The following is a 72,089-nucleotide window of genomic DNA, read 5'->3' as shown; positions in this document are numbered from 1 at the left end:
ATGCAGTCCAGATATATAGAACATACCCTACAAAGGCAAAGAGGTGAGAAATAGAATGCTGAATTTCAGGAATAGCAGATAGGCCAGTTCAGCTGAAACATAGACTGCATAAACAAGAATATGAAACATTTTTGGAAAGGTAAGCTAGTGCCACTTCATGGAGGGATAGCAATCCTTAGGTGAGAAGTTTCTATTTAAATCTAGAGTAAATAGGGAGCTACCACAGCTATGTGAGTAGGGGAGTGACATAATAAAATCTATACTTTTAAAAGAATATTTAGGCATTTGTGTGGAAGATAGATTGGACAAAAGAAAGAGGATTAGAAGCAGGAGTATCACTGCCCTGTAGGTTATTGCAGGCAACTAGAGTAATGGCCCTATGAGGAGCAACAGGGGATAGTTATAAGAAATATTGTGAGTCTAGAACTGACAAGACTTGAAAGCTGATTGAATATAGAGAGTGAGGAAGAGTCCAGAAATGGGGCTAACTCTGAGGTTGAAGACTGTTGGTTGACTAGAATGATGGTGATGATCTCAATGGAAACAGGAAACAGGAGTAGGAGGATAAGATAAGGATTAGAATTGTGGTTTCATTAGTATAAGGAAATCCAGAGTGAGAAATATCCCTTTAACAATTTAATTCTTCTCCTTCTCAGAACCTTACATTATTAGAGAGTTGCCCAGGGAACCAAGAGGTTAAGTGACTTGACCCAGTCACAAAGGCAGTATGCATCAGAGGTGGGACTTCAACCTAGGTCTCCCTATCCTTGAGGCTAGCTCTCTGTCTTCTATGACATGCTTCCCCTGGGGCAGATAATGGATTCCATTTTGGATAGGTTGAGTTTGAGATGCCTATGGTAATCCAAGTGGAGATATTTAGTAGGCAACTCATCTTAAGGGACTGTCAGTCAGTTAAAAATCATTTGTTATGTGCTTACTGTGTTCTAGGCACCATGCAAAACACTGGAGATTCCAAGGTGGGGAGGGGAGAGGGTCCCTGTTTTCAAGGAGCTCACATTCTGATGGGGGGGAAGGAAGCAACTAACTATTTGTACACACAATATATACAGTGTAAATGGAAGGCAATCACAAAAGGAAGACAGGGAGGTGGGAGGGGAAAAGGAGGATTCATTGGGAAAAGCCTTTTGTGGAAGATAAGTTTTCTGCTGAGTCTTTAAGGAAATCAGGAAATCCAGGAACAGAGATTAGGAGGAGAGCATTCCAAGTATGGGGAAGAGGCAATGTAAAGACACAGAGATGGAGTACTGTATTTGGAAAACAGGCACTGGGCTGCTATAGCTAGATCATTGACTATGTTGTTGTTCAGTTGTTTTAGTCATGTCCACCTCTTCATGACCCCATGGACCATACTGTCCATGGAGTTTTCTTGGCAACGATATTGGAGTGGTTTGCCATTTCCTTCCCTAGTGGATTAAAGCAAACAGAGGTTAAGTGACTTGCCCAGGGGCACACAGCTAGTAAGTGTCTGAGGCCAGATTTGAACTCAGGTCTTCCTGACTCCAGACTCAGTCATCCATCCACTGAGCCACCTAGCTCCCTCCTTATTAAGTATTTAGAGAGAAATAAAGTATGAGAAGTGTAAGAAGACTAGACAGGTAAGAAGGGAGAGGTTTTGTTAAATGACAAGCAGAATATTTCACATATGTGTGTGTGTGATGGGAGATAAGGAGTAGAGAAGGGGCAACTTTCATCGAATAGCCACAATTTAGGGGGTTAAACATGAGACCAGGTTCTCATCTGACAGGGCGGAGAGGAATGTGTCTTGTGAGGGGCTTGAGAAGAGATGAGAAGGTTGAGAATAACTGCTGTGGTGAGTGGAAACTCCTGAGAGAAGTTAGGGCTGGTTATTCAAAAGATCTGGAAGTCGTTTGTATAGAGATGATGACTAGGTGTAAGTATTTAATGAAATACTAATGTGCAGATTGTTGTTATTATTTTAGAAGCATAAGTCTACTTCACTTCCTTGTGAAGTGAAAATGAAATATCACCTCATTAGATTATAATTTTCATGGGGGCAGTTACCATGAATAATGTGAACTTTGTATTTCTCCCATGGTCTAGCACAATGCTTGATACTATTTGGTGCTTATTGAATGTTTGGTGAATTGAATTAAAAAGAATTAAATCATTATACACACAAATACAAATAAAATACTGAGTTTAATTAGCAGCTTGAGATGGATTCTAATGGATTGGACAATATTGGGTTAATATAAGAAATTTTCCTAAAAGAGTTAGAATTGAGTTGAACTTTAATGGATGAGAGGGATATAGTTTGTCAAACAAGCATTTCTAGGCAGAAGTTTGTAGGTAAATGGGAGTAGAATGCGTCAGAGAAGGAAAAGGACCAACTTACTTAGAATATAGGGCATGGACTGGTATATCATGGGAGATGCATTGTTGTCATTCATCCCACCATTCCAACTCAAGTTCAGGTTTGAAATGGTGGGAGGGACAGGGCTTGGATGAATAATGGGCTCAAACTCTGTAGGTAAATTCCAGAGATGACAGAGGAGAAGTGATGGAGGGTTCTAGGGAAGCCAGGCGGTTCCAGCTGACAATTTAATGAACTATGGAATGAAAAAGAAAAAAGCAAAGGAAAGAAAGAAATTCATGATAAATCCACCTTTCATGGAAGGCCAAGAAAGATAAACTCTCCTTCTTTCAGACACCAAACATTACTTTTTTCTTTCTTCAGTTTTTCAAGTTCATTGAAAGTGACAACAAGCTTGCATTTTTCTCTTACTAGCAATTCTCTCAGCCTCCTTTCCTGGAAAATTTTTGCCCCTACTTATAGAAACTTCTTCCATTCCATAGGACACATAAGAGTAGATCTTAGATTCTAGAACTCGAAGAAACGTTGGAGACCATCTATTCATTTATAGATGAAACAACTTAGTCCCAGAAAGTTTGTGACTTGTTAAATGTCACACAAATGGCTAGTACTAAACTAGGATTTAAAGCCAGGTCTTCTGACTCTAAATTTAGTGTTCTTTTCACCAAACCATCTATCCCCCAATTCCTTCAAAATCCTTTATTTAATAACAACCAACAAGAACAGTCTCCCTCCTAGAAACACTCCCTTGGAGTTATTACAAAGAAAAATAGTAGAGTCTATTCCAGGATCATTTCATTCCGATGAAATGAAAACATCCTTATTTCTGACCTGCTTATTTTCATATGTTGGCCCAAGAACTAATCAACTTCAGTCATTTGTTTACTTGTTCATTCAATTCATTCACTCAGTTTTTCAATCAATACTTATTTGAGTGTCTATTATATACATAGCTTTGAGGTAGGAATGGAGGAAGAATAGAAAGCAAAAATAATACACATTCCCTGCCTTCATGAACCTTATAATCTAGTTGGGGGAGATGGCATACTGTCTGAATAAAATATTTAAAGGATAAGAGATGTTACATAATAAAGTGTCAAGATAAATTGTTCAAACAGTGCTGTAGAAAAAACAGAGGAGAGACATCAATAATTGCTGAAAGGTCAAAGAAAATTTCAAGGAGGATGTAGTGATTGAGTAAGACTTTAAAAGGTGGGTAAAATTTGGACATTTTGAGGAGGGGGAGGACGTTCTTGTCAGGAAGCACAGTGCAGGTTAAGGCACAGAGTGGATTAACTATAAATGACATGAAGAAAGATACTATCTGCATCCAGAGAAAGAACTGATAAATAGAAGTATATATTGAATAATTTTATGTATATCTATTTTTCTATCTACCTATCTATCAATCTATCTATATCTATTTGTGTCTAATGGTAGCCATCTCTAGGGTGGAGAGAGGGGAGAGAAAAGTAAAAAAAATAATTTACATGATAATTTTGTTGTATATTTGAAAAGAATAGCAAGTTGTGCATAGACTTACAGTTTCATGTACAATCATCTTTTTATTGTATTATGTCATAGAAATGCTTGTTTTATTTCATAAATTAAAAATAAAATTTAAAAATGTGATTATAAGCTTTGACTCTCTCTTCCAGAGTGAGACTGGCTATATCACCATACCCTGAGCACTGGGGATGTGACTTTTCTACTGCCAACTAGATATGCTCCCCTCATTGTTAGGGACTAGTTCCTAGCACCTCAGCTCTATTTAACTGCTTAACACCAACTAACTTTAATGAAAAAGGTAGTTGCTTTAAAAATATAGCAAGATAAGAATTGGAAATGGAAGAGATGCCTATTAATTGGGGAACGACTAAATAAGCTGCAGCATATGATTGTGATGGAATATTATTGTGTTATAAGAAATGACAAGCATGATGGTTTCAGAAAAAACCTGAGAAGACTTACATGAACTGATGCAAAGTGAAGTGAGCAGAACCATGAGAATGTTGTACACAATAACAACAATATTGTTTGATGAAGAATTGTGAATGACTTAACTATTCTCAGCAATACAATGATCCAAGACAATCCCAAAGGACTAATGATAAAGCATGCTATCTGCCTTCAGAGAAAGAACTGATATTGTCTGAATACAATCTGAAGCATGCTATTTTATCTTTCTTCCTTCCTTCCTTCCTCCCCTCTCTCCTTCCTTCCTCTCTTTTTTGAATCATCTTATACAAAATGACTAATATGGAAATGTTTTACATGATTGCACATGTATAATCTTTATCGTATTGCTTACCATCTCAGAGAGGAGGAAGGAGATGGAGGGAGGAAGGGATAGAATTTGCAACTCAAAACTTAAAAAAAAAACCCAAATGTCAAAAAAAAATTATTTAAAGTGTAGTTGGGGAGAAATAAAATATTTTATATGTATATGTATGTAGATATCAAAGATAAATATATAAATATTTTCCCCAATACTTCTGGGATATGTTTTCCTATATATCACTTTAGTTTCTGGGGGAATAGGCACAAAACTTAGCTCAATTCCTAGATGATATTCGTCCCACCAAATTCACATCTGTATGCGGCACAACTGTCTGATAAATCTTCATTTCAGCCTCTACTGGCCTAGATCCAAAAGGTCACTCCTTGCTTCTTAAGACATCAATACTGGGCTGGATACAACAGCTGGCCTGGAACCCAGACTCTGGAATGTTGGGACACTAGGGCACACAGATGATACTTTTGAAACTCATAAGATCATGAGATTCCACCCTTCTCACCCAGAACAGAAAAGAACAAACACAAAAGCTAATGATGAAGGCCTGCTTGTTGGGGCCACATAGCTTCAAAGGAGAGAAGGTCCTAAACTTCACCCTCACAGAATAGTCTCTCCTCGGATGCCATGAGCAAAGTGTCAATGAATGAAGCCAAATAAGCAAATGAAGTAAAGAGACCTTGTTTAGCTAAAGGTGATAGACATTTTTAAATGTCTCAGTAGCCAACTAGAGAGCCTTTCCTTCTTCACATGCTTAGCCAATCAGAACCAGTAACAGAATGTCCATTCGTGTTTTATAGTCTCTCCAAGGCCTTCCCTTACACATCTCAGTTCTCCCAGAAGCCATTGCCCAAGTGTACCTCAGATAGAGAAGGTTCTTGTATCTACACATGTGTCAGAATACAGTCGCACAAGTACAAAATACAGTAGTTAGAATAGGAGATCTGTGTGGTAGAGGAGAGAGAGACAGGTTGAAAAGGCAGATTGGAATGAGACGAGAGAAGACCTTGATTATCAGGCTGAGAACTAGCATTTTTCCCAAATGGATTTCTTTTCCATTTACACAGATCTTTCTTCTTTAAGGTAATTCCATTCAGCTCCACAAACCTTTATTATGTTCTTATTATACCAAAGGCACAGGTAATAAAGAGTTCATATTTCATAAGAATGCCTGGTCTTGTTACATTTCAAGTTAAGTGATGAACCCTTCTGTCTGGTTAGAGGTCTGCCCCTGTGCATTGGGACCCAATCCTTAATTCACTTTGGGACAAATGCAAAAGAACTCAATTCCATATCTCTCAGAGTCCCAGTTTTCCTCTTTTGCTTTAGATTTTCTTCTTCTTCTTCTTTTTTTTTTTTTTACTGACTGTAGAGCACAGAATTAATGACTTTGTTTTTATAAATCGTTGAGCATCTCTCAGAGAAGGCTGCTCTACAGGAAGGCAGAGCACCTTTCTGAGGATCTCAGTGTGACTCTTCTATAGGTTCTTGGCAGGGGAGTTGATTCCTTAGATGGGGAATTGGTTAGCAAAGTTCATCTTGCTCATCTTTGGTGGTCACTGTGACCAAGCATACTCATTATTCCAATGCTCAATCATACATCTGAGTTGAAAACAACAACAAAACAAAGACAAAAGAGGGGAAAAAACCCTTTAGAATAATAACAAAACTTCCTAATAAACACTATCTTTAGTGCTCCTCCTGTCACTCAGCTTTGATCATTTAGCTGTTTATTTCCTTGCAACATTCTGAAACTTTGGGCAGGTAGGATTGCAGTTGCTAGAAGATTGGCATTGGAGTCACGAAGACCTCTGTTCAAATTTTGCTTCAGACATTTATTTGTTATATGAACCGGGTAAATCACTTAACCTCTAGACCTCATTTCCCCCATCTATGAAATGATCCTTTCAGCTATAGGCTGGTATGTGTTAGCTCCCAGAGGTATTAGAGAGGCAGTGGGAGTACCTGATCCAAGAGTGAGCTAGAATCAAATACTGTCACTGCTACTTCCAAGTTATGTGACCTCAAGCAAGTTATCAGTCTCTCTGAGACTTGGTTTCTTCATCTATAAAATGAGTAATAATAATACTTGCAGTGCTTACCTCACAGGGTTTTGAGATCATGTGTAAAGTACTTTGCAAAACTCTTATAGAAATGTCACTATATAAAAATTATTCAATTGTATCCAACTCTTCATGGCATACCTCAAACCCTCGAAGAGCTCACAATATAATGGGAGATTGAACATAAAAATGACAATGTAAGTACAAGATCTCTCTCCTCCTCCTCCTCCTCCTCCTCCTCCTTCTTCTTCGTGTTCTCTCTCCCAATGTCTATCTAGCTTAGCTGTCACAGTGACTATCCTGACCCTCCTCCCCATACCTAAAGGCTAGGTATGTTATGTTTCACCCTTTCTCCAGGGTCTTCTAATATTCTTAAGTGGGTTTAGGGGTATTTAAGATCTGTGCCATTGACTCCAGCCACCATTGATGGTATTCTCCCAATTATAAGGTGTCACCTACACTTCAGTTCCATTTAACCACTTAGTAATTGGATTAGCTTTAACAAAGTAATATGTACTTCAAAAGTATAGCAAAAATAAACACATATGCATTCCCTCCAGCACCTGAGGGCATAATCCCCACTTTACACTCTGGGGAGAAGAAAAGGATTAGGTTTACAATTTAGCTGAGTTCCAATGCTGCACAGTTACACCAAGCTCCAAATCCAAAGCCCTTCCTTGGGCTCAAGTCCTAGGCTCCCTGATGTCTCAGGGTTTGCCTGCTGGTCTGACTGGCTTGGAATGGACAGGCTTGGAATCCTGCCTCCATGGCTCAAGTTCTGGGGTCCAGTGGGGATAACATCACACACACCTAGAGCAAAGAAGAACAAATGAGAAAGAACAAACCAAACCAAAACGACAACCCCAAGCCCCCTTCTCAGGGCCACAGGATGAAAGGGAGGAGGAGAGGAAGAAGCCCTTACCCCGATCTAGTCAGTTCATGATGGTGTCTGTGCTGTGGGTGAACCTACCTTCACCATCTCTGGACTTGACTGGAGTCTTATGGTTTTGAAGACTCAGCCTGTTCTGGCAACATAGCTAATGTAAAGAGGCTATTGCTATCTATGTGGTAGGGAAAGGAAGGATATCTTCTCCTAGAAGTGAAGTACCTCCATGTTAGTTGATCTGGGTATATGAAAGCCCCCATTACTCTCTCTCTCTCTCATGCATGTCGATGCATATATAAACATACACATCTAATATATTTTTATTAGATGTAATCCCAGAGGGGAGGAGAAAAACTAGCCTTAAGGGGTATCAGGAAAGGCTTTTCGCAAAAGGTGGGTTTTTAGCTGAGACTTGAAGGAAGACAAGAGGTAAAGATAAAGAAGGAGAGCATTCCAGTTATGGGGGAAAGTTAGCGAAAATGCAGAGTCAAGAGATGGAGTGTCTTGTGTGAGAAATAGCACAGAAGTCAGTGGCACTGGATGTCAGAATTGTGGGAGGAAGTTATAAGAAGAATAGAAAGGTAGGAGGGGCTAGATTATGAAAGACTTTAAAAACCAAATGGAGAGTTTTATATTTGATCCTGAAAGTAATAGGGAGCTATCAGAGTTGTTTTAATAGGGGAGTGACAAGGTCAGGTCTATGCTTCAGGAAGATCATTTTGACATTGGAGTGAAAGATGTATGATGGACTGGAATGGTGAATATCTTGAGGCAAGGAGACCAAAAAGCAAGCTATTTAAGCAGTCCAGGTGTAAAGTCATGAGGTCTGTGCCAGGTGGTGGCAGTGTCAGGAAAGAGAAGGAGGTGTGTGTGAAAGACTTTACAAAGGTAAAATTAACAGGACCTGACAACTGATTGGAGGTGGGCTGAGAAAGACGGAGGATTTGAGGAGGGCTCCAAGATGGATGGTGCCCTCCAAAGTAATAGGGAAGTTTGGAAGAAAAGAGGGTTGGGAGAAAGATAATACATTCAATTTTGGACATGTTGAGGTTAAAATGTCTACAGGACATATAGTTAGAAATGCCTAAAAAGAAGTTGGAGATGTGAGAATGGAAGTCAGGTAAGAGGTTAGGGATAAACTGATCTGAGAATCATCTGCATAGAGATGATAATTGAATCCACAGAATTTGATGAGATCACCAAGTGAAACAGTAAAGAAGAAGAGAAGAGGATGAACAGGCATGACCTATATGGATATCTAGTGGAGGAAATGGAGGAGGGGGTTATAACAGGTAGAAAGAGATCTAGGTAAAAGCAGCATGGTAGAAACCTAGAGAAGAGTATCAAAGAAAAGAAGCTGATCAACAGTATCAAAGGCTACAGAGAGGTCAAGAAAGATGCTATTTCAAAGAGGTCATTAGATTTAATAATTATCAGCTCTTTGGTAGTTTTGGGAAAAATTGTTTTCATTGAATGAGAGTATTTTGAAGAGAGTGATAGGAAAAGAAATAGAGACAGTAATTGTAGATGACCTTTTCAAGAAGTTTATCCATAAAAGGAAGGGGAAATATAGGACGATAATAAGTATGGATGGATGGGTCAAGAGTGGGCTTTTGAGGATGGAGGAGAGATGGGTATACTTGTAGATAACAGAAAAGCAGCTATTAGACAGGAAAATTGAAAATTAGTGAGAGAAAAGTGATGAGAGAAGGTACAATCTACTGGAGAAGAAGGAATAGAATCAGATCAATGGTGCACGGAGAGGAGTTTGTCTCGACAAGAAAGATCACCTCTTTGTATGAGATGGGATGAAGGAGGAAATAGTGGGGGAAGGCATGTGAGCAATGTGAGATCAGGAGGAAGGGGGAAGAGAGCCTTTCAGTTAATGTTTTCCATTTTTAGGAATATACAAATTGAAGTTCTCAGCTGAGAGAGTATAGGAGGGGGAGCTATGAAAGATTGGAGAAAGAATGAAAACATTTGGAAAAGTTAATGTGGTGAGTAGGATATTGAGACAATTGGGAAAATTTAAAAGTATTGTCTTGCTGAAATGTGAGCCCAGTTGTGATATAACATAAATTTGTAGTGGAGCAAGTTAGCAGATTTTCATGATTTTCTCCTGTTCTTCTGCAGCATAAGACTAGGAGTAAAGGCAGTGAATGGTTATAATAAGGTTGGGTTTGGCAGAACATGACCGATGCTAAGATAAGGGAGCAAGAGATTTGACAGTGTAGAACTGAACTGCTTCTCCAGGGGGTCAAGATGGGGAATGGAGAAAAGTGAAGCCAGTGTATGGGTGAGAGTCAGAGAAAGAACTGAAGGGTGGAGGTCATGGTGAGGCCAAAGAACAGGGTTAAAGATTGTAAAGCAGTGGGAAAGACAAAATAATAAACAGATAAAGAAATTTCTGATTTCATGAACATGGACGTGGATTCAACCCTTGTAGGTGATGGCAAGATCACAGGTTTTTTCTATGTATAGCTAAAGTGGAGTGGATGTGACCTGGCCAGGGCAGAGTAAAACGAGGACTCTCAACTCCCTTATTTTGGATATGGTGCTTCTCTCAGTGCAGCCATTGCTAAGATTGGTCAGCAAAATCAGGCAGGGCCAGCTTCTCTTGGTACTTCTTTTTTTTTTTTTTTTGAGGTTCCACCAAGATTTGTCTCGGTGCTTCTTGATTGTGGAAGTGGGGGCAGCTTCCAAAGGCCAACACTGCAACATTCCCTGCTGTTGGATGCCATGGATTTGACCTCAGGATCTTAGTCATTGGAGTTGCTGAGAAGGTCATCCTCACATTTGCAGCTTATTTGCCCTGAAAACTATGCTTGAAATTTGATTAATAAATCATGAACTCTTCCCTTCTCACCTCTCCCCCAAATAAAAACATTCCCTATTACCACCACCCCATAACTGGCCACCGTGGGCCCCCTGACAATCAATTACCCACCGGAGATGAAATTATTGTTTAATGGTTCCTGGAACTGGCTCCTGCTCTGACATTCATCACAATCAATAATGCATCAGCAGGGACAAAAGAAATTACCTGCCTCCTGCTAAGTGAAAGAGTCCATTTATATTCCACACAGCACCTTCACGCCAACTGAGCAGGCCACCACAGGTGGGGTTCCCTATTCACAGGGCTCTCCCTCTCCAGAGGGATGAACACAGACAGGGGTATGTGGGTCCTTGGGGAAAATAGTTGTTGGCTATCTCCAACTCACGAACTGCAGGGTCAGGACTAGACTTTTGGTGGAAATCTTAGGACAAAGGAGGGATGGTCAAGGAAGCAGTTCATGGTAAGGATGTTTGAGCACCTGAGAGATAGGTGTTATCATTATCCCCATTTTACAATTGAAGAAACTAAGTGAGTTGTGTAAAGTCACAGTTATTAAGTATCTGAGGCTGGATTTGAACTCAGGTCTTCTTGACTCCATGCCTAGGCACTCTCACCTCCACCAACTAGTTTCATCTAGAGAAGGCACCTACTTGTAAAGGTGAAGAGAAGTTCCTCTCTCTGGAGTTCCCTATGATGGCCTAGATTTCATCCCTAATTAAAGATTACAATATTCTTCCTAATAGTATCAGTCATCTTACCTAATGTCCCTGAGAAGGTTACTGAGACAAAGACAAGACACTGTAGATTGTAAACTCCAGGAAAGCAGAAGGATTATTTTGTATTCTCAATGCCTACCATATTATCTTTCATATTTTGCTCAGTTGTCATTCAGTTGTGTCTAACTCTCTGTGACCTCATTTGGGATTTTCTTAGAAAAGATATTGGAGTGGTTTGCCATTTCCTTCTCCACATTTTACAGATGAGGAAACTGAGGCAAACAGGCTTAAGAGAATTGCACAGGGTCACATAGCTAGTAAGTGTCTGAGGCCAGATTTGAGTTCAGAAAGATGAGTCTTCCTGACTCCAGGCCTGGCACTCTATCCACTGTGCCACCTAGCTGCTCATCTTGCATATAGTAGGTACTTAATAAATACTAATTGAAATGAATTCAATTGAGTTGGCCAAGATATTTCTGAAATCCAGGTCCTTTGCCTTAACCTTCAGTACTTTTCCAATTCACTCATGCATTACCAAGAATTTACATGGTACCCACAGGAGCCAGAGATGGATTTCAACTGTGGTCTAAAACTTAAATTGCATGTTTGTTTAAAGTTTATATCATACTTCAATTTGTAGTACTGCTATTTAAATCTTCCTTTTTCTGACCATGACTTGTTACTTGCTTTACATATTTACCTGGACATAGGGACAGATGGCTACATGATAGTATTCTTAGGCTGAGTATAGAATACATAGTAGGTATAGAATATCGATTCCTACCTTCTATGGACACTGATTCAATTAGGCCTGACTTTGTTCTAGTGATCCATTCAATGACTCCAACACCATATTATATCAGCTTCATTGGACCTAAACTTGAGCACTCAGGCCACCCTCATTTATTTTTCCTCCAGTTTTTATGATAGTTAACTGTGTTAGGTGGTACAGTGAATAGAGTACTGGACTCAGAGACATCTTCCTGAGTTCAAATCTAGCCTCAAACACTCAGTAGCTGTGTGACTCTGGACACTTCTCTTAACCCTATTTGCCTCAGTTTCTTCATCTGTAAAATGGTCTGGAGAAGGAAATGGCAAACCACTTCAGTATCTTTGCCAAGAAAACCACAAATGGGGTCACAAAGAGTCAGACACTGAAAAATGACTTAACAACAACTGATAGCCATCTCTTTGACTTACGTGCTTCTTGCTTCAGAAAAACTACTACTTCTCCAACCATGTGTCTTTAACCCCTTCCCAGGTGATCATTCTTTGAGACAAAATTCAGAAGCTCCCACATGGCAATACACCTAAGCAGGAGTGAATGTAATATCCTCTGCCAGCCTGGGGGTGTTTTATTGTGATTAAAAAAGGTTATTCCTTAAAAGAACAATCTATATTGGTAATTAAGTGCTGAGGTCCATCAGCCTTGTGCTGTGAAGGGTATAGCATTACTGTCAAGAACCCTCAATTGTTCACCACTTGGTTTATAATCTTGGCTTTCTCTTCCTGCTCCCTCCTAAATATTAATGAAGAAACCAAGAAGATGATAAATCTAGAATGCTCAGATGTCCCTAAACAGAAGCTTCTGACTTCTGATTGTGCTCGGCTACAGAGATCTACAGTGGGGTCCCATAACTCAAACAGTAGGCATAGTAAAATGAGCAAGCAACGAGGAGGTACAGTGGATAGAGTATGGGCCTGGAGTTAATGGTTCAAATCTGGCCTCAGACATTTACTAGCTGTGTGACTTTATGTAACACCCTGGGTGTTAACCCTGTTTGCCTCAATTTCCTCATCTGTAAAATGACCTGGAGAAGGAAATGGTAAACCACTCTGGTATCTTTGTCAAGAAAATGCCAAATAGAATCATGAAGAGTCAGACATGGCTGAAATGACTCAACAACAAAAGTAAAGTGAGCAGTCGATTTGGGGTAAGAAAACTTGGGTTTGAACTGTATGATTTGAGACCAGTTAAGCTTCTTTTCTAGGCATCAGTGCCTTTATTGGTAACATATGGAGGTAAGGTTTGACTCTGTCATCTTGAAGATCCCTCCCTACTCTAAATTTTACAAAACTTTTTCCAGTATTCAGAAGAACTCTAGATAGAAGGCTTTCAGAGAAGGGTGATATTTGGTCAGAGATGGCCACATGTGGAGATGAAGTGAGCAGGTGCCTACATAGAGGCAGTTAAGTGGCACAGGGTACAGGGGCACTCTGGGCTTTGAGTTGGGAAGACCAGAGTTCAAAACCAGCCTCACACACTTATTAGTTTTATAATTCTGAGAAACATACTTAATCTCTTCTTGTATCAGTTTCCTCAATTGTAAAATAGAAGTGATAATAGTACCTAGCTCCCTGGGTTGTGGTGAGAATCAAATGAGGTAACATTTGTTAAGCACTTAGGAAGGCCTCTCACCCCACAGTATGTCCTCTATCCACTTGTCACAATGACTGCCTAATTCTACCATTAGAGATGCATTCCTTTAGATTAATGAGTCCATTTTTAAAAGGCAAATACTTTGGGGAGAATAAAACATGTTGGCCTATTATCAGCATTTCTTACCTTGGCGTAAATTATTTTAATAGGTCATGATGACTGAGCAAAGTATCCTGGGAATAGGAGTTTGAATGGTGGAGAGGGAATCCAGGGATTATTTTGCAGTATAGGTACTACATGGAGCAGGCAGGCTTAGGTGGGTTGCTGCAGTAATGTCACAAGGGTGATGACAATAAGGTTTGGGGGCAGTTCCAGGAGTAGAAAAGCGAAAAATAGGAGCCCAAAGGGCCCTGAGGACAAACTGCCTATTTCATCATTTTGCTTACGGCTGACCCTGAATATAGCTATATTATAGGTAAAAGCTAGGGGATATCTAACCTAATTGCTCAACATAAAGAAATAAACTGCAGAATAGTCAAATCATAGAATCTTAAAGTGGGAGGGAACCTTAAAGTTCATCTGGACAACCTCTTACCCAGGGCAGGCATCCTTCCTACCTCATCCCTGCAGGCGGCCATCAAGCCTCTCTTTGAACATTCTCAGTGACAGGGAGCTCACAGTCTACTCCCTCCTCCACATGACAAGCCTTCAGATAGTTGAAGACAGATATCATGTCTCCCCTTAGTCTTATCTTTTTTTTTTTTTTTACAGGACAGACATACCTAGTTCCTTAACTCCCCTCATCATCGCGATCACTCTTCTCTGGCCAAACTCTTTTGTCTCAATATGCGTCTTAAAATCTGGTGCCCATAACTGCACACCCTTCTCCAGATGTGGTCTGAGCAGCAGGAAATAATGCGACTATTCTGTCTTGTGATTTAGATACAGAGCTTTGATGAATGTAGCCTGGGTTTGCATTACCTTTTAAAAATAGATGTATCAACATTTTTGGTGTGGGATTCCTGCTTTTGTGAGGTTACAAGAATGGAGGCCAGTGCTTTGGTGATTCAGAGGAATTAGGCCTCAAACCTGTCAGTGAGTTGGGGGACTGTCTACCCCAAGCATGTGATAATTCTCCCCAATGAAATGGGCAGATGAGACAATTTGTTCTAACAGCCATGAAGGTGGCTGAAGCAGGTCTTAGAGCTTGTCCAGATATTGAAGACGGCAAGGTCATCCACTGCATCCCAGGCCATGGACAGTCATCTTGACTTTTGTCTTGCCACTGGACTTTGACGACTGTGGAAAAGAGAGTGAGGTTGATGACTCTGTGCAGTTCTGCCTCACTTAAATCCAATTCACTCAGAAGTCAAGAAGTCACTGTGATGTCATTGGTACTCCTTGAAAAGGAAGAGTGAACAATAACAATGATGAGGGTGGAACTAACAGGCTCAGAGGGTCTCTAGGTACTGCCTCCTCCCCTCCCTACAGCTCCTAGATACATTCCTATATTTGGAGTGTCACCAGTATTCTTGGATAATTCTTACCAACTTACCTACCCACAGGAAGCCTTTCTCAAAACCCCTTAATTTTAGTGCCTTCCCTCTGCTGATTATTTCCAATTTATCTTGTACATAGATTGCACATGGATGTTTTCATACTGTCTCCTCCATTAGACTGAGAGCTCCCTGAGAGCAGGAACTATGTTTTCTTTGCATCCCTAGAGCTCAGCACAGTGCCTGGCACATAATATACCTTTAATAATAAATGCCCTTATTAAATCTTTACTGCCTAATTGAATGATTCACCTAATCACCCCATCTCTATCCCAACCCCCAAACTCCTAACAAGCTCAGGTTTGGTTAAAGATTAATTAGAATTGGTACTCCTGGGGCTAGTGTGAGGTCATTCAGGGTAATGTCTCTACCTCATCTACACTTAAAAAATTCAGAAGTTCCTAATTCAGGAAGGAAGTATTTGTTCTGGGAGAAGTATTTGTTTTGGCAGGAGCTGGGGTGGAGGATCATGTTGTGGGGGGGGGGGAGGTTATGGCTGGATATGGCTTATGTGATTCCTGGTCATGCTTCTGGAAGTCTATGGAGTAGACTATGACCTTCCCTGAGTTTCACACAAAGGCTAGATGACATAGTTATCTGGATCTCAAGAACCTGGAAGGTGGTATGATGTAAGAGGAAAAGGTCTGGATTTGCATTCAGAGGGAATGGGGTCAAATCCCAGCTTTGTTGTTTTTTATTTGTGAGACCTTAGACAAATTGATTTGGGTCTCTATTTCTTCTTCTGTACAAAGTGGGGGAGGAATGGTTATGTGGACTAGATGACCTAGAAGGTCTCTTCCATCTTTAAGTTTATGATCCTATGAACCAATGGGAAGAGGGGAGTATTCAGGTGATGTTCAGGCTGAGCAATTAATAAGGTCTTTTTACCAGAGTCCACAGGGAGAAATGATGTGGGATAATTAACTGAAATTTGGATTTGGAGTAAAAAGACCTAGTTTTGAATGCCGTCTATACCCCTTATTACTTGTGTGATTTTGGTGAGGTATGAAACAAAAAACAACTCTTCTCCTTCATAATAAAATGAGTTAGTTAGGTGGGATGATCTGCAGATTTCCTCATATCCTGTGATGATTTACTAAGCCGCAAGACTATATTGAAACAGCTGCCCAAAGGTCTCAACTCCCACTTGGAAGATATAGGGTTTCAAAGTATTTTCTTTCCCTGTAAAAGGAATGAGTCCATAAAATCAGCAGAAGTCCTTTCTTTCCCCCCAGACGTGATTCTGACCTCACTGTTTGACTGAAACTGCTCTCTGCAAAGTTACCAGCAGTTTCTTAATTGCTAGATCCAATGGCCTTTTCTCTTCCTTCCTGACCTCTGTATAGCTTTTGACACTGTTGATTACTCCTTCCTCCTGGATATTTTGAGTTTTTGTGACATTGTTCTCCTCCTCCCTGACAGATTGATGTCTCTTATTCTTTGCCATATTTAGACATTCCCTGCCTGCTCTCTTCTCAACTCTTAAGTCTCTCTCTCTCTCTCTCTCTCTTTCTCTCTCTCCTTTCCACCTTTTCTTCCTCCTCTCTCTCCCTTTCTTTGTTTTTCTATTTCTCTCTCTCTTGACCTCTCTCTCCTTCTCATGTCATCTTCTCCCACTGATTAAAATGTCATTTTTGTACAGATGACTCTGAAATCTATACATCCTGCTCTAATTTCTCATTTTATCCCCAATTCTGTGTTACCAACTACTTACTGGGTACCTCCACATGAATACTCAATGGGCATCTCAAATTCAACATATCCTAAATAAAACTTCTTATCTCCCCACTGAAACCCAATCCACCAACTTCCCTTTCTGTCAAGGACATCACCATCCATTTCGTTACCCTCTTAGATAAACTTAACTCTTCTTCATCCTTTACTCCCTGAGTCCAATTGGTTTCCAGTTCTGCATTGAAAACATCCCTTGTATCTTTCTCCTTTCCACTCAGTCATCATTTTATTTCAGTATCTCACCATCTCTTACTTAGATAATTTCAATAGCCTCCCAATTGGTTTCCTTGCCTACAATCTCTCCTCTCTCTAATCCACCCTCCACACAGATGACAAATTGATCTCCACCTAGCAGAGATCTGACCATGTCATTCCCCTTCTCAAGAAGATTCAGTGGCTACCTATTCTGTTTGGGATAAAACACAAGTTCTTCTATCTGGCATTTAGAGTCCTTCACAATCTGTCACCCTTCACATTGATGTCATTGAATATGAAGGCATGATTTGGAGATGCTTGTCAAGTTCTTTGTAAAGTTTCCCAATTCCATTAACTTCTTCAATGTGAGACTGAAATGTCTGCTGCAATTTTTATCAGACTTGGCCCCTTTCTTGCTGTACACACTCCAAAAACCCTGCAAAGTGAGATTATAAAGTAACCAATGGAAATACATTTCTGCTTGCCCCTAGGTACAAATAAATCAGCTAATTCCTTTAGTCCCTTCTTTGAGAAGAATTTATGAGCCATTGTTCCATGTGGCTGCTACTTCTTGAGACTTGTTTGGTTCCATTCTTTTGTTTGTTTTTCCATTTTTTGGTTCCATTTTTAGCAATGATATTAATACGGATATGTTGAAGCTCCCTAGTAGTATATCAACTTATTGATTGTTGGATAATCAAACTAACACTTGTAGAGAGTAGGGAAACTTTGATTCTTGTCTCCCTTTTCTCTTTTCTTGCTTCTTTAGTATTGTCACCAGGGAAATAGAAGTGGATTGCATAAAGCAGTTGACCATTTGGAACTTTTACCTAGATCAAGACTCACCATGGCCACACAACTCCTTATATATTGCTAGGGATAAGATTTGCTAGGGATATTTTGCTAGGGATAAGACTTTCAGTACTTTGGCTGATCTTGGATAGCAAGCCCAATCTTTTGCCAACACTGTATTTTTAGCCTTGGTAGAATTTTTCCAAGGTTTAGTTCTACAGGTGACCCCATAGTCACCTCCTAAGAACTGGAATTGGACTTCAATGATGCATAAAATTAAACCTACTAAAAATAGTGCCCAGTGGATCTTTTCTTTGTTGAACTGGTGGGAGGTCTGAAAGTGCTCCAAGTTTCTTATGGTCCATATGGATAAAAGTGCCACCAGGCCTCATATGTGTATTTCTCTCTGAGTAAAGCTCCACCTCCTACTTTTTTTTTTTTTTTGCTAGGCAAAGTGACTTGTCCAGGGTCACACAGCTAGTGAGTGTTTTGTGTCTGTGACTGGATTTGAACTCAGGTCCTCCTGAATCCAGGGCCAGTGCTCTATCCACTGCACCACCTAGCTGTCCCTACCTCCTACTTTTTCAAGGTGATGAGATGCTATCCATATCCCTTCTTCAACCAGCTGCAATTGTGCTGCTGTGGGAATAGATAGATGGTTGACTCATATTGAATATATGGTCAAGTGAGACCTCCTACTCTTTTCAACATGAACATCCTATATGCATGCAATTGATTTTTTGTGTCCAAATGAAGGATCTCACATTTATCCTTGTTAGATTTTATCTTGTTTGATTTTGGCCCTGTGTCTCCATCTGTCAAAGGTAATTTGAATGTTGATTCTGTTACCCATCATATTAGCCCTCCCTCCTAGCTTTGTGTCTTCTGCAAATTTGATAACATGACTCACTTCAATATTTTTATTCAAGTCCTAGTGAGTAGTGTCAGGGATGTCCTGATGAAGTGGGAAGAGAGAGCATTCCATGATGTCTGTATTGGCACTTAGGGGCCTTTGCTTAGTGGATGCTAAGAGGCCTGAGCTAAAAAGGAAGCAGGAGTCCCAGGTCCAGATCATCCTCTTCCTCCTATTAGGAGGATTGATTGTGAGACTATCTGAGATCTGTTGAGGGATATTTCATCCATGGGCTATTTATGACTTTGAAAATCCTAACCTCACAGTTAAGAAGTATTTGTATTATTTTTAGTAGTACAGTTATCCCTTCCACAACTTGGGGGTTGTAGTGCCCCTGCAATCTGGAAAATCCATGTAAAAGTTTTTGGCCCTCTCTTCATACCAGAGAAGAAATCTGAATTTTTTTTTCTTTTTCTTTTATGGGTTGTGTACAGTACCTTATTGTAAAATTTGGGTTAACTATTTGTTCATGGGCTGTGTTGTTTGCTGGCCTTTGCATTTCCACTAAACTCCCCAAAAATTGCAATTTAATTTCTTATGCTGACCCGTGATATATTGAAACTGCAATGGGAAAAGTCGTAATGTGGAAGGGGTAAGTGTAGTAGTAGTAGTAGTAGTAGTAGTAGTAGTAGTTGATGACATTTATAGTTATAATATTAATGGCAATGAGAGTTTGATCATAAGAACGAAAACAGCAACAATAAATGTGAGAGGCATTGTAGTGTAACATCTGCAAATTTATGCATAATTATTTGTACAGGGTAAGATTGGCCAAGAGCTGGCCTGAGGTCCTTGAAGACCTTGATTCAAGTCCTAACTTTGGTACATACTGGCTGAACAAGTCATTCAACCTCTCTCTGCCACTGGAAAACTTTGCAAGACTACAAGATGCAGGAGAGTCACTGATCTACATGGATAGAGGTGGGTTCCTCACCAGGAGTTCCTTAGCCACAAAAATCAATCATCAGTCATTATCATCCTCATCATAGTAACGTGACTCAATGCCGATCCTAGAAGTTGAAAAAGTGATCAATTTGGAGTCATGGCATCTGACCTCAAATCATGGTTTTGCTATTTACAATTTGGGGGGCCTCGGGCACATAATTATATCTCTCTGGGACCCCAGTTCTTTTTTCTATAAAATGAAGTTTAGGACTGGATGGGGCTCCCACCTCTAAATCTCTGGTCTGATATAGTCCCTTCATGAAAGGCTGATTGATTTCAGCCCAAAGAATTAAGGGAAGGTTCCTGACACAAACAATTATAGTTTGTTCATGCAGTGGGTTTGTGTATGCAACCAAGCAGAGACACCTTCAGATCTAGAATTTTGGCAAGCTTGTGTCTAAGACACTTATAGGCCGTGTTTCTTAGATCTAGATTCTGGAGTCCTTGGGGAACCAGAGCCATGTTTCTGAGCAACAGAGATGTCCAAAGCCTGGGAGAATGATGGTAGAGAGGGACAAGCACCAGGGTCAGAGCCTGGGAAAGGAAGTAAGAGAGAGAAAAGAGGACAGAAATCACAGAGTAGCTGTGTTTAGCTGTAATCTAACATGACTTTCCCCTCTGTTGGCAAAGGGGCGCACATGATGTTAACATTCATTATCATGTCATATTCGATTGACTGCCAGAATTTATTATGCTTTCTGCTGTTACACACTGAATACTGACAAAACCTATTCCCTCGCTCAAGAAAGGTCTGTGCCTTCTAATCTGCACAGCATAACAGGGAGGTAGAAGGCCATCAATACAGAAGTAATGAATGTCTGAGTGAGGCCTGGGTTATAGCACTTTCATTCCAGATGAAGCAAGAAGAAGAGAGTGGAGGAGGGGGACAATGGTGATGTATTCACCACTGTTTTTGGATAAGGGGGCATAAGGGCGGTCCTGGGGGAGAAAAGAAAGCTGAAGGGGTTAAACTCATGATTGGTGAGCATGCAGTTAACCATTCAACAATAAAAATAGATTTCGAGTTGGAAAGCACCTTACAGACTCTTTAATGCAAACCTATTATTTTATAGGTGAGGGCACGAGGACTAGAGAGGTTAAATAGGTTGACTAGGGTAGGATTGAAACCTAGGTTCTCTGACCCCAAATCCAAGGCTTGATGCACTGTACCCATGAGGGCCTACTGTATGTAAATTCCCATGTTACACAAAATTTTCAGCTTTGAGCCCTGACAGTGACAGAAGGAGGGAGAGATCCAGATCTTTCCATTAGGAAGTTCCTAGTCTCAGGGATGGGGCAGGAGAGAGTAATAGAGAAATATTGACAAATCATAATCACAGTTCATATTCTTATCACACCATGCAGTTAACAAAGCATTTCTCCCATAATACTTCTCTCATAAGCAGTTCATTCATAATTCCCTCTTTCCTTCCCTCCCTTTTTCCTTCCTCCTTTCTTTCCTTTCCTCCTTCTTTCTTCCTTTTTTCTCTCCTTCTCTTCCTCCCCTCCCCTCCTTCTCCTTCCCTTCCTCCTCCCTCCTTTTTTTCCCTCCTTTCTCCGTCCATCTCATCCTTCTCTTTCTTCCCTCCCTCCCTCCCTTCCTTCCTATTTGTGAAGTAACTAGAACAAATTTTAGTATTCCATTTCAATTCCATTCCATTTTCACAAGGAAAATGAATTTCAGATGAGTTAAGTGATATAACTAGGGTCATGAAGTAAGGAAATAGTGAAGCCAAAGACCTTGAGTCCAGGCCTTAGGAATCCCAGCCAAACATTCCTATATGATGATCCTTTTCTTGTAGAAAAACATACAGTAAGTAAATGCAAAGTAATTGTATAGAGAAAGATTGGCCAAGTGGATGGATAGCATCTGTGGACAAAATTGTTAGAAAAGTGGTTTATTTTTAGAATCTTCCAACTTTCTTTTATAGGGTTTCTCCTGACCGCTAAAGCTTATTCAAATCCTATTAAAGATAGCTAGGTGATGTAGTATATAGAGTATTGGGCTTGTATTAGGGAGTATTGGAGTTCAAATACCACCTCAGACTTTTAATAGCTATGTGACTCTGGGTGCTTAACTTCTGTCTGCCTCAGTTTCCTCACTGTAAAATTAGGATAAATAATAGCACCTACCTCCCAGGGTTGTTGCAAGGATTAAATGAGATAATATTTGTAAAGCACATAACTCTGTGCATGGCATATAGTAAATACTTAATAAATGCTTGTTTCCTTTCTTCCTTCCTTCCTTCCTTCCTTCTTTCCTTCCTTCTTTCCTTCTTCCCTCTCTTGCTTTCTCTCCCCTCCTTCCCTTCCTCCTTCCCTCTTTTCCTTCCCTCCTTTCTCCATCCCTTTCTTCCTCCCTCCCATCTTTTCTCTTTCCCTCCCATCCTTTATCTTTATCTCTCCCTTTCATCCTTCCTTCTTTCCCTCCCTTCCTTTATCCCTCCCTCCTTCCTTTTTTTTCCCCTTCCTTCTTTCTTTTTCTTTCCTTCCTTCCTTCCTTCCTTCCTTCCTTCTCCCTCAAGGCCTTGATTCCTGCAAAATTATTAGTGGATAATCTATAGGGTTCTCTTTTTCTTCCCTGTGTGTTTATATTTTAACAGAGGATATGTAATCTCATTTCATCTTTTGTATTTCAGTTTTCCCATCTATAATAGGGTGAGGTTGAACCATATTATTTCTAATGTCTTTCTAGTCCTATTATAGAACCACAATGCCAGATAAGCATTCAAGCACAGAAGAAGTGAATCATTAATGGTGAAATTTTAAGATGATAAGGGAATTATTTTGAGGTGGGGGAAAGGCTCCTTTTTGATCCTCCTCAGTGTGGGCCCTTGAAATCTGTGCCCAATTTCAAGGTGTGGTTGGGTTAATATCTATTTAAGTCACAGCTTATAGGCCTCCACTGACATTTACTTTAACAGACAAAACCAGAGGACACAAATGCCATTTGATTAGATTTAGACAGCAGGAAGGGTAAATAATAAGGAAAATTCCCCAGTGCACAGAGTGGTACACTCACACTGATTCCTGTGCCATGGATGAGAGGAAAATTGATGTTCTTAGAGCTGTGTCCCAACTAGAACCTCTCTCTGCCTCTGAAGTTAACAGCTGTAGCTCATTCCTCTCAAGAGCTGCTGATATCATTTGCTGGTCTAAAGATGCCATCTGTTGGACTGATTCTCTGCTGAATTTTTCTTGTCATCTACTGATAATTCTTGCCATCATTGCAGTTGCCGGATGGCCCCTTCCCTTTACAGCAGTGGCCATAGCACATTTTGCTAATGTAGCCCAAACTTCAGGTACATTTCAGCTATTTTGTGAGTCAGATTAACAGCTCTACTCAGTTAGCTGGCAAAAAGCCCTTAGGCTGTTTGTCTCTCTCTCTCTCTTTTTTTTCTCCTAACTGCAACTCCCTCAGGATTACCTGTTATTTGGGTTGGAGTGAGGAAATTTCTTTCAACTCAAGCTTTTCTTAGCAGGTCTGGAGGAGAGGGGGTGCAGCTGATGACCTCTGTTCTAAATTCCTGTTGGCACCAAAGTCTCTGTTCTGTGTTGGTGAATATCCCACAAAAAAAGCAAGGCTTCCTTATTGAGGGAATGAAAACATAGAGAAATTGCACTTTAGAAGTCAACCAGTGCTATAGAATGTAAATCTTTATAGATCGTAGATTTATTTAGATCTGGAAATGACCTTAGAGATTGTCTAGTCCAACCTCCTTCATTTTACAGAAGATGGAGCTGAGTTTCAGACTCTATCCTGCTTGAATTCCTAAATTCAAGGAAATACTGACTCTGGGGAGTGTCTGTTGGTTTCTGTCTCTTTAAAAAGGAGGCATCTGACAGAATCTTTCATTTCCTGTTCAAGACTGATAATCTTTGACCTGAAGAACAGAGGCTCCTCATTGGGAAACTAATGAGATTTCTAATAATCTTATGAGGGGTCAGGACCTTAGGATCTTATCTTAAGGCCTCAGTGTAAGGGTTCATTTGAATTGGTATGTTTTGGATTCAGTGGGGAGCCTAGAAGAGGAGCCACCTGAGTTAAGGCCCACCAGTTTCTGTAAATCCAAGGACATATTTGCATATTTGTTTTGCATAAACTCAAGTGCTAATTTACACACATTTGCATCTGTATTCAAAATGCCCTAACTCCATGTATGTAAAATTAAGTTAATTAGTGCCCTTGACAGGTGCAGGTAGGTAGTATTCCAAAATGGAATTCAGGAGCACTGGAAGAGATGGGAGCAAAAGCAGCCTATAGCTAAGGGGTACAGCTGGCCTGGGTCTTTTTCCCAGACCTGGGGATATAAAGGAGGATATGATGTGACAGAGACCAAAACAAAAATATCTGGAAGCCCTGAGGCATCATTTAATAAATATTTAGTATTTTTGAACCAGCACCATGATAGAAAGGGGAAAAATGGCCTTCCTGCCCTCAAGATGCTTATCAACTAAATGGAGGCAGCCAGATGATAATACTGTTAGTATAATCTCAGGAGCCAACTTATAATAGAAAGGATGTTTACTTAGTCTATATTTATCTACTGCAATTGCCTGTGGCAGTCAAGCAAGAGACTGAAATTCCAAATGCAACAAGAGAAAGAAATAATGTCTTAGAGTTCTCCCTCTAAATCACAAGAGCAGAGTTGTAATCAATGCCTTTTCTACAGCTTAAGTACTGACGTCAGGGCACTGCTGTTCCTCTCTATGCTAGAGGGAGCTCGGAGAATAAAACGCTGCATTGGTGTGGCAACTGGGACATGTAATGCCGGCAAGAGGGGTCATAGAAGTAGACAGGATTAGAAAACCGTGGTCCAGGCTGGGTGAATTTTTGGCAGGGAGGATTCTGCTCTTCCAAGATAAGGTTTGATGCTAATGAAGGGCATAATTTGCACCAAAGTCAAAACAGGGGCCAACATGAAGCAATATGGTAGCCCTCCTCCCCACCTTTGCAGAATCCCTGACAAGTGGTCTGCGTACCTTCCATAAAAGGGAACCCACCAACTCATGATACAGTCCATTCTATTTTGGGAAAGTGCTAATCGTGAAGAAATTGTTCTTTACATTGAGTTGAAATCTGCCTCCTAGAATTTTGTTGTTTAGTCATTTTCAGTCATGTCCAATTCTCTGTGTCCCCTTTTGGGGTTTTCTTGGCAAAGTTACTGAATGGTTTGCCATTTTCTTCTCTAACTCATTTTACAGATGAAGAAACTGAGGCAAACAGGATTAAGTGACTTGCCCAAGGTCACACAGCTATTAAGTGTCTGAAGTCTTCATGCCTTCTGGAATTTTAATTTTTCTCAAACTCAACATATCCCAAACTAAAAGGATTATCTTTTTCCTCAAGATCACTCCTTTTTCAGACTCCTCTAATTCTGTCAAAGGCACCACCAACTTTCTGGTCACTGAAGTTAGAAACCTTGGTATTACACTTAAGCCTTCAATTGCCCTCATCCCACATGTCCAGTGAGCTGCCAAATCCTATCATTGCTACATCTGAATTATTTCTCAAGTCCATGCCTTATCTCCACTAACACCACCACCCTAGTTCAAGTCCTTATCATATCTTTCCTGGACTATGGCAAAAGCTTTCTTATTGGTGCATCTGCCACAGGCCTCTCCCTTCACCAATCCAGCTGCCAAAATGATTTTCCTAAAGTGTGTATCTGGTTATGACATTCCCCCACAAAAGAAACTTCAACAGCTCTTTATTCCCTCAGGGATCACAATCTCCCTTGTTTAATTTTTAAAGTCCTACATAACCTGACCCTAGTCTACCCTTCTAACTTTCTTACCCAACACTCCCCTTCCTATACTGTCTAGTCTACACAAACTGGCCTTCTTACTGTCTCTCACACATAGCATTCCATGTCTGTTTTCCATCATCATTTCCCAGCCAGCTGCAGTCCTGAACTTCATTTTTTCCTCCAAAATCTCACCTACAAGATGGTATCAACTCTTAAACTTCTACCCTTAGAACCCCCTAACACTGGGGCTCCTACCTCCCTCTGATTAGAGAGGGTGTAGAGTAGACAGTGGAGAGCTCTTTTTCCAACCTCTATTTAAGAAAGACACTCAGGACAGGCTTTTTATAATTTGTCACCCAGCTATACCCCTCTGGACTTCAGCATGTCCCCGTGGATGGTGGGTATTCTCTGCCTCTCCACACTCTTTTAGTTTTCTGCTTCTTTTTATGTGTTTTCTTCCCCCATTAGACTGGAACCTTCTTGAGGACAGGGACTTTCTTTTGCCTTTCTTTTTCTTTTTTTAAGCTTTAGTGCTTAACACAGTGCCTGGCCCGTAATTGACACTTAATAAATGTTTACTGACAGACTGACCTCACACTTTTTTACTGGGTGACTCTCATGACTAGAATGTACTTCTTCCTCTGACTTCAGCTATTTTTTTAAACTTTAGCTTCCTCCAGCTTTTCCTGACTCTGCCAGCCACTGAAGCCTGGCCTCTCAATTTGCCTTGTATAGACAAATTTGTGTACATGTTGTCTGTCTACTTAGAATGGAAGTTCCTCAAGGGCAGAGATGGCTTCATTTTTATTCCTGCATCCCTACATCTCGAAAGGTACCTGGCATATAATAGTATCTTATTAAATGTTTGTTGCTTGGTTGATATTGCTAGTAGTTTTGCTCTGTGGGGCCAATTAGAATAAATATAATCCCTATTCTACAGGAAAATATTTCTAATACTTTAAGACAGTTTCTAAGTCTCTATCAAGGCTTCTTTTTTTTTTCTAGACTAAATATTCCCATCTTCTTTGGTTAATATGGATAGGTATTGTTTGTACTTTGTTTTCAAACAGGATCAATGACATCACAGAGATATCTTGATTTGTGCGTGAATTGGATTTAAGTGAGGCAGAATTGTGCCAAGGTATTAGCCTCACTCTCTTTTCCAGAGCCCTCCAAGTCCAGTGGCAGAACAAAAGTCAAGATGACTGGCAATGGTCTGAGATGCAGTGGATGACTTTGGTGTCTTCAATATCTGATCAAATTTTAAGCACTCCACAGCACCTGCTTCAGCTGCCTATGTGGCCCCTGGAACAAATTGTTCTCATGTGGCCCATTCTGCCAACAGAAATCTTCAAATGCTTGGGGTAGACATTCCCCTATCTCACCACTGGGTTTGAGGTGTGTCAGTTATCCTTAACCTGGGTTAGCCTGTCTGCCAAGATGGTATTACCAGGGTGTGGCCGCTGCGTATACTACAGCTTCTTGGAGCCACACATGAGAGTGGCATCTGGGGAGGGCATGATTTTAAATCCCCTTCACTATTCTGTCCTCTTCTGGTCACAGTTTAGTTTGCCATTGCCCTTCAGAAAACATGGTACCTATAGATGAACACAGTGTTACAGAAGGTGTCTGACCAGGGCAGGTTTCAATGGGAATGATATCTCTCATTGTGTCTATTGTTTGTGCCAGTGAATTTCCACACACAATGGCATTTGCATCCTAACTGGCTACCTGCAAGTGCTCAGCTACAGAAGACATAGTAAGGGAGGGTACCACAGCAAAAACAGAGGGAAGGAATATTATTCCATCATCATCTCTTTAGAGTAGAAGCCCCCATTTCCCACAGTGGTGGAAGGATAATGGTGGCCTCACAGAGACAAAATGCCTTGTTCCTAGGATCCTCAGCCTGAGCCAAAGTCAACAAGAGGCTTCTCTCCTCCTTCTCTAGCCGTGACTCCAACTTATTTTATTTTCTTTTAACCTCTTGACTCATGGTGGCTTACTACATCTCTTCTTGTTTCAGTTTAGCCATCTCATCTCCCTTCACACCTTCTTAATTATGTTCATGTTTGCTCCCCTTCTTTTTTTCCAGGAGCTCCTTTCTCTTGGGCCCCAAGATGTCTAATCATACTATTTTTTGTCAATCATCTTTTGCTTGCTGCAAAATTAGCATTTATGAAAATTTCTATTGTATAAATATAAATGAGATAACTTTTTGAATTCAGTAAAAAGGGTTCAAATACAATGACATATAATGAAGGGCTACGATCTTGGAAAAGACTTCTAAATCAGAGACCAAAGACCTCTGTTCCAGTATCAAGACAGTTCCAGCCTCGCTCTGAGAGTCATAAACTCATTTAGAGATAAAAGGAACTTTAGATTATCTTGTCCAACTCCCTCATTTTACACATGAGGAAATTGAGTCCCAGAGACATCAAGTGACTTGCTCAAGGTCACATAGGTAATGTCAGAGATGGGATTTGAACCCAGTCCTATGAGTCCATGTTCAATATTCCTTCAACTTTACCATGTTGCCTTTCATTACTCCACTTTCTGGTTTAGTTTCTCTATGTGCAAAATTGATAAGACAATAGTTGGCTCTGGGTTCTACAGCGGATCAACTTTTGAGAACCCTCTATGTATTCAGTTTTGTTTTAAGTGTTATGATGGATATGAAGGAAGCAGATTTTTATGTCTCTAGTAAGCTCCTATTACAAGTTGGAATCAAAACATATAACTTCACAAAAACATTTCAATAGAGCCATAATTTCACCAGTGCAAGTACTACCGACAATGATGCATATGGCTATTATCCATTCCTTAGTAGATGGTCTTCATGAGATACTGGGCCACAGGAAATTAATCAGCTGGTGACCAACCTTCTTATCATGAGCCTCTCTAAATTTAGCTAGGCTTGTCTGCAGATGATTGTCAATTACTGGGCCCATAGTTGAAGACTTCAGCCTCTCACTACTTATCATTCCCTGGTGCCTACAAATACATTCATATTTTCCTTAGCCTCTAAAAATCAAAACCAAGAACTTCACATGAACCCTGCCAATTCCTCAAATTAAGATTCTGTTTATTCGCCAGGTGTGGTGATGCATAACTATAGCCCTTGATGTGGAGGAGGCTAAAGATAGAGGATCTTTTGAGTCAGAGAGTTCTGAGTTACAGTAGAACGATAGCTAAGCAGGTAGCCAAACTAAGTTTAACACCAGTATGTATGAGGTGTTCAGCCTCTGGTGTGAGGGCTACTGAGCACTTTTCAGGGCTGCTCATCCACCTTTAGTGCCCACCGTCACCCAGCTCTCACCTGTGGTTCCAAGAAGCTGTAGCATGCATAGCAGCCCTACCCCAATACAACCATCTCAGCAGATGGGCTAAACCAGATTGAGGGTAACTGACAGGCCTCAAACCTGTCAGTGTCTATCCCAAGCATGTAAAGACTACCGCTGGCAGAATGGGCAGATGAGAACAATTAGTTCCAATGGCTATGAAGGCAGCTGAAACAGGCACCAAAGAACACAGAGCAGACGTGCACAACTTGGTAGTAGGTAGGGGCCAAAATTAAAGTAGGCTAAACTTGTTTGGGCTGCAGATAGGTTTTTAGCAGCTCACTTTCCAAGTAAAGGTATAATTAATGATTAAACTTTTTCTCAAAAATGCTTTTTTTATTGGGACATAATCCAGAAATTGCAATTAGCAAACTTTTTTCATGAAGTCACCTTCAGTAAAAGACTTCCCAGCAGCAACAATTTCTTCAGAAATCTGAAAACCAACCTTAGTAGCTACCTCATTTTCTGAGTTTACTTTATTGAAAAACTCTTGTTCCCCACTGAGGTTTTTCAACAATGTGGATGCTTTAATTTATTTTTCACTGGTGTCCAATTTGCTTAAGTCAGGATGTTTTGATTCAAAATGGCAACAAAGATTGTATTCCTTTAGAACAGCTATTACTTCTTGGCAAACAAGGTACAATATTTTGTCTCTCATGTAAGTAAATAAATATCTATTTGTCCACTCCAGATTAAACACTTTATGTTCTGATTCAGTCTTCTGTTCCTTTTAATCACCCATTTTACAAAGTCACTCCCAAAACTTCAATGTTAGAACCAAAAAATCTCCACAGCAACTGCTCACATACAAAGAAATATTGAACTGAGTATCTGATGTTGGAGAGAGCACCAGACATCCATGTAACTTGATGGGTGGCCATGCAACAAGGAAGGGGAAGAAAACCTTACATTGTTGCTGCTCATGGCATAGAGGCATCAGCTGTGTTGGCATGTGGCTGTGCTCACTTTGTCCCTGTTCAATGCTAATAATGACCGAACATATCACTAACAGATATGACTCTCACTCCTCTTAGGTTAGAGACAGATGTACAATAGTTGGTTGCCATGGGTCATGTGACAAACAGGAGAGAATGTGCAGTGGCAACCCACTTGCCAAGTAACATGATGGGCACAATAGTGACTAGTGGAAGGTGGGTTAAGTGGGCCATCCTCTACATTTTTTGAGGGCTGCTCGAAATCCTTTGGTGGGCTGCAAGCAGCCTGCAGGCCGTATGTTGCGCAGGCTTGACTTAGAGCTTGGTCAGACATCTAAGACACCAAGGTCATCCACTACATCCCAGCCATTGCCAGTCATTGAGTTTTGTCTTGCCACTGGACTTTGATGATTCAGGAAGAGAGAGTGAGGTTGACTGTGCAACTCTGCCTCACTTAAATCCAATTCACACATAAGTCAAGACATCACTCTGTGATGTCATTGGTCTTCTTTGAAAATGAAGAATGAACAAAAACAACTACAACAACACCAATAGGGTGAGCCCTTGAGAGGGGAGGGAGGAAACACTTACATAATGCCAGACACTATGCTAAGTGTAGAGAAATACCAGACTGCCTAAGGAGGGGCACATGGGCTCAGGTCAGAAGAAACAGTAGGTTAAAGCTTCTATGCTCATTAGTACTGGGATAGGTCCCATGAGAGGCTGCTGTACTTCTGACCTGAGTGAGACAGGGAGACCTAGTCTCAAAACAAACAAACAAAAAAATGTCTTTTAAAAAGGACAGTTGATACTGTCTCCACTCCCTCACCACAGACTCCTCAATTCTTTACAGTCTGGCTTTTGAATCTGCCACTTGAGTGAAACTGCTCTCTTAAAGGTTACCAGTGATCCCTTAAGTACTAAATCCATCAGCCCTTTCTCCGTCCTCATCCTACTTGACCTTTCTGTGGCTTTCAATACTGTTGATTTGTTCCCATCCTTCTGGATACTCTGTCTCTACTCTTGGCTTCCATGACACCCTTTTCTCCTGATACTTCTCCCTGTCTGACTGTTTGCTCTCAGTTGCCCCTGCTGGTGCACTGCTCATCTCCAATATACTGGTCCATTTTATCTTGTCTCCCTACATTTCTCTCTCTGCATGTTGATTCTGCCTACATAGCATTTCTTGGATCTGTCCCCTTCTCTTGACTTATATTGACACCACCTAGTTTAAGTCTTCATCCCCTCTCATTTGTACTATTTTAAAAAGCTCCTAGCTACTCAAATTCTAAAATTCTGTGGTCTCACTGCCACCAGTCTCTATCTTTTTCAACTCATCATTAGAGCAGTAGCCGAAATAATTATCCTGAGATAAAGGTCTGACCACGTCACCTCCTCCCCTCAAAATCTTTCATTGGCTCCTTGTTGCCCCTAGGATGAAATAGAAATACTCTAGCCTGACTTTTAAGACCTAGAAACTAGCTCCCATCTATCTTTCCAATCTTATTTCCCTTTGCATACTCTTTATTCCAGCTCTAGCTGGCCCTCAATTTTGCTTTGTTGCTGAACTCCCCAAACTGAGATGCATTTTCTCCTTTTCTCTCCACCTCACTAATAATAATAATAGCTTGTTAGCTATTATATAGCTATTATATAGCCCTTACTATATGCCAGGCACTGCACTAAGCACTTTATAATTACTACCTCATTTGATCTTCACAAGAACCCTGGAGGTAGATGCTATTATTATCCCCATTTTATGGATAAACAAACTGAGCCAAACAAAGGTTAAATGTCTGAGGCTGGATTTGATCTTTGGTCTTCCTCATCCCAGGCACAATACTATCTACTGTGCCACTTAGACACCCTTTTCTTCCTTTCTTCAAACCTTAGCTTAGATTACCTGCTACCTGATGTATTGAGCCTTCCCTGACCCAGTCCTCTTCCCCCACATTGTGTTCCATTTCTGAAAATATTCTGAGAGCACATCTTTTGTTTCTCCTTTTCCCCTCCACAATCTCTACCTTGAATTATACTCATCTATGCCTGTGCCACACCCAACTTTTATCTCCTGCAGTAGAATTTAAACTCGGTGAGAGTAGGAAACTTTTGTCTTTATATCCCAGCCTCCTTGAACAGGTCCTGACACATGATAGGTGCTTAGTGAATGCTAGTTTAGTCTGAGTGAATTGAATATTCAGATTGATAGAACCTGTCAGAGCTTGCACTTAGGTAGAATAACCTCCAAGAATCCAGGACTGCAGCATAGAACAGAATGAACCTAGAGGAATGTAAATACACAAAAGACAAGCCACGCTCTGTCTGAGTAGCAGATCCTCCTGGACATTTCCAGGCTTAAAGACAACTGAATCACATGGAGGTCAATTGCCCCACAACTACTAGCAGGGTTCTTAACCTAGGGTCTATGAATTTGAACGTCTATAGTTACAGTTATGGATATGGATAGATAGGTAACTGAAATTTCACTATAATTAGTCTTCTTTGTATTCCTATGTATTTCCCTTTATGCACTTAAATAAATGATTCTGAGAAAGAGTCCATAGGCTTCACCAGACTGCCAGAGGGATTCATGGTGCAAAGAAAGGTTCAGAACCCTGTCCTAATGTATTTCAGGGAGCCAGATAGTGGTGTAGTGGCGGGCTCATTTATATTAAATCAGACCAGGTTCCCTGTGCTAGTGAAAAGTGAATGATGAGAGTAACTGGCTGAGTGAAGGCTTTTGTGAATCATCATTTTCTCAAGGCTCAGCACAGGTTCCCCTTCTGTTCTGATGCCTTCCCTAATCCCTTAAGATGACAGTGTTTTTTTCCTCTTCAAATATTCCTCATGCACGTCGGGTTTTTCTTCTGCTCCTATCTCCTCTGCTCTTAGTAAAAACACCTGTTTGCATGTCATATCTCCCTAAGGAGAATGTAGACAGTACGAGGGCAGGAATTTCTGCGTTTTTATGTGTACTTCTGTCATCTAGCATGATGGACTTGAACTTTTGTTCTGAACTAGACCTTTGATTGCATCAATTTAGGAGACTCCTATTTGAGGAAACTGCTTCTATCAATGCAGGTTGGTACCTGCTTTGCAGCATATTAGATTGTAAGCTCCTTGAAGGCAAGGCCTATCTTTTGTCTCTTTTTGTGTATCCCCATGCCTGGCACTTAATTTTATTGACCGGCTTACTGACTAACTTATAGTCTCAGAGAGTTGTTTGCCCAAGGTCATTTGAACTCAAGTCTTCCTGATTTGGAGGCATACTGTTTCTCTGCTCAGCCAGGAGAGGTAAAAATAGTGTAGAGATAAGAGACACAACAGTGTGACCTAAACGGCATTAAAATGTAATTGGGAAGTATTTAAAAATAAATGAAAATACAGTAAAACAGATGATATCACATGTTAAAACTAGGTCAATGTACCTCCTGTAGGGAAACTTATTTTGGATGAGTAGCCTCCATTTCTATTGGAGTTTGATGCCACTGATGTAGAGGATAAAGACTGGCCTAGGACCCACGATGACCTGCTTCTGGCTCATTAGGGCTGCATGACCCTGGGCAAGTAACTCTATCTCTCAGCCCTCCTGGCAACTCTCGAAGACTTAGAAGTTGTAGAGGAAGTATCCACTGGAATTGGTACAAAAAGTTTCCTAGTCCTGCAGTTGCCTTTATCAGTGAAATCACTGGTACAGTCTCTCTCTCTATGCATGCCTTTACTAGATTTACTCTTAATAGGCATTTCATAAGAATTTGTTGGATAGCATAGGTCACAGTGTAGGTAGAGAGCTTTGGCTCCAATAAGCTTATCCTGAAACTATTAGGTAAAAGAGGAGAAAGAGAAATTGCTGGGGAGGAAGTCTATCTATCTACATTTCTTAGGCTGCCCCTGGCTCTAATGAGAATTCTTCCCTGATTTCTAAGGGGTAGGGGAACATTTTAAGGTTATACAAAGTATACCTCTGGACGTTGATTTTAGGTATACACATGCTAGCTGAGACGCAGTATAGTTTTTGTACCCTTCTTGTTGAAGCCAGGATCATTCTTCCTTTGTGTAATCATTGTGATGAGTAAGGGTGCCTCTGCCCCCCTAGTGAACTTTTTCTATGTAGTAGAGACCTTTGGTATTCTGGGGAAACCTATGGACCTCTCTCAGAATATATTTTTTAAAAGTCCACAATTGATGGAATTGATAAATTTCAGTTAGAGGTTAATGGTAATAAAGATGTCATTTCTTCCTATAAAAGTTCATATGCCCCTTAAAATCTATCCATGGACTTCCAATCTATGGTCAAGACATGATTATCCAGAACCTCTTCACTGTAAATCTCCAAGGAGAGGCTTTTTGGCATGTTGGGGTTGTTGCAGAGGGCATTAAGTCTTGTGACTGAAGTTAGATTGAATGACCTCTAAGGTCTTTTCTAGCTCTAAGGTCCTTTCAGTCTATGATATCAAGGACTAAAGGGAATTGCATTGGCGAAAGAACATGCCCTGGGAGAGAATATATTGTGATACTAGCTGGCCCATCCAAGAGTCAAAATTTGCCTTAAAATTGCTCACTTATAGACCCTACTCAAAGTCTTCTCCCATTGGACCTCTTGATTGATGATCCAACAATCCCAGCGGTTGTTACCTTTGCAATTCTCTTGGGTTGCTCCCCACTTTTGTAATTGCCTATGTTTATTTAGCTTCTGCATGGTGTCCCAAAAGTCTTAGTATAGTTTTAAGCTTTAATGGTGATAGAAGCTACATTGCTATCAAGGCTATCAAGGTATAAGGTAGGAAGTGATGAAGAGAGTGGATAACTACAGATAGAGGGGTCAACTAGCATGTCATAGAGGCCTTATTCCAAAAGCCTTATTTCAACTTTAATCTAAAAACATCCTGTCCTAACCTTTGGTGGCAATGCAGCTGTTGACCTTTCAAAGTTAAAAACAGCACTAAGACTTTTGGGACATCCTGCGTGACATACTTGTTGTCTCCTGTTATCTGTGGTAACCATTCTCCTCATTCTAGCCAGCCCAACACCTTGACAAGAATACAGTAACTTTCACTGCCCCATGAAAATTCCCTTATATGTCAGAGCTCTTACTCTTAGCTAGGCTGTGACCTTTGTCATCATTTAATGGAGTTGGTTTTCTGTGGAAAATCTTATGAAAGCAGTTTATTTTCTTTCTAAATACCAGGAGAATGGTGGTTCATTGTATTATAGTATATGATATATATATATATGTATTTCAGTTTGGGACCTCCCCCTAGTTACAGATAACTTTAAAAAAATCTTAACTCTGTGTTTCCACTCCAAATTAAAATTTTTCTATAAAATTTAAACTTTAATAAAATAATATAAAGTAGTTACTATGAGATGGTAAGGAGGCGTAACTGGAAGTAAGAATTTTATTTTAATAGCAGCAACAAACCTATTTAAACTCTAAATCGATTGCCTTTTCCAAATAAACTTCAATGATTATTAATCACTACTTAACTTAAATTTTGACTTTTTGTTCTCTTAGGAAAAACTTTCATCTTCTCTCACCTACAGAGCATTGAGCTTATTCATAGCTTTGCTAGCTGATACCCTCCACTTACACTGATTCATCAATAGGCATAGCTTCTAAAAGCTTGCTCCACCTGCTCTAGTAACTTTGAGGCTCACAGGCCCTCAGAGTTTTATGGAAAAGTTTATTGTTTTAGGGAGTAGGTTGCTAACTCTAATTACCCAGGATAGGGCTGTATCTGGGGGTGACTAGGTGGCACAGTGGACAGAGTGTCAGCCCTGGAATCAGGAAGACATCTTCCTGAGTTCAAATCTGGCCTCAGACACTTAGCTGTGTAGTAGCTGGGTAAATCACTTAACTCTGTTTGCCTCAGTTTCCTCATCTGTAAAATGAGCTGGAGAAGGAAATAACAAACCACTTCAATATTTTTGCCAAGAAAACCCCAAATGGGGTCACGGAGACCAAAATGACTGAACAACAAAAACAGGGCTGCATTTATTTCTGCATCTCATTATTCGTAAGAACCTCAAGTCTTAGCATTTCCTTGCCAGGGTTAACTACTTTTCTCCATGTGGTTTCTTTCTGAGCCTAAACTTCCAGGCAACTGTTCAGCTCCCTCATCTTCCATGCACGTTCTTGTGTCCTATGTGTCTCCTCTGGCCATTAGAGAAACAGAATAAAAATATGAAGTGAGGCAGGTAAAGCTGAGTCCCTGATCTTCCAATCAGGAGAACGTTACCCATGGCAACCAGGCTTGTATAGTTTCTCAGCTAACTCCCTCCTCTCAACTGATCTCTTGGCGTTGTTGTTAAAGTTGCTTTGCATAGAATACTAAACATTATATTTTAACTGTACTTTTAAGCTTTTGGAATTTTCAAAGCTGTTTTTCATTCTGCCAAATATTTTTGGCAGTTTCTTAAAGGAGCAAGTCCCTTTTTCTTCTATTGATTATTTAAAGTGAAATCTGAAGAAAATAAAAGTTTTTTTTTAAACAGTTACATGATGGTTTCCTTGTATAATTTCTTGCCTCGAATTTGTATATTGTAGCCCTGAGTTAGCTGATGTTAATGCTTAACTGATCAAACTTTATGCATGTACCCAATGTTGTTATGATCTGACCCGAGTAGACAGAAAAGGAGATGGAGTTTAATACATGTCCTTTCTCTATGGGGTTGATTTTTTGGACCTATTTAATAGTTTTATTAATTAAGTATTTAATTTAATTATTAAGTATTTAAATTTAAAATATTTAAATTATTAAATTAAATTATTAAATTAAGTATTAATTAATTAATTAAACTTTAATAACAATTTTACTGACACTTACTTAGAGTTTGAACACATATTTTCAAAGGACCTTACCTATGCTGTCTCAACAATCCAGAGATTGATACAGGTATTTATTTCTCTATTTCAAAGATGAGGAAACAGACTTAGAGGCATTTATTGAAAACTGAGGCTTAGAGAATAGCCCATAGTCCACAGCTAGTAAATGTTAGAGGTGGAGTTTGAACCCAAGTATTTTTGGCTCCAACTCTAGCATTCCATTCACTACCTCAGTTTGCCTTTGTTACCATGGCTCTGTCTATTCCTCCCTCTTCATACATTGGATTTGTTGATTGGTTTGTAACTTCTAGGGGCTTGGTGGTTGTCCAACATATACCTTGACCATGATTGACGTCAATGGTTCCTTTTCTGACAAAACCTGTCAGCAGAGAGGGAAATAGGGCATTTAAAGGCCCCACATAATTTCCTACAAAGACTGAAGGGACAGAATAATAATCCAGAAGTAACAACTCGTTCTTAAATAATGTTTTTGTTTAAATGGACCTATGATTTTATTGATATGGGAAAACCCTTGTAAGGAAACTCTCTAGCAATACAGATCAGACAACCGTTTTGTAAATTACTGTCTTAAAAAGTTGCCCAGTTGAATTGTACAGGAATGCATGTATGTCTCAGTATTCCAATATGTGTAAGAGGCTCAGAGATTATACTAGAAACCAAATCTTTCTGACTTGGCCACCTAATTCATATCTTGTTTTAAAGAATATCAAAACTAAATCAAAACTAAACCAAAACAAAAAAAAAATTAAACACATAACATAAATTCAAGAAGAGTAGATATCTTTGTGAAGTTATTTATGTAAATGCTTTTAAGAGCCAGCCTAAAATCATTTCTCTTCTCTGCAGTCTTTGGAAATTTTATCTATTTCATCTGTTCTCATCTATGCCACCCTCTAATGTCTCTTAACTGTGTAGTTTTATGTGACACCACTGATGCTAGTCACCCGATAAATAAAGCACAATGTTGTCATAGATCTTCTATATAGGGCACATGTATACAAAATATCTTCCCCATTTAAACATGTGCTCCCTGTTTCTTTGGGAATCTGGAGCTGACAGAAGAAATAATAAGTTCTAGCTTTATAAAGTAACACATAACAAGAGACCTCAGAAATATCATGTACCCATTCTAAAATGGTGCTTGGACAACATTTACTGGAAAGTAAATCAAACTCTCTAAATTCCAAGTAAACCAAAAATTAACAGTCAGGTTTGGCACTGTTAAGATCTTTTTCTATTTAAAAACAAAGTAACTAGTTTTTTTAAAAATTTTTTTTCTTGTTTAGTTGTTCCTAAGAGATTGAATGGGTAGCTAGGAGGCACATTGGATGGAGTGCTGGTCTTGTACTCAGGAAGAGTCATCTTTGTGAGTTCAAATCCAGCCTCAGACACTTACTAGCTATGTGACCCTGGGTAAGTCACTTAACCCCATTTGCCTCAGTTCCTTTATAAAATGAGCTGGAGAAGGAAATGGCAAACCACTGCAATATTATTGCCAAGAAAACACCAAATGGGATCACAAAGAATTGGACAAGCTGAACAATAATAACAGCAAAAGGGATTGAAATGTTACAAGCCTGCAGTGTGGGACATTTTCTGTTTTATATGGTATGCCCCTCTATCCCTGAGAAGATTGAAGGGAAACACAATAGTTTTCATTAAGTGTTGTACATACTCTTCTTCCAATCCTGACTGATACTGACCAGTTGGGGCAGCTATGTCTCCCCTTGTTGTTCTAGAGGACCCTGAAGTACTGGAGTGAGAGGGGGGAAGGGTGGTTTTCCTAATGCTGCAGTTCATGAACCCCCACCAGTGTGACCCCCTTTGATTATCAGTTGATATTAATTAGTATAGCTTAATTAGCTTTTAGAAAGGGATACTTGTTAAAGTGGTATAAGAAAACAATTGGTTCAAAACATTCCCTACCTCTACCCCATGGTAATTTGGGTCATACTCTCCCACCAGTGAATACAGAGTCCAGAGGAAATTGAGCTCAAACTTAGAGGATATGTGGTAAAAGTGGCAACTCATAGGTCCTGAAAGTTCTTTTATTGGAGTCCTAAAGATATTCTCTTAGATACGGTATATAGCTTTCTGTCATTTTCCTCAAGAGTTCTAGTGGCGCCTTTTTTCAGTGTTTCAAATTATTCTCGACTCCCACTGCTGTCAGTGTGGTCCTGTGGGGGTGCTGTGAGGATAAGATTCAATTCCTCTGATCCTCTAAAGTTCATAAGGTCAAGGTGGGGTGGAGAGAGGAGCTCTCTTCTGCTTCATACAGCCTCCTCCAGAAAATTCCTTTTAAGGAGTACTTGAAATTCCACTTACTAGATAGATACCAGAACATTTCCAATTCCAAGATGGTCTGCTAATTCATACAAAATCCACAGGGCATTATCAAGTCAACCCAAATGCATCTCTGCAGTGTTCTATAGTCGACAGATAACTGATGGTGAGCTACTGATATGGAGAAGAGACCAAATAGAGTCTGAGCATCTAGAATTGTGGTTGAGAACTGAGGTGATTCAACCATACCTTTTTTGGTTCAGTTTGTCTTGAAGGTCACAGAATCATTGACTCTCAAATCTAAAGGAGACCTTAGAGGTAATTCCACCCATATTTAAATAGTTACCTCTACAATATTCCTTACTGTTGGTTATTCAGTCCTTACTTGATGACCTACTATAATAAGTAACCCATGACCTCCTGAGGCAGGGGATAGCTCTAATGGGCAAGGAATTTTTTCCCCCTTATATTAAGCCTTAAGTCTGATTCTGTAATTTCTGCCCATTGTTTGTAATCCCTTCCTTATGGGTCAATCAGAACCAACCAAACCCCTCTTCTAAATGACAATACTTTCAGATGACTACTACTACTACTACTACTACTACTGTAATGGATAATAATAATAGGTAATAGTTAACCCTTATATAGTGTTTTAAGGTCAGTACAGCACTTTAAAGACATCATCTCATTTTATTCTCACAACAATCCCAGGAAGTATGTGCTATTATTATCATTCCCATATTACAGATGAGGAAATTGAAGCAGACAGAGGTTAAATGACTTTCCTAGGATCACATGGCTAGTACTTGAAGCTGTATTTGAACTCAGGTCTTCCTGACTCCAGGTCCAGGGCACTACCTACTGGGCACCTTTGCTGCCTATTATGCAACCCCCAACCTTGCTATCAAGTGTTCTCTTCTCTGGGGTAAACATTCCTTGATCATTCTATTTCTCTCAGCCCGAAGATTGTTCTCTTTGCTAAGGAAAACAAGCTACGAAAGGAATGTTAAGGTTCTGCCTTCTCACTGTTATCAATTCTCCCTGTCTTATCTCTCAGGATATTGGTCATCTTACTGATTTGCTCATCTTTTTGTCCCTAGCACAGCTGAAAACAACCACACAACTACAAGCAAACAGCAGAAATAACATAATCATTTTTGTTCTCAGCATTTAATAATTAATAAATGTTTATTAAGTGCCTACTATGTGCCAGGTGCTGCATTAAGCATGTACTATTCATTTCTTGCTTCAGTTCATTTTGACCTTTGTGGCTTCTGACACTGTTCTCATAGGGTCCTGCTCCTCTTTATTAATTTTCAGTCACCCAGCTGCTCTTCTGATCCCAATTATCCTGGTATTTAAAGAGGCTTGACATGACAAAGTCCAGGTACCCAGCCAGTCTCTGATCTAATGTTTCTTCTAATTCTTAGATCCTCTGATTCTCATATAAGATCATGTTTATGTCCACTATGATATTAGCTATGCTATCTCTGATCATGCCATGAAATATTCTCAATAATTGGATTTAATAGTTAACAAAATCTACTTGATACTAAAGAATATACATAAACTAATCTTGGATAAATGATATTCAATAATGCAGTTCCCTGAACAAAATTGCATGCATTTACAAAGCTGTGTAGGTAGGGCAGCTAGGTGGAACAGTGGATAGAACATTGGTCCTAGAGTCAGGAAGACCTGAGTTCAGATTTGGCCTCAGACAATTACTAGCTGTGTGACCCTGGCAAGTCACTTAATTCCAGTCCTCCTTAAAACATAAACAAAACCAAACCCCATAGCTACATAGGCCCTTAAATTAAGAAATTCGACAATGAATAACATTGGAAAATCTTTCAGAAGTTCAATTCAAATGTTTTGAGATCAAATTCTCAATGTTCACTCCTTCCTATGGAAAAAATTTTCATGTAGTCTGCTGCTAATTATTATATTTATTTGATATTTCCTTTTAAGAAAGAAATACAAAACTGAAACATTTTCTTCACATCTTCTAACCTAAGAATTGTGATCTGGTAAAGAAATATGGCCTCTATAGTAGTTTCGGACATGATGGTTGGCTTTACCTAGGTCCGAGGAGTAACTATAGTAATTTTTCTTGATCTCAATAATTCATTTATTCTCAAAACTTTGGGGGTGGTGGTGTTGTTGTTGTTGCTAGTATTATGAAGATCTTCTCTTTACAGGATTATTTTGGGCCAACTGAAAAATAAGTTCAAAGTATATCATTTTTTTGTCCCAAATAGCAGCCATGGAGATACCCAAAATATGATATTCCCATTACCCAGATACATGCCAGACTTGAAGATGCTCTTTCTTGTCTCTGGGGCTTAGCATGGTTCTTGACTTTCCAGTGCAGCTCTATACCTGTAGGATCAAGCTTGCTAGAGTTTAAGGTGAGTTTAGTCTGATGTGGCTCTAGTCATTGTGATTTCAGGTATAGCTTGGTTTTGAGTACATTTTTGCATCTTCTTCTACTGGATTGTGAACTCCTTGAAAGTAGTGACTGTCTTTTGTCTTTCTTTAATGATATCAGTTTAGCCCTATTTAAATATCCAGAAAACTGCATGGAAATGGAAATTCAAAGGAAAATAAGGAATTTAGTAGAGCACTTTCCACCTAAACCTGCCAAATTCAATGGCTCTGTAAACAGTGGGAGGTTTGGGATGGTTTGGTTTTTTCTTTTGTTTTGTTTTGTTTTTTAATGATAGGGACCTTAGAGATCCTCCAATCTAACCCTTCTGTTTTGTAAATAAGGAAATTGAGGCCCAGGGAGAGGAAATAACTTGAACTAAGTCCCATAGATATTTAATAGCAGAGTCAGGACCTCAATAAAGGTCTCCCCAAATCCCAGGCTGGTGTTTCTTTTACTCTAGCATGTTGCCTTGAAAAACAGTTAAATGGAACAGAGCTAAAGGGTTATGAGGGGCAAGCTGTAGGTTGAGACAGGCAGCGTGAAGTGGCTCTTTGTACCCTAACTGACCAGCATGCATCCCCAATTCACTGTAATAACCACTACAAAAGGGACAGATTGGACCAGGGAGAAAGCAAGGTACCAGAAATCAGAAACCCCGGGTCAATCCTTCATTTTCCTATCAAACTCACCAAGGGAGACACTTATCAAAGCTTTCAGAACCTCCTACTCTAGAATTTCTCTATCAGGGATTAAAAAAAAAATAGCCTGACCTGTGATCTCATTAGTCTGGGGAGCTCCCTGGGAGGAACTCTCCCTACCAGTGTAGATTGGCACCTTCTCTGCAAACTACAGTCTTGGAGATCTGTCTGAGGCACTGAGAGGTTAACTGATGTGCGCAGAGCAACACAGCCAGTATAATACGTAGCAGAGGTGAGATTTGACACATAAGACTTTCTGATTTGGAGGTCAGCCTTATGGTTCCTCTCAGGTACATTCAATTAGACAGAATCATCAAACATTTACTAAATGCTGGCGCTAGGGTAGCTGCCAGGGAGACAGTGACAAAAATGAAACTGTCCTGTCCTAAAGCAGTTTTATATGTATTTGGCGTGGTACAGGGAGCAGAAGAAAGGATGTTTTGGGCACATTGTAAGACAGTATGGTATTTAGGACAAATGCTTTTCATTTTTTTCCTTTAAGATCCTCAAATGGAATCATTTTACCAGCATTATCTCCTCAATTTTCCCCAACCTTCTGCAAAAAAAGAAGTGTGAATATAATCATATCCATTCAAGAGACAAGGTAACATCTAAGAATATAGAAGTGTAACACCTATCTTCCAGTTAGGGACCCAGGTCTTAACTAATTAAGGTATAGAAAGGGTGTGCATGTATCTTTAACAGAAAGAGAGACAGAAGGGCAAAGTGGTGTTTATTTATAAAGCCAGATTTCACATACAATGCTCGCCAAGGATTTTGTGCCTGGCTTCAAGCGAATAAATCCCTCCAGTGTCAGAGACATAAGACGTTGTCAAGCTGCCTGTGAGACAATGTGATCATAAAGTCTTAGAACCAAAATACCTCCAGTCACCTTGGTAAGAAAATAATCCTCTCTCAAGTGATGCTTTGAAGTTTAATGGAGTTGCTCCCTATATAGTAAATGAAACTTGGACGTTTTTTGCAGCATCCCTGTTCTGTCTGGGGAGATGGGAGCGGGGATGGGAGGGGAGATCTCATTCTTATTCAAGACCATTCACAATTTGTCTCCAGTTTAATTTTCAAGTCTTGTTTCTTACCTCTCACATACACAAATCCTCTGTCCTGGTCAAACTAGCTTATTTGATGTCATACAAACAAACCTCAAAATTTCTTACCATTTATATCTCTGCTCAGGCTGTTTTTTCTTGCTCGGCAATGGCCTCAGAGAGGGATAAAATGCTATGTTTACTAGCAATATGCTCACTTGACCTTGCCTAGGGATCTTTGGGGCTGGGCACCAACAAGGTTTGAGGAAATGAAGAAATGGATCTGGGTTGGGGGAAGGGCCAGAGCACCCAGAGTTTTTCTATAGCAGCTCTGTACTTTGTCACCTGGAAACCGGGATCCACTTATCAGGAACACAGGGAGAGGAATAATTGACTGATTAAAGGCTGATGAAGGGGGCCAGAAAGAGATACAAACTTTAGAACGTTAACCAGAATAAAGAGGAAGAGGAAAATGGTGGAGAAATGCAGATAGGAGAATTTTTTTCCCCCTGTGAGATATTTTTTGGTAATTTTCTAGGAGTCAGAGAAGACTCCTTAATCTTATTGGTGCTGTCAACTGAAGGGGTTTGGAGTAGAGAGGATGGCGGTTGTGCTCCAGGAATGGTCATCATCAGGTTTTTGTGACTTGGGTGCCCAAAGGATCTTAATCTACTACTGAATCTCCTTCCTGCCTCTTCTTGAAATCCAATCCAGGCTTTTAAGCTCAGTTCAAATCATCTTCTCCATGATGCTTTCCCTTCATGGGACCACACCAGCCCAAACTGATCCTTTCTGCCTTGGAACTCTCACAGCTCTTATCTGTCTTCGTTTGGCATTTACCACCTACCATTATTTGTCATATATTGTTGGACACCTTTGTAAGTGAATATTCATTATTTCCTCCACCAAATCACAATATCATCTTGTACTATTTCACTTTGCATATAGCAGTCATAGAAAATATTTAATGATTATTTATAACTGAGGTGTCCTTAGGTACATAGAATGCACTTAATAAATGCTTTTTATTCACTAATCAATAAATTAATTCAATGCTTTGGTATTCAATGTATAACAGAGAAAGTCAAGGACTTGATCTTGCCTGTACCATCAAGTTGCTGAATGATCCAAAGAAAATTTAGAGAGTTGCTTCCTCTGTTATAGGGAATGACAGAAATGGAATTAGAGTGAGTCATAGAGTCATTATGGGGATGATGGAGATGGTGTCTGTAAAGGGCTAGAGATAGTCTGAAGCAAACGTGTTAGATTTGTTGTGGGAAATATGATTTTCAGGAGAGTTGTGAACCACTCAGACTAAAAGTGTAGGTTCCCAGCCTCTACAGACGCGTTCTAAACTTGCTAGCAAGTCTAAGCTACATTTGCTATGCTGCATCCAAATGAGTGTGTAGTCCAGGGGAAGATAAATAAAGAAACCAAACCAAAACAGCCTTTCACAGGATGTCCAAGGTTTTTTTTTTGGCTCCCAAGACCCATGCTTCCCTAGCACCTATGGGCTGCAGAATAGAGTCCCAGGCAAGGAGAGTTCACTTTAAATTTGCAGGGAGGATAGATATTATTACAGAAGCTTTTGTGTCAAATTGGTCCCATCCATTCCTCATCCTCATCTTTTCTTTCTTTCTTTCTAGAAAAAAAAATCTGATAGTACCACCTTTCATTTTTTGCTTCCTCTATTTAGAGGACAAGATTTGAAGGGGCAAATGTCTTGCCAACTAGGTGGTGCAAACAGCCAGGTAGTACATTGGATTAAGCACTGGGCCTGGAATTAGTTAATCAACCAATCAATAAACCTTTATTAAGTATCTACTATGTGCCAGGAACTGAGGATACAAAAAGAGGTAAAAGACATTTCCTGACCTCAAAGAGCTTACAATCTAATTATCTCCTGATAATGTACAAGTACACACACACACACAGACACACACACACACACACACACACACACACACAGAGCTAAATACACTATAAATAGGAAATAATTAACACAGGAGAGGCACTGGAATTACAAAGAGGTGGGGAAGGCTTCCTGTAAAAGTGAGATTTTACTTGGGACTTAAAGGAAGTTGGGAGGTCAGTAGTTAGAGTGGAGGAGGGAGAGCATTCCAGGCATTGGGGACAGCCAGAAGGAATGCACAGAGCCAAGAGATGGAATGTGTTGTTTGTGGAATAGCCAGGAGGCAAGACAGCCATTGTCATTTGATCTAGGAGTATTTGTAGGGGTAGTAAAATGCAAGACAACTGGAAAGGTAGGACAGGACTAGGTTATGAAGCCCTTTGAATGCCAAACAGAACATTTTGCCACCTGGAGGCAATAGGGAGTTGCTGGAGGTTATTGAGTAGGGGGTGACATGATTGAACTTGTGCAATGTCAAAATAAAAATCTACAATAAAAATAAACTGAGGCACAAAGTTTTGAGCATGATCAATTTATTAGCAAGACTAGCAATTGCCAATAAAATGGATCCAAAGATTTTCAGTAGCCAAGGATACATTTGATAGTCAAAGTAGCTCTTTTATGCAGTTGGTTGCATAAGGCACCAGAAGTAGTCCAGTCATTCAAACTAAACTAAGACTGTGACTGGTCACACAGAGATGAAGGGTGGACTTTAACTTGACTCAATGGGGAGATTTCCATAACTCAGGGCAACAGGGAAAAAGCACAGAGTTGACTAACCTCCTTTGGAAAGTCTCATGGTAGGCAAATGTCTTATGACAAGGTTGACTCATTTCCTCCCATGGTCAGCAAAAACTAATAGATCTGAGTCTTTGTGGTTGGGCTTTGGTCCATAGAAATACTAAAGTTAAACTTGCTAGTTTTACCAATGAGGCCTATACAATTAAGTCTGTATTTGATCCACAAATATTGATTCCAATGATTTGATACAATTCTCAATCAATAATTAATAAATACTACAAAATAAAGTGGGGTATCAATTTTCAGTTTCACAGCTTTAGGAAAATCACTTTAATGGCTAAATGGAAGATGGATTAAAAGTGAGAGACACTTGAGGCAAGAAGACCTGCCAACAGGCTATTGCAGTAATCAAGGCCTGAGGTGATGAGGGCCTGCCCTGGAGTGTTGGCTGTGTCAGAGGAAAGAAGGGGTTGGAATCGAGAGATGACGCAAAGGTGAAATCACAGGCTTTGGAGACAGCTTGGATATTGTGGGTAAGAGACAGTGAGGAATCCAAATGATTCCTAGGTTGTGAATCTTAGGGAAAGGAAGGTGTTGCCATTATAAAGATATTAGGAGGCACACTGTTTTCCAGAACTAAGGCCCAGTAAGCAAGCTGTGCCCTGAGCTTGGCATAACAGCAATCCTTTGTGCTCACCCTCTGGATGATGTCACACTGGCAAAATTACATAATTATTGTATTGCTTTGACTAGCATCAGCTGTTCTCTGAGTTTAGACAAGTACCAGAGAAGCTTGGATAAGTACCCATGTTCTGGTCATGAAGCCTTACTGTGAATCGAACTTGTCTCATGGTTGCTGTTACCCCTCATTGTAGGGTTACAGTTCACTGCATAGCCATTGGTACAAGTATTGAGATCTCCTCACACTGCCTTGAGTCCCCCCACCAGGGGTGGGGCCCCAGCACGTGTCTAATCTTCCTCCTGCCTTGCAAGCTGTTTCCATCACAATGAAATTGAACTTCTGTTTGATTCCTGACTCTCCTGTCTCTAGCTTGTTCTGCTTGGCTCTAGCCACCCACAGGATAGAGGCTGGTCTGGTCCAGTTGATGTTAATTGGTGTCAGAAGTGGGATTGGACATGGAACCAGACCATTAGTCTCTCTGGTACCAGTGGGAATGGACTAGGCATCACTGGAGATTTATTTCTTTGGCGTCTAACCCCACTCATCTGGTGAGTCCTCTACCCTTCTCCCTGCTCAGTGTTCAAGCTCCCTCTCTTTGTTTGACCCCATCTTTCTTTGTGAGGAAAATTCTGGGATTCTCTAGTGACCCAGTTCATCTCAGATCACTCTGGTAAGGATATCCTTTCTTGAACTGAACACCTCTGTTAACTGGCCTTTCTGTGTGCCTCTGCTGTTTTCAAACTGCACACCTCAGTGATTGTGTGCCTCTACCAAATCTGTTAAAATTAATATTGTAATGGTGTGCTTTGTTAAAACTTTTTGTGTCTGTATCTGTCTTGTTGTTTTGTCTGTGTTTGTGTCTTCATAAAATGTAAAATGTCTGTGCCATGTTTGTGTTGTTTATAGATTCTGCTACCTTGAAAAATTTAAAATGCAACCAGTCATGGGGAATAAACAAACAAAAACAAACAAACAAACAAACAAAACTTCTAAGGGCTGTAGCCAAAGAGTTTAGAACACTAGGAAAGATTAGTGAACTTTCATAGTTTAAGTAATTGTCCCAGTAAGCAGGATTAACTACCACTTTACATTTTCCACAGGAGATTAGGTTGTAAGAAAAAAAAAACCTGCAAGACATTTTTTTTCCTGTCGTTTAAGCTTTGACTATGTTGGAATTACAGAAATGAAGTCAGATAATCAAAGTTTGTAGAACTGCTAAAAACCTCTTAGCAGATTAAGGAGTTTGAAGATTTATCATTTTAAGATTGCAGAGGAGAACTCCCAGGATTTGGGGTAATTCCAGGCACTCACTTCCTTCTGAAATATCTTAGTAAGTTTTTGGGGTACCCCTTGGTAGAATTTGTTTTAAGGAAAACTAAAGATTAGATTTTATGAAAGTTTTAAGACTAAATGGCAAGATTAATAACTTCATTGTTCTAGGGTAATGAAGGAAGGCAGCTAGTTTGGAAGGAATCCCAGAGTGAAGAAAGAAAAAAAAACAGATAAAAGGTCTGCATCTTATAGTCACCTCTTGCTAATCCTTCCTTGATCATCTCAGGTCAGGTTTCCAAATAAAGGTGTTGAACAGAATGCTGGGAAAATGTAGGGAAACTTGAGTTACCTTGCAGTTGCAGAAATTTATTAGGTATGTAATCTTAAGCAAGTTATTTTATCACTATTTGCTCTAATTTCCTGATCTGTAAAGAGAAAACTAATAATGGTACCCACCTCCCAAGGTTGTTGTGAGATTCAAAACAATATAATGATCATAAAGTGCTTAACACAGTGACTTGCATATGCTAAGCACTACATTGTTTCTTTAATTGAATGTAATTGTTCCATGTCTGATGACTCTAAAATGGGTTTAAAATGTCAAAGGTAATAAGATCAGTGATTTTTATATGGGATAATTTGGAAATGCAATTGATGTCATCTGAAGTTTTGTTTCATGTTTTAAATAGATGACAGTGTTTATGTTATTGTATTTCTAAATTCTCTCACATTGCAAATTTGAGAGACCATTGTAAAACAGAAATGCTATTAGTGAAAACAACTTTTTAATTTGGGTACTATCACACATGAATTGGGCTTTTAAAGGGATGTGATAAAAAAGATACTTGAAAATTGTTAAATATTTAATGAGGTATATTTTGTTATAAAGCAGATAATAATAATAATTATATATATAATAGCAAATTTTCATTTGAAATTTTTGGTTATTATGAAAGTGTATGGGGTGGTTTAAAGATGTAGCTTCAATGTATTAATGATGCGTCAACTATCAGATATTTACTGTATCTCTGAAGTCCCAGAATGTGGTTAGTTTTAATTTATAAGTAAAGGATAAATGAAATGTTAAGTGTTAGGGAAACATCAGAAAAATACTCAAAGCCTAAGTTGTGGTTAGTGAAATTTTACAGCTTGAGGTAAAAATTCCTGAGACTGTAATTTACTATTGTTTGAGCTTTGATTACAGGGATAGTTGTCTGAATTGTCATGAAGCCAATAGTAGGAAAATGGCGTGTGCTATAGTATGGGAACTGCCAAAGGTGGATGTCTGTGCCTGGGAAAAAATTTGGGGGATGATTTTGGCATGGCCCAAGATGGGATCCTCCTGACTCTATTTCCCCATGTGTTATTTCCTTTCTGAAAAGAAATTTTCCCCACCTGGTTAATCTTGGGTCTTGCTTTTAACACCCTGTGATTACATGATTGGCTGTCAGTTATGACTCATGCCTGGAATTAAACAGAGCTAAGGGAGTTTTCCCCTCTGTTATGATACATAACATTGTTGTAACTATGTCTGTCATTTTCCTTTTATAGCAAACTTCTATAATCATGTAAGTACAATACTAAATCTACTAAATATTAGATACTGGAACATCTCTGAGTTACTGTAATAGGATGTAAGTATAAGCATCTTGCAATTTTAACTTGTATTTTTGGTCAAATTATAATATAGGGATGATATCCTCCTAAGGGGGAAATGATTAGACAAAGTAATGTAAAAAGTTTTCTAAATAAATGGAATAGGAAAGTTTGAGAAAGCAACAGGATTAGACTGTTTTCTCTAAGAACTACATACATATGTATATATTTGGCTTCCAAATTTATCTATCATGGAAGGCTTTGTGTATGTTTTAGTAATAATTTCTCAAAATTCGTTACACACAAACTATATGGATAATGGTGAAGAAAGTGAAATCATTTTCCCATTATAAAAGTATCTGTCTGATAATTTTAAAAGGCAGAAGAGCTCCTTTTATGGTTGGCCCTTCATAAATTTTTAAAATAATTTTATATTAGATACAGGATTTGGTAAAGATAGAAATAGTAAATGGTATATAAACTAAAATTCTCTGAAGTTTCAAGATTGGAGAACCAAATTTAAGTGATTGTACTAAATTATATTAAGTCAGAATTATGTAAGAACCTCTAGATTTGGAACCAGAGAAGCAGAGCCCCTTTTAGAGCTGTCCTAAGAATAAGCTTACTGTACAAGAAAAGATATCTAGGGAACAGATAACTATGAGACACCTGGGACTCAAAATGTGCTGGTTAAATGGACATTGAGAATGGGTTACTTGGTTACAAGGAGACTTGATGTTAATTAATATTGGTGATAACTGTTGTATAGCTTTGATCTTTTGTTTTGAGATGTTTATGTTTAAGTTTTCTTTGTTACCCTGGTGATAATGTAAATCTTCCTTCTCAAAACTAATCCATTGTGAGACCTCTAACTAGTTTGATCTGTTCTTGACTTAATGTAATTATGCAATCATGCAAATTATGAGAAAATTTTATTGCATTGTTTGAACCTAGCCCTGCATGTCTGGGAAACTGGACTATTTCTATGTGATGTTTAAAGATCCTCAACTAAGGACTTATGCTGACCAGAAACTCAGATCCAAAAATTGATACAAGGAGTTTTCTCACAATTGTCAACACATATGTCTTCTAAGGGCCCCTACCAGGTCCTTCTGACTACTCCCACAGCTGCCAAATTTGTGGTGCTGACTCCTGGATCATTCAGAAAGCCCCTGCTCTTGAGGGGACAGCAAAATCCTCCAGAGTCCTCAACGTTTGCCTAATATGACCCAGAAGTAGCTGACGGCCAGATAAGACAGCTGTCCCAAGATTCCGGATGAAGACTGAGTATATTGTCCTAGTTTTTTCTCTTTTGTTTTCCCTTTTGTTGTGTGTCCAGTCACCAAGGCCCTGATTTAAGAATGTGTTGGCATTTTCTCCCTCTACGTTCTTTGTCGCCCTCTCTTTTCTGCTTTCAAGCAATGGGTACCCTAAAGAAACTGACCTTCTGGGATAAAAATGCTTGTCCTGGCTCACTTGGCCTCTCATGGCTTCTTGGCTTATACTTGCTTCTCCTTTATTGGTCAGAAGGGTAGAGGTTCTTTCAGACCCCCTCCCTTTGGCCCAAAGGAGGAAATGTCAGGATATTAGGCAACACCCTATTTTCCAGAGCCAAGGCCCAGCAAGAAAGCTGTGCCCCGAGCTTGGGGCAACAACAATCCTTTGTTTTCACCCTCTGGATGATCTCACCCTCTGGAAAAATCTCATAATTATTGAATTGCTTTGACCAGTACCATGTGTTCTCTGAGCTCAGACAAGTACTGAACAAGGTTGGACAAGTACCCAAATTCTGGCCATGTAGCCCTGCTCTGAATCAAACTTGTTTCATTGTTACTGTTACCCCTCATTGACAGGGCTACATCTCACTGCAGAGCCATTGGAGTAAGTATTGAGATTTCTTCACACTGCCTTGGGTCCCTCCCAGGGGTGGGGCTCTGACACAGCTGTCTAATCTGTCTCCTTGCTTGCAAGCCATTTCTCTCACTTTGAAATTAAACTTCTGTTTGATTCCTAATTTTCCTGTCTCTAGCCTGCTCTGTTCAGCCTGACCCTTCATAGGTTAGAGGCTGGTTCAATCCAGTTGACACTCTCTACAGAAATAGGGAAAGTAGGAAATGGGGAGGGTTTGGAGGGAAAAATAAGTTCTGTTTTGGACACAACGAGTTTAAGGTGTCTACTGGACATCAGTTTTGAGATGTCTGAAAGACAGTTGGAGATGTGAAACTGGAGGTCAATGGAGAGGCTGGGGAAGGAGAGATTGTTTTGAGAATTGTCAGCATAGAGAAGATAATTAAATCCATGAGAGTGGATGAGGTCACCAAGTAAAGTAGTGTAGAGGGAGAAGAGAAGAGGGCCCAGAATAGAACCTTGAAGGACACCTATACTTAGAAGGCATGATCAGGAAGATCTGTTCAAATCCAGCCTCAGACACTTACTAGATGGGTGACTCCAGGAAAGCCACTTAATCTTTGCCTCAGTTTTCATAACAATAAAATGGGTATAATGACAGCATCTACCTCACAGAGATGTTGGGAGGATCAAATGAGAAAATAAGTGTAAAGCACTTAGCATGGTGCCTGGTACATAGAAGACACTACATAAACGCTTGTACCTTTTTTCCTTCCCTCTTTCCCCTTCCCATATTAATAAGCTTCTTGCAGTTATATCCAACCTAAAGTCTATTTTTGCCCCATCTTATGCCAGACCTCATTGAATGGGTACTCTCTTTATGTAATTAAGCTAAATTGTAATGCTTGAATCAATCAAGGAGTTTTTTTTTTATTAAGTGCTTATTATGTGCCAGAGACTATCCTAGCTTCTGGACATAGAAGAACAAAGAATGAAACAATTAGTCCTCACAAGGAGCTTCCATTTTAATGGGAGAGATAAAAAGTACATATGAAAATACAAATTTAATTGATGCAACTATATTGTTGTTGTTGTTTAGTTGTGTCTAACTTTTCAAGGCCCCGTTTGGAGTTTTCTTGGCAAAGATACTGAAATGTTTTACCATTCCCTTCTCCACCTCATTTTACAGATGAGGAAACTGAGGCAAACAGGGTTAAGTGACTTGCCCAGGGTTACATAGCTAGTAAGTGTCTGAGGCCAGGTTTGAACTCAGGAAGATGACTCTTCCTGACTCCAGGCCTGGCACTTTATCCACTGTGCCACCTAGCTGCCTCTACAGCTATATACAAAAAAATTAAATACAAGGTGGTTCAGTAGCTAAGGCACCTGTAGTTGAGGGAATTGGGACAGCTTCATAAAGAAGACAGTGCTTTAGTTGCGTCTTATAGGAAGAGAGGACTCTGTGAGGTAAGGAAGGAGTGTATTCCAGGCTTGTAAGATGACCTGCTCAAAGAAATAGAAACTGGAGATGTATTATTATGTTTGAAGGGTGGAGAGAAGGATAGTTTGGCTAGACTGAAGAGAGGAAAGGGAAGTAAGAGCAGATGCAGCTGGAAATCGTTGGGACAAGACTCTGTAGGGTTTTAAAAGCCAAAAAGAGGATTGTGTATTTTATCCTGGAGGCAATAAGAAGCCATCGGAATTGACTAATTAGTGGAATCACACAGTCACATCTGTATTTAAGGAAAATTGCATCAGTAGCAGAGTATAGAATGAAGTGAATTGGAAATGGGAAGAGAGCTGAGGTAGGGAGGTTGATGCAGTAATCTGGTCAAGTGAAAATAAGGGCCTGAACTAAGATGAGTGGGAAAGAGATGATTATTGTTGTAAGGGAGAAAGAATTTGATTTCTCCTTGCCCTCCAACTCCAGTTGTGATCACAGGATGTGTTAGTGTGTTAAGGTATTAACACCTAGGGTTTGTGAGATGTGAACACCTTTTGCAGATGTAATTAAAGGGAGACCGACTCCTAGAAGGGCAGCTAGGTGGGGCAGTGGAGAGAGTGCCAAGCTTGGAGTCAAGAACACTCATATTTCTGAGTTCAAATCTAGTCTGAGACACTTAGTAGCTGTATGACCCTGGGCAAATCACAACCCTGTTTGCATCAGTTTCTTCATCTGTAAAATGAGCTGGAGAAAGAAATGGCAAACTACTCCAGTATCTTTTCCAAGAAAACCCCAAATATGGTCATGAAGAGTTGGATGTGACTGAACAACAACCTTGAGGGACCACTGGAAAAGAAACAATTAGTCATGCCCTTGGAGCCATTTAAATAGAATAGTTTCAAGCCAGCAAACTCAAGGAAGAAAACTAGGCTTAGATCAGTAACTCTTTACTTGTAGTAGAGAACAACCTATTTTGCCACTGACCTATTCATTCCTTTCTTGAATGGCATGGGAGGAATAGGTTCAAAAAATGCAAGAGGAAAATGCACATGACATATGACCCTTGAACAGACATTTCTGGTGAAGGGGGCTATGACATCCTCTCCCCAAAATGTGACAAATGTATGAAGCCTGAAGACCAGGGGAAGAGGTAAGACTGTAAAGCCTTTGAATTCCATTTTAGTATTTCCTGAGGTTCCTATTCTGCCCTTTTCAAAACATGGAGGCAATCATAAACTGTGCTTATGACTCAAACTCTACTCTAACCTGTTTGAAGATGGAATAAATGCTTAAGGGTCCTTTTGCCTCATTAAACCTTGTTTCCAGCCACTGAACTTTCTTTGTTTCTCAGAAGGCATTTGCTTACATCTATTCCCTTCTTTTCCTAAACCCATCACATAATGCAGAAGTAACTTAATACATTCTTCCAGAATGTTCTATTAATTAACTTAGTGATTTAAGCACCCTGCACATTATTATCAATTTATAGTTCTCTGCTAATGCTTAACTTTCCTTCTCATCTTATTCTCCCACCCCCCTGATCTAAAATAATTTTTTCTGTCTTCCAAAGCCCATTTTTATCCCTAGTAATCAATATTAATTTCATTCTAAGATTATATTCTGAGATGGAACTGTTTGCTTGGCTCAAGTTTTGTGATCAAGAGGTGGAGTGAAAAGTCTGTGTTTTGAAAGAAAATGTCTTATTAAGATAATAATCTGCTAGGGCAGCAGGAAAATTTCAATCACATTGTCACTGAAGAATACACACACGCCAGCCATTGCTACTTGCTTCAAGGTGACTCATTCACCCTCTGAGAGACAAAACCACAGTTTGGGTGAAGCCAGCAGAGAGTTCATAAGGGAAAGGAGTCAAGTAAGCAGGTGGTGTTCACCCCATCAGCCTGGGTTTCTATAGGACTGGCTTATGATTGCTTGGCATTGACAAAAAAGGACCATCTTTCTCCAAGCTTTGTAGAGCAGCTGACAAGGATCAGAATGAAGGTTGAGGAATTCAAGCCATCAGTGGGAAGAGGGTCAAAAGGAAAAGATATGGTGGTAAGAAGTAGATGTACAGGGGTCAAGTTCAGGAAAGTTGGAGCTACCCAAGAGACTTCTTCTTTTGGAAGTCGGCGAAAAATCTCTGCTCCAAATGTCAAGTACTTTTCTAATTCAAAACACTTCATTTGTTGTGAAACTTAAAACACTCTAAATTGACTTAAAAATATCAAGGAAAAGATCAGGGTTAATTCATTCACCACCTCAAAAGTCATGCAATTGTTACATAATAACAGCATGAACAGTGTAAGGAATCATTTCCCTCTTCCTGTAGTCAACATTTCTGAAGATTGAGAAGTGAGGCTTTCTCTTTTGGCTTCTTTTTATGTCAGGAGAATATTTATCAGTTCCATAATTATGCACAGGTTTACTGTGTATGTAAGTTTGTGGAGAGGAAGCAAAGTAAGGGTGTGCAATGTGCTTGTGGGGGAATTCAGAGAAGTGAGATAATCATTAAAAAGAGAAAACCAGCTGCAATAATTCTACCTATTTGCAGAGGAGGAGCCCAGCTTCCTAAGCTGTGCTTGGGAATAAGATGAGTCTCAGAATAGTCCCTAATGTCTCAGTCTGTCTCCGTCTCTCTGTCCCTGTTGCTCTCTTTCTGTCTGTCTCTTTCTGTGTAGTGTACCTCTTAGTTTCTCTTCTCCACACATCTATTTCCCCATTTCTTTCATCCCTTTTTTTTAAAATTAGCTAAATAAAGTCTGCACAGTCTTTCCTAATACTTGGCATTTTCTGTTGTACTATTGTTCTCTATTTCCTGACTTACAGAAATTATTATTTTAAATACTTAATTTCCTTTAGATTGCCACCAGAGTAATTATCAGTGAGGAAAAGTACCTGGGCCCTTAGCAGGCATCCAATACACAGTCATAGGTTAACTGCATCATTGCCAAAGAGGAGGCCACATGGTATATCAATCAACAACCATTTGTAAGCACCTACCATGTGCCAGGAACTTGTAGGTATAGTAGAAATAACATGGGATTTGGAAAACATAAGACCTAGACATAGTCTTGTCTCTTCTACTTATTACCAGTAGGACCTAGAGAAAGGAGGTGATATTTGGGGCCTTTCAGCAACGAGTTCATGATACTATGAGATAGGAAAAGGGTTATAGATATGAGGAGTGAAATAAGTACTGTATTACTGGAGATATTCTTGGTTCTGGTAGAGTCAAAAACTTCATTAGTGACTGGGTAGATAATATTAAAATGCTTATTAAGTTTCTAAATTTCAAGATACTGAAAACAATTCAATTTTACCTATGTAACTTACTACCTGACTGTGATAAAATCACTTAACTACCCTGGGCCTACTTCTTCAACTATAAAATGGGCTAGTTGATCTCTTCAGTCCTTTCCAACTTGAAGTCTGTGGTCCTATGAATTGACAAGGAGGAAAAACAGCTACAAAGACAGTACAACAAAGTTCCTTTGTTTACATTTTTTTTCTAACTGAAACCTGACTTTTTCCTTGAAGATACTATATTATTTGATACCCTTAATACCTTTTTATGTACTATGTTTAATCATTGGGCTAAGGAGGGACACTTTTCTCTCTCAGTAGTGCCACTTTCAGAGAAAGAGCAGCTATATTCGACTTGGTGAAGGAAGAAGTCCCAATCTATTTTTTTTTGTGGATGAGTTTCTATTTCTTCCTTCCTTCCTTCCTTCTCTCTCTCTCTCTCTCTCTCTCTTTCTTTCTTTCTTTCTTTCTTAAATCTGCCAGTGAGCTTGACTTAGATTCTCGGCAAAATTCTAGGACATATTATAAAAGGAATGATTGTTGAAAATCTTGAAAAGGAACTATCATTGCAGCTTCATCAAGAATTGATCATGAGGCAGGCTAGGTGATACAGTGGAAAGAGCAGTGACCCTAGAGTCAGGAGGCCCTGAATTTAAAATGTGGCCCTAGACCCTTGACACTTATTAACTGTGTGACCCTGGGCAAGTTACTTAATCCTCACAAAAACAACAACAACAAAAACAACAACAACAACAAAAAGAATTGATCATTCAGATTAACTTTATTGTCTTTTTGATGAACTTATTAGATTGGTTTCATAGAAAAACTATGGATTATAGCTTACCTAAATTTTAGCAAATCCTTTGACAACGTCTTTTATGTAGTTTTGGTGGAAAAGTTGGAGAGATTTGGGTTAGATAACACAACTTTATGAATGTAGAATTAGTTGAATAAGTTGGACTCAAAAAGAAGTGAGTAATAGTTTTATATCCTTTTGGAAGGTAGTCTCCAGTGAAGTGTCTCCAGGATATGTCTTTGGTTCTATACTGATTAATATTTTTATCAGTGGTCTAGATAAAGACATAGATTGCACAGTCATCAAATATACAGATGGCACAAAGCAAGCAGGATTTGGTCACATACTACATGCCAATCGGGATTCAAAAAGATTTTGATAGGCTAGTCATTGGACCAAGTAAGTAAGATGAAATTTCATTAGGAAAAATGTGTAATCTTTTGTATTCATAAGTAAAAGACTGCAATATATCTGAAAAAGATCTGGGATTTTTAGTGACGAACATGGTCAATTTTTATCAACAATGTAATATGACAGAGGCAGCTAGGTGGTGCAGTGGATAGAGATCCGGCCTTGGAGTTGAGAGGACCCGAGTTCAAATTCGGCCTCAGACACTTGACATTTACTAGCTGTGTGACCCTGGGCAAGTCACTTAACCCTGACTGCCTCACCAAAAAGCAAAACAAAACAAAACAAAACAAAACACACAAAAAAAAAACAAAACAAAAAACAAAAAAACAATGTAATATGACAGTCAAGAAAACTAATGTTATTGTAGGTTGTATTAAGAGAAATATTGTGCCTACGAGTGATAGTCTTTCTGCACTGTGCACTGCCTAGACCACATATGGAGTATTATATTTAGTTCTGGGTGCCGTACTTTAGAAAAAGACACAGATAAGCAGGAAAATGTCAGAAAGAGAACCATCAGGATGGTGCAGGGCTTCAAGGTCATGTAATATGAAAATCAGGTTACTGAGATGTTTAGCCTATGGAGATGAAGATTTTGGGGTATGGGATACATGATAACTGTCTTCATATATTTGAAGTACTATCTTGTGGAAGAGGGACTATGTTTATTCAGTTTGGCCCAAGAGGGAAGAATAAGTAATAGCAGGTGGAAATTGGAAAGAGGTAAATTTGTGCATAATCTAAATGTGGTTGGGCATCTTAGAACATCCATGCCAGTATCTTGATGTTTCATCATACCTATACTTACCTCATTTGCCTCTTGAGATTCCTAATGTCTGGAGGGACAGAGGGTGAAAAGTGGTGATGTTGTATGAAGGGAGGCATCAGGTTTTGAAGGTAAAAGATAGAAATCAAAAGGGACTTATGACACCTAAGAACCAGGCCTGTCTCTTTGCCATTGTAAATGCAAAATTTATGATAGACTGTACCAGGAAGGAATAGCCTCTAGAGTACTTAATCTCAGTGCTGAGTCTATAGGGTTAGACCGAATCTCAACAAAGTCATGTATCCTGGACAGCAGTGATCCATGAAGCCCCTGGTATCCTTGGTCCTGTTGGTACCTAGAGGTATATGACCAGGTGAGGTACCCCATTTTTTTCCAGTACATTTTAAACTAGTCATAGGCTAACTATGTATCCAACAGTAGTATTACTAAGAACTAGAGTGTTTATGGCTAGATATGGATTCAATACCATCCCATAACCTACACTTTTGTGGAGGTGGCTGTCAGTGAGGATGAGTGGGGACAGATATGCCAATCTAGTGGGGTTGCCTACTTGAGGAGGTTGGAGAAGGAATTAAGTGAAAATCTGTTTATGACTTTTCACCTATGCTTAACATTGATAAGTCTATATTTATTTTATTATAGAGGGGCCATATGATTTAGTGGACAGGGTATCTGACTTGAAGATACTGGTTTGTGGGCAGAGCCAAGATGGCAGAGTAAAAGCAGAACTTTCCCCCAAACTCCTCCAAATGCCTGTAAAAATGGCTCTAAACAAATTCTAGAGCAGCAGAACCCACAAAAAGAAAGAGTGAAACAAATTTCCAGCCCATAACAACCTGGATGGTTGATTGGGAAGGTCTGTTGCACTAGGCTAGAAGAAGACTGCAGTTCAATGTGGGCCACACAAGCAAAGACCAGCCCTCAGAGAACCTGGAGCAGACCTCAGGGGACTGAATCATGGGCAGCTGTGGTGGTTTCCAGACTTCTCAACCCACAAATGTGAAAGACAACCTAGGAGGTCAATAGGAAAGGTCTGTTGGACCATGGTGAGAGAGGAGCTTGCTCTGGCCCCAATCTCGGTGCAGCCCCAGGGCAGCGGCTGCTTCCAGAGCTCTCAACCCATAGACGGAGGTGGTATAGAGTGACTAATCAGAGAGGGATTGCAGGGATCTCTTTGCTGGTGCTGAAGCAGAATTCTCTTGCTTTCCATGTGCTTGGATCTAGGTCACAGTTCTGAGTGGCAGTCCTGGGGCAAGGAAGAGGGTTGGCACGGTGGAGTTTGTGGTGGTGGTGGAGAGGGAATCCTCACAGTTCCAAGGCAGAAAAGAGTGATTGTGGTCACTCATAGACCAGAGCACAGGCCAGGAAAGGAGTAAACACTTCACTTTTGATCATACCTCCTTGGAAGAACTGAAAACTTACAGGTCCTTAGAAGTATCTCTGAAAACACCTACACAAAACCCCCAAAGTTTGGGACAGTACATTCTCCACACTGGAAGCAGACCTCTACCTTAACAAAGAGCTTGAAACTCAAGCTGGCTGGGATCATGAGCAAATAGTGCAAAAAAAAAGTCAGACCATAGAATCTTACTTTAGCGACAGAGAAGATCAAAGAAGACATGGGTTCAAATCTCATCTCAGTTACTTGCTAACTGGGTGACCTTTGGCATGTTGCTTAACTACTCTGTGCTTCTGTTTCTTCATTTGTAAAATGAAGGGGTTAAACTTGGTGGCTTCTAAGATCCTTTTTAGATCTAAATCTATGATCCTATGATTAAATGCTTTTATAAAGTAAAGGCATTATTAAAGGCAATTCAGTGAAATAAAGGGCAAACAAATGGAAGGGAAGTAGCTAAGCAAGTGAGGTCAACTGTGCCAAGTGACTGACTGATTAATGGAGACACAGACATACCCCATGTTATAGTAGAATGAGTGCTGAACTTGGAGTCATTGTTTGACCCCCAGACCTGCCACTTACCATCTACATGATTGAAGAAAGTCCTTTAACTTCTCCTTGTGAGGAGGGATTGCTTTATTAATGGTATTTTTATCCCCAGGGACTCACACAATTCCTGACAAATAGTAGGTGCTTAATAAATATTTATCAATGGATTGATTATTTTGCTCTCAGTTTTCTCATCTGTAAAAAAAGGAGCTGGACTCCATACTTCCCTGTTCTGTTTGAGGGCTAGGACTGTTTCTGCCTTGTTATGTGTCCCTACTGCTTAGTGCTGTGCCCGGCTCATAGCAAGCTTTTAACAAATGCTAAATGACTTAACTTGACTTCTACCTTAACTCTCCTCCCTTCAACAACCTTAACCTTATATTTAAACATTTCCAGAGGGCACTTCTTCCACGTGGGAATGTCTTGTCCCCTTCGTCCTTTTATTGTTTCTGTGATAATCTTGACCTCCATGTCACCCAGATCATCTGTCTTCTATGCTTTATCTCCTGTGAACTGCTAAAAAAAACCCCTCACAATCCCTGCTGACTGAATTCATTATACTATCTAACCTCACCTGGAACCTTACTGTTGCATGCCAAACTTTTTATTCATCTATCACATTCCCCATAGCACCTATTTTAATTTTTTTCTCTCCTTAAGTCCCATGATCATCATCTCTGCCTGAAAGTATTAATTTGTCAATCAATAAGCACTCTTAAAGTATTTTCTATGTGCGAGGCCCTGTACTAGGCAAGAATACAAAGACAAGAATAGAATATTCCTTGCCCTCACAGACCTTAAATTCTCTCTGGGGAGACTGCTATACATACAAAGGGAACATCATAGATGCATACTAAATAAATACAAAATAAAACTCTAATTCTACTCATCTTTCTCTCAGTAGATAACTGTACTTCCTCTACTGAGATTAAAGCCATTCCTTATGAGCTCCCTCACTGCCTTCACTCTGTGCTTCAAAAATCATTTTCTATTTTTGTTCTTCCTCTTCCTCTTGCCTCTAATATCAGAAATGAATTGGCCCTTCTCCTGGCCATCCTACTTTCTACACCTATAGTCTCAATCTTACCCCTATCATCTCAAAAGCTTTGATCTAATAGACATCTATTATGACTTTGGTATCTTTATTCTCTCTCTCTCTCCACTAATGCCTTCTTCCATGCCTACAAGTTCAGGTCTCCTTTATCCTAAAAATAAATAAATAAATAATAATTGCAAACATATATTCCAAAGAATCTGTGATCTCATCAATTTTAATTGTTCCCTCAATGATGTATATCACAATCCATACATTCTTGCCCATTAGTTGTGATCATTTTCCATGGCATCCCATGTGTAGGTCATTCACCAAATATCCCAGAAGCCTTCCTCTCTTTCCCTGACAGCTCAAAGGTGCCAGTAAAGCACTTTGGATGTTCGCTTCTCATTCCATGCCCTCACTCCATAACCAGTTCCTCTTCTTTTCCTATCATGTGTTTTCTTGGTAACATCTTTGCTCATGTTTTCTTCAAAGTGTCTCATTGTTCATATGTTATATAGCTTGCTTACACCCACCATGCAACCCTCCATTGCTGTCTATGTGATATTTATGCTTACTTCTTTGGAGACTATTGTATTCTGTCCCGCTGCAATATACCAACACCATTAGATTGATAGTATTCAACAGATGGGCCTTTATTTCTGGAGGAAGCTTGGGGTCATTAAAAGCACTTCACAATTTTCTGAAAGCAATCCAGACCACTTTGCTCCTCCTTTTTAACTCTGGGCCCAACTCATTGTCCATCTGCTCTGTCTGTCCTCATTATGTTCATTGACAGACAAACTCTGTGAGTTGTCTGTCCAAATGCATGTCCTAATCTGGGCAATAGACCTTCTTCATCCACCTGATCTTGCCTGTGAGGATGGTCAGGCCAAACTCTTTTAAATAGTTATGGATCTCTTCCAGGAAGCTCTGCAATATTCTGACGCTTCATTCTACCAGCACTGTATGATCTGCAAAGAGGAGCATCTGAAGAATCTCACTATCTACATGGAATCAATTCCCCTTCCTCTTGAAATCTGTGCTGGATTTCTTCCATTGCAGTAATAAACAACTTTTAAAAGCATTAACCTCCCTACTTTAGGACTCCCCTGAATATCATCAGAGGGTCATTAAATGGCAATGTCTTTGTTAGATCTTTCAAGGAATCTTGAATTATTTTGAAGTATGGATGGGAAATATCTCTTTTGAAGAGTGTCTTTAAGGCAGTGTTTTGCTCTATCAAATCAAGTTCTTTTTCAAAGACAAACAATAGGTACACTGGAATCTTACATATTCTCTATATATTCTGGTTCAGTTGTGAAATGATAAAGATATGGTCAGTTTTTGAATATCACTTGTGAAAGCCAGCTTATTTCTTATTAACAGCCCCATTAGTGATGAGGCTGTTGATGTGTACAAATTATATTATTTTTGTGTAAATTACTTTAATAAGGATTTTTACAGATAGAAAAGAACTCTATAGCTTGGTAGTGTTTGATATTTTCATGATCATCTCTTCTTCCCACTAGCATTAATTTGTCAATCAACAAGTGAATGCTTTAAGAATTTAAGAAATTTAAGAATTTAAGGAATATTTTAAGAATTTAAAGTATTTTGTATGTGCCAGGCATTGTGCTAGACAAGAATACAAAGACAAGCATAGAAAAGTCCCCGCTCTCACAGAGCTTACATTCTCTTTGGGGAGACAAATGTATATATAAAGAGAACCTCATAGGTGCATACAAAAATAAATACAAGATGGTATTGGGGGAGACATTATCAGTGAGGAAACTATGGAGGGCTTCATTTGGGAGGTGATGTTTGAGCTGAGTCATGAAGGAAACTGGGTATTCTAAGAGAAGGAGTTGGGAAGAAAGAGGAATTTTCTATCATGGGTAAAAGCCAACGCAAAAAAATAGAAATAAGAGATGGAGTGTCCTGAGTAAGGAACAGTAAGTAAACCAGTTTGGCTGGATCATAGTTCATAGAGGGAGGTGATATATAATAGTCTAGAAAGGTAGGAAAGAACCAGGCTATGAAGAGCTCTAAATGACAGAGGCATTTATATTTGCTCCGATAGGTAATAGGGAGCTACTGAATTTTATTGAGTAATAAGGTTCAAGGTTTGGGTTTTTTCCCTTATTTCTTTGGTCTTTTCCACTTGTTGAGAGACAAGAACAATTTCTCAGCACTTTCATATTAATTTTATTAGTAGAACAGATCTCCTCCATGCATTTAACTTCTGGCTCTAACTGGTTTTGTTCTCTTTGGTGCTATTGCTATCTTCTCTATAAGCATATTTTAGACTGATGTTAGTCCATGTGTTGGCACCCCCATCTTTGGTGGTAGAAACAGCTTGTTATAATAATCTTTACAGTTTTTTCACTTCCTTTTTGTTTGTTGTCTTTCATTTTTGTCTAAAACCAGAAACAAACTTTCCCTCGGCCTTCAGTGTAATATCCCATCCTTCTGCCCTTTTCCACTAAACCTCTAAAAAGAATAGTCCATACTTGCTCATATCCTTTTCTTTACTACCTACTTACTCCTCATCCCTTTACACCTGGTTTCTGTCCCTTCTGCTTCTCATTTACTGAAAATGTGCTCTCCAAGGTAATCCATCAACTCTTACATTGCCAGACCCAATAGTTTTTTGCTCATCTTTCTTTTCTTTCCTTTTCTTTTTTTAAAAGCATCTGATAGTTTTGGGTACTTTCTCCATTTGGTATTTTCACCTCCCTTGTTGTCTTCCTGCCTGTCTGGCTACTACTCAGTCTTTTTTTTTTCTTTATGAGTCCCTCGTCTTCCTTTCTAGAGAAGGAAATAGTACACCATTCAAGTATCTTTGCCAAGAAAACCCCAAATGGGGTCACAGATTCAGGAATGACTGAAAAATGACTGAACAACAATGACTTATTCCTTTTATCCTATCAATATGGTTATACCCCAAGGCTCTGTCCTTTATCTTCTCTCACTATGCTTTCCCCCTTGGTGATCTCATTGACTTTCATGGGTTCAGTTAGCACTCCAATGTATATGACCCTCCAATATCCATCTATTGAGTCAAAGTCTTTCCTTTGAGCTTTAATCTGGCATCTACAAATGTTTGTTTGTTTAACATCTCTACTTGGATGTCCCACAAACATCTCAAACTGGTAGTGTTCAAAATTGAAGTGATCATTTCTTCCCTCTTACACAGCCAAATATGTTAATTCTCTTAATTGGGACAATTCTTTTGAAAGCTCTACTATTCTCCTAGTCACCCATATTTGAAAACTCAGCATCATCTTTGATTCTTCCCTCCACCTCACTCCTAGATCAAATCAGTTGTCAATTTCACTCAATTCTACTCTCACAATATCTTTTATATTTGTCCTCTTCCTTTTACTTCCCTTGACATGAACCTGGTTCAAATTCTCATTATCTCACTTGAGCTATTAAAGTAGCTTCCTACTCTGAGGTTCTGTGTCACAAACATCAGATTGCCAAAAATTACAAAAGAAAAAAAAAAGAAAATTACAGTTGTTGAGGGTGTTCCTGGAAAATAGATACATTAATATATTGTTGCTGGAGCTATGAATTGGTCCAGATATTCTGGAAAGCAATTTGTAAGAATTAGCTGAAAGGAGCTTAATTGTGCATACCTTTTATTACTAGGCTTATAAAGCAAAGAGATGAAAGAAAAGAGGAAAAGGACCCATACGTGCAAAAAATATTTAGGCAATTCTCTTTGCAACAACAAGTAACTGAAAGTTAAGCGAGTGTTTATCAATTTGGGGAATGGCTGAAGAAATTATGTATATGAATATAACAAAGTGTTCTTGAGCTGGAAAATTGATAAAAGGGATCATTTCAAAAATTTTGGAATAATTGGGAAAATTTGTATAAACTGATGCAAAGTGAGCAGAATCAGGAGAATAATTCATACTATAACAACATTGTCAATTAAAAAAACAACAACCAAAAAGGACTTAAGAACTCTAATTAAAAACAATGACCAATCACAATTCCATGTGATCAGTAATGAAACTCCTCTCTACACTGAGGTGAAGAACTCAGGGTACAGAGGGAGACACTTGAAGACATTTCTTATGTGGGGCTTTTCATCTCTGATATGGAGATTTTGCTTTTCTTTCTTTCATTTTTGTATTTCTTTCATTTTAGGGTTGGAGGGAGAGAAGGAAGCTATTGACAGCTTACAAAATGGAAAAAAAAGGCTCATTGAAATACTTAAAACAATTCATAGAAGTGAACAGAAAGATCAATAGGAAAAGCAGGGCACCTTTGAAAAGAACATGTTGCCTTTGTTATTTACTTAGAGAAATGCGTATGTGATACAAATTTGTGGCTACATGTGAAATCTTATTTTTCTGTTATGCTTTGTATATGGAAATACTTATTTTATTTAGAGTTTAAGTTCAGAATGAATAAAATAATTAAAAATTTTAAAAAGTCTCCCAGCTGGTCTCCCTGTTTTCTCTCCCAGAATAATTTCCCTAAGTGTGACCAGGTGTGTTGTGAGCTTCAAATTAGATAACAGATGCAAAGAACTTTGCAAATCTTGAAGCGCTGAAGAAATGTCTGTTGTTGTTGTTGTTATTGTTGTTGGCGGCATTGAGTAACCAAGCCTCCAGTCTGGTGATGACTTTATTTCCCAAGGCTTTTATTGTACTCTAGGTAAGCTTAAACAATGTTGATAGAGCAATATAGGGGTGTGTTGATAAATGTTTAACAACTGGGCACTCTAGAAAAAAAATGTGCACACATACTTTTAAGTCTAATCTGCATTATTAACACTTTCTTAAGTCTAGGAAATCTACCAAACAAAGAATCAAGCCCTGATTTGTAGTGATTGCTGATTCTGAGGTGTAAATACTCACACTGAAATTTTAACAATTGGGACTCTCACCAAGCTGATTAGAGCTGACTCCAACACACCCATGAGTTTGACCATGCTATTCTCCTGTTAAAAGTCTTCTCTAGTAACTGAAGACTGAAAAATACAAAATTGCAGGACCACAGACAATAGAAGTCATTTATTTCAACTGATTCGTGACCAAGAATTTCTTCTATAATGCATGAAGGAAACGGGTGTACAACTTCTGCTTGAAGATATCCATTTATTGAGAATCTACAACCTGTTTAGGCAACATATTTCTTAAATTAAACCTAAATCTATGTCTCTGTAACTTGTACCTATTACTTCTAGTTTTAGTAAAATAAACTCAAATCTTCTTCCAGGCAACAACATTTCAAATGCTTGAAGACATCTATTATGTTCTTTCAAAGTCTCTTTGTCTCTCTCTCTGCATCTTGTCTGTCTCTGTCTCTGTCTCTCTCTGTGTCTCTGTTTCTCTGTCTTTCTCTCTCTCTCTCTCTTTTTCTCTCTCTCTCCCCCTCACCTCTGCTCTCTCCCTCCCTCCCCCTCTCCTCTCTTCAGCAGTTCTAATTTCTTTCCAGTAATTCATATGCTTTATATACTTTAATACCCTTATTGTATTGGTAGCTACCCTCTTCTGGTTGTCCTCCTCCACATATTAGAATTGACAGTTTAGTCATTGTGAAACACTTCAGAGTAAATTCCAGTCTTTCGAACACAAGTTCATTTTTTCTTTCCCAAAATGTAATCCCAGGGTGGAATATTACATGAATTGTCAAACATGTTGTTCTATGTTGGTTGGCTCTGCTAAATTGATTTTTCCCCTCTTTTTTATTCTTTGTTACAAAGGATGACTAGCTCATTGTGGTGGAGGAAGGTAATTATATATTAACAAATTAAAATTATATAAGTCCAAAAGATATCAATAGAATTTTTTTTTAAAAAATGTAATACACAGGATTGAATGTCACTCTGACCTGGTATGGCTAGGGCAGAGTAAAGTAGAATTACTTCCTACCTTTCTAATTATGGGCACTACATCTCAATGCAGTCCTGGAAGTTATTAACCCCTCCCCCCCCTTTTTTTTGGTTACCTTGTTTGGTTGAATCATGTTGAACTTGCAGCCCACTAACTCTCCCTACCCAACCTGATTTTTTTTTGTGGGGGGGCAGGAATTGTCATCTAACCATGACTTCCTCCTGTACTTGTAAAGTTGTTATTGTTTTTAACCCAGTGCATAAATTTACATCTTATCTTTTACAACCCCATCTTCAATTCAGCCCATTGTTCTAGCTGGTCATCTTTTTAGCTTCCAATTCTGTCATGTGATGTGTTAGCTACCTTTCCAAGCTTTTCATGACCAAAATGTTTGAGAAGTTTAACAAACCTCGAAGTTCCTGCAAATGAATTATAAATGTTATGTTATTTAGAACAGATACTAGGATCAGCTCATTACAAATCTCCCACTGTATTGAGATCAAACCATTAATGACTACTTTTTTGGGGTCCAGTCATTCTACCAATTTAACATAAACTATTGTATCATATCCTCCATCTTTCCCATAAACATATCTTGAGAGTCTTTGTCAAAGGTTTTACTGAAATCAATGGCATTCACTTGATCTACCATTCTGACTACCATATTTTAGAGAGAAGACAGTTTATTCTGATATAATTTATTGTTCAATCCATCAAGCATTTTGTAAATATCTATTATTTATCAGACTAGTGAAATTACTGAGAGAGAGTAAAGAAAGAAGAGACAATAACCTAAGACTGAATCTTGGAGATATACCCACAGTTAGGGGGCATAACATGGATGATGAGTCAGCAAAGATATTAGAAGAGTGGTCATACAGGTAGAGGAAAACCAGGGAAGGATTTTGTTACTCACAAAAACACAGAAATGAGAGAACATCTAGGGGAAGAGGATGGTCAACAGTGTCAAATGCTACATATACATCAAGGATAAAGACTGAGAAAAGATCATCCAATTTGGCAATTAAGAGTACATTGGCTGCTCTAGAGAAAGCAGCTTCAGGTGAGTGATAAGATCAGGAGTCAGATTGCAAAAGACTGAGTAGTGAATGAGAGGAAGAAAGTGAAAGGATGAGTGTTTCAGCTTTTTCTATGAGTTTGCTTGAGAAAAGGAGGAGAGAATCAGAATGATACCTTGAGGGAATGGTAGGGGCTAGTGAAGGATTTTTAAGGAATGAGGAGACTTTCACATGTTTGAAAGAAGCAGGGAAACAAACAGTTGATAAAGAGAAGTTAGAGGAGGGAGGGAAAGAGAGAGATAGACAGAGACAGAGAGAGTAAACTGAGATAGGTTCAGAGTCAGAGAGAGATCACTTGAAAGTGGGAGAGGGAGATCATTGAAAATGGTACAGCAATCATACTGCCAGTTATTCAGCATCCTAGGATATGATTTGTCTGGGCCTGGTAATTTGAATTTATTGAGTACAGTTGAGAATGCTGCCTGACCATCTCATTTATTTTGGTTTTCCACTCAGTGCTAATCACCTTATCTTCTCTTGCCCAAAGAACTCTTATTTTGGAAGAAAAAAAGAAGCAGAAGCAAAATAAGTTGAATAGTTTGGCCTTCTCCTTCTTATCAGCTGCTGCCATTCCATACACACCAAACACTGACCCTATCCTTTCTTTGATGTTCCCCTTGCTTAAATATAGGCTACTCCTCTATTTTGTTGTTGTTGTTGTCTTTAGTATTAGTGAGCTCATTCTGGTCTGTAGTGCTCCTGACATTGTCCTTATAAGACTCATATATACATATACACATACGTATATGTATGTGTGTATATATATGTATATACACACACATATACACATATGCATGTTGGTACTTGCTTTCATCTTCTCTACATGCCTTTTTAAAAATCTCCATAAGTCAGTTTCCTGTACATTTACTTTTTCCTATTTAAGCCATTCTCCTTTTCCATTTCCTACCATCACTCAGCATCCTATCTTCCTTTGAAATTCACTCTAGCCAAATTTATCACCAGATCCAGATCTTAGTGGTTTCTTTCTACTGGCTCCCAGAGTTTCAATACCTGACTCACAGTCTTCCTCTTTACTCCAGCTTCTGGCTTATTTTTAGGAGATTTCAATACACATGTTGATGTTCACTTAAGCACCTAACCTGCCAATTCCTCAATCTCCTCACCTTTCATGACCCAGACCTCTACTTTGCCTCAGTTATCCCTACATTTGACCATACCCTTTATCTCATCACTCACAAGTGTTTCATTTCCATAATAAAAAACTCTGACATTTCTTTCATCATTCCTGCTGTCTTTATACCTTGCCTCTCCTAAACCCTATTTTTCATCCTCACTGGAACTTCTAATCCATCCATCTCTCAGGACTCTCCCAGGACATCACTTCAGCTCTAAATTCATATTCCTCTGCTCTTTACCTTGACCCTATACTTTAACAGTTCAGTGTTCTACCATCCAATCCCTTGTCATCTTGACTTTTTGAGGTTTCTGTTTTGTCAGATTTCAGCATATATTATTCATACCATCTGAGTCCTCCAGTGATACATGCTATTGAATGACTGAATGAGGCAGGAGGAAATCATGTACCCAGACCAACTGAGTCCGTTACAAATTAAATAATTTCAAATGGGCCCTTAGCACAGCAAGCCCATCTTATTTCTCCCTAAGTGATTTTTTGTCTCACTCCCCACAGAGGCTATTTCAAACCTTCTCTTCTTTCCTCAAGCTTCTCATACCATCCCTTCCTCACAGTCTCATCTGAGGTCCTTACCTCATAACTCTGTTGAGAAGTCTTTGCTATGAGCTCCCTCTTCTCCTCTAGTCCATACTCTGTACCCCTTCCCATAATCCTCCATTCTTTCTTCATTTCATCTCTTGTGAAGACAAGATTTCTCCCATGCCTGGAATGCTCTTCCTCTTCATCTTTGCCTGCTGACTTCCCTGGTTTCCTTTAAGTTCTAGCTGAAGTCCCACCTTCTATAGGAAACCTTTCCTAATCCATCTTAATTCTAGTGCTTTCTCTGTTGATTACTTCCTTTATCCTGTATATAGAAGTTTGTATATAATTATTTACATGTTGACTCCCCCATTAGATCCTGAGCTCTGTGAAGTCAGGGGTTGTCTTTTGCCTTTCTTTGTATCTTCAGAGCTTAGTACCCTGTCTGACACTATGCTTAATAGTTTATTGGCTAAGTGACTGACGAAGGCCAACCCCTGTACTAGTGTCCTTGAATCCATCTTCTTCAGCAGACTAGCCCTACCATCTTCCCCTCTTCTCTCTGTTCTTCAGTCTTTTCTTATCTACTACTTCTTTTCCTGTTGCCTGCAAATGTGTTTCTCTCCACCAGGCTTAAAATACCCTCATTAGACTCTATCAGCTCCATGAGCTATCATCCTATATTTCTTCTCCCTTTCATGAACTCCTAGAAAAATCACTTACATTCATTGCCTCTACTTCTTTCCCTCTCATTCACTTCCATCCTGTGCAGTCTGATTGCTGACATCATCACTCAGCTGAAATTGTCTTTTATACAATTAACCATGAGATCTAAATTGCTAAATATGATGGTCTTTTCTCATTGCTCTTCCTCTCATCCACCTTTAGAATTCCTTGTTTTCCCCCCAAAACTCAACTCAAGTACCATCTTCTACATGAAGCCTTTTCTGTGTGCTCCCCTTCCCCCATCAACTTATTAGCCCCCTCCCAAAACTTTCCACACATTTTATAAATGAAATAGTGGAAAGCTGGAACAGATAAACAACTTTTCCAATGCCTTAAAGCTAACAGTATAGCTTCTGGGCTAAAATCAGGGTGTCCTGACTCTCAAGATTGTTTCCCCTTATATGACACTGATGGAGGATGAAACAAGAGAACTCTATAAAGGTTCTCATTATTTTAAGTTATATAGGAAATTCCTCTATTGCCTCAGGTTATGGACATTATCCCCAAACCTGAAGATGATCATTCATGAGCCAGATATGTATCCAGGTACAGTATATTGATGACTTTACTTTTCAATATGCAGTAAGGTATGCATGCAGTAAGGTATGCAGTAAGGTATGCATGCAATGATTGGACACAATTACAGTGGTGGTATGGTTGGTCATAAGGTGAAAGAGTACAAGTCCTGTGTTATTTTGTGCTGGGGAAGATTTATATAGCAATGAACAAGTTCCTGAAAAGTTCTTCATTCCCTCAGTAACTTCCATATAAAATGAATTCCTAGGAATTGCATCATATTTTGTACTAGAGTAGCCTGTTAGTTAAAAGAACTATATGTTGAATCACTGTGCAAAGTGAATATATCATTCTCTAGTTTAAGATGCTGTTATTTGTTTGTAGTTTGTATCTTTATATTTTAGGATCTCTTAGAGGGAGGAACACCTTTGTGTATATGTATGCAATCTCTTTGAAAATCACATTTTACAAGGTGAAAAGCCATACATTAGATGAGAGATTTGTGAATAAAGAGTCATAGTTATGAGAAAATCTAATTTAATATGGAATTGAAGAAATAGAAGTGGCCTTAGAAGTAGTCAAACTGATAACCAAACCAAAGTTCTCTTCTGCATCATCCTTGACAAATGGACACCCCACCCTCCTCCAGTGAGGGGGAACCCACCACCTCCTGAGGCAACCCATTTCACTTTGGGGTAGCCTTAATCTTTAAGAAGTTCTTGTTGTTTTTACTTCCATCAAGTCTAATTCTGTCTCTTTGTAACTCCTCTACCCATTGTTCTTAGTTCTGCCCTCTGGCACAAAGTGGAACTAGAAATTACCTCTTCTACACGACAGCTCTTCTAATATTTGGAGGCAGCGATCATGACCCCACTGAGTCTTCTCTCCTTCAGGCTAAATATCCCCACTTCTTTCATATAATACTGAAATGACAAAAACTCCAGGCCAATTACTATCCCAGTGGCCCTCCTCAATGCAATCTTCAATTTCGCTATGTCTTTCCTGATGTGTGGTGCCTGAAAGTCAACACAATATTCCATGTATGGTATGATCAGAGCAGAGAATGTGAGACTATTGCCACCACTTTTCCCTGCCCCCCAGTCCTGCCTCTTTTAATGCAGCAGCCTAAGATTAAATTTGCTTTACTGACTGCCATATCATCCTGTTGACTCACCTTGGGCTTATAATATGTTAAATCCTTGTTAGATCATTTTTATCTAAACTTATCTAGCCACACCTCCCCTATCTCATACTTGTAAAGTTGATTTATTGAAACGAAGTATAATTTGGGGGGACATATATTTTCATTAATTTATGTAAATATCATACTAACATTTTTTTCCACTTCAGATTTCTAAGTGTATATTGGCATTTAATTAGCAGAAAAGGATCAGAAGAGCTTAGTGGACCTCAAGATAACTATGAGTCATCAATGATGGGTTCTTTTTTTCTACTTCTCCTTGGAATTT

Source organism: Vombatus ursinus, unplaced genomic scaffold, assembly GCF_900497805.2.
Source record: "Vombatus ursinus unplaced genomic scaffold, bare-nosed wombat genome assembly UNPS02014813.1, whole genome shotgun sequence".
In the NCBI taxonomy this organism is placed as follows: Eukaryota; Metazoa; Chordata; class Mammalia; order Diprotodontia; family Vombatidae; genus Vombatus; species Vombatus ursinus.
The sequence above is the reverse complement of the archived record's forward strand: the minus strand, read 5'-3'. Positions refer to the sequence as shown.